The sequence below is a fragment of the Manacus candei genome, unplaced genomic scaffold, assembly GCF_025592945.1.
Source record: "Manacus candei isolate 608988 ecotype Guabito, Panama unplaced genomic scaffold, ASM2559294v1 h1tg000023l, whole genome shotgun sequence".
Taxonomy (NCBI): Eukaryota; Metazoa; Chordata; class Aves; order Passeriformes; family Pipridae; genus Manacus; species Manacus candei.
In genome coordinates this window covers 482,649-554,737 of record NW_026138071.1, presented here as the reverse complement: position 1 = coordinate 554,737, position 72,089 = coordinate 482,649, and the positions used below count along the sequence as shown (strand labels likewise).

General features: G+C 42.1%; 1 protein-coding gene and 1 long non-coding RNA gene across 2 annotated transcripts in view; one reads left to right on the top strand and one right to left on the bottom strand.

Moving 5' to 3' along the window:
• The window catches only part of EN1 (engrailed homeobox 1), a 4,479-nt gene extending 2,073 nt beyond the window's left edge, over positions 1–2,406 (top strand). The window contains exon 2 of the mRNA XM_051786603.1: positions 1,535–2,406. Coding sequence (XP_051642563.1) covers positions 1,535–1,851 — 317 coding nt within the window. The 3' untranslated portion in view covers positions 1,852–2,406. The remainder of the gene's footprint in view (positions 1–1,534) is intronic.
• A 20,593-nt stretch (positions 2,407–22,999) lies between these two features.
• On the bottom strand, positions 23,000–51,900 carry LOC127470764 (uncharacterized). The gene is made up of 3 exons (XR_007904386.1): positions 51,709–51,900; positions 40,207–40,389; positions 23,000–23,086 (listed from the first exon to the last, which is right to left on the bottom strand). It is a non-coding gene; the product is annotated as an uncharacterized LOC127470764 (long non-coding RNA).
• Between the last annotated feature and the right edge of the window lie 20,189 nt (positions 51,901–72,089).

The window sequence follows — 72,089 nt, the reverse complement described above, 5'->3', positions numbered from 1 at the left end:
GAAAAGCCGCTTTGATTGACTGGGGTGATTGATGGGGTGATAGAGCTGTCAGACGGCGCGGCCTCGCTCCCGGCCGGCCCGGCCGCGGGTGTTGTGCTGCCGATTCCCAGGGCCACCGTGCGCCCGGGGTTCTGCACTTGCGCCTTCATTTCCTTTCCTCCCCTTTCTTCGGGCAAAGAATCATTTCTGAATGTCCTCTCCGACGCTCCCTGCTCGCCGCAGCCCGGAGGGGAGAAGGGCGAGGGGAGGATGGTTCAGCTCGGCCGCTCTCTTTGTTGTGCTCGGAGCTGCCCTCCGGCCCCGGCTGCTTCTCCTGGCTCCGGGGACGAGCGGGCTGCGGCGGTCGGAGGCGCCGGCACCCCGCTGCAAGGTGCCGGGGCTCAACTATTCACTCCCCCGTGCCCTCCGCCCCTCCTCCGGCTCAGCCTGGGAGCATCCCGCCGGGCCCCGTCCCTCTCCCCGCCTACAGCCGCTGCCGAGCCGCGGAGAATCCCCCTGTTCGGGGAAGGGCTGCGCCGGGAGAGGAGATTTCGGCCTACTCGGCAGCAGGGAGGCCTCACTGGCTTCGGCTTCGGCTGCGGCTGCTGCTGGCGGGGGTCTGCGGGCCCGGGGCCACCCGCCGAGCCCGGCAGCTGTCGGGGGATTTTCGTAGATCCCTTTCTTCACGGTTCCCCCCTCCTCTCCTCCTCTCTCCCCTCGTCGGGTAGGGCCGGGCCGGCGAGCAGAGGACAGGGGGTACCCTCTCCTCCCTGGCCGGGCGCTGCCCCCAGGATGTGCCCCGGGACCGGGCAGCTTCTCGGGTGAGCTGTGTCGCACTTCAGCCGGCCCCATTGCGGCCTGGAGATGGAGCGGCGGGGGCAATGCATTCGGCTGGGCTGCACGGAGGGAGCCGCAAGCGGGGCCGGGGGTCCCCGGCAAGGATCGGCCACCAGAGAGCCCGGACGACCCGGGCGGTGGTGGCGGGGCACCGGGGTGGCGGCGGAGGACTCCCTGGGACTGAGCTGGCCTTGCGGAGATGGTCAGGGCCCCCAAAAAAGAGACCAAGGCAGCCTTAGGCCAGTTTGCTGCTGGCGGCGGCTTCCCGGTGCCTGGCAGCGGGGATCCTTGTTCCCCGTGCTGCCTGGCGAAGCCGCTGCCCGGCCGGCGCGCTCCGGTCCCGAGCCGTGCGGAAAGAGCACGGCTCGTCTCGGCGGGGCGGGCGGAGCGGCACCCCGACGTGTGCCGGGGCGGGGGCCGAGCGGGCTCCGCTCCCCTGGCTCTGCGGGGCCGGCTCTGCGGGGCCGGGGCGGCGAGCGATGCGCGGGCGCGCTCGGCCCCGGCCTCCCCGCTCCTTCCCCATCCTTCCCTCCACCGCACCGGGGCGGCGGTGCCGGGGTTGGGGGGGATACACGGAACCAGCACAAATGCACCCGTCGGCCATTTTTCCGCGGCCGGCGGGGCGGGGGTGGAGGTCGGTCTGTCGGTCGGTCGGTCGGTCTGTCGGTCGGTCGGCGGCACGGCCCTGCCCAGCGGCGTGTGTGTGCCCTGCCCGCAGGCCCCCGCACCAGGAAGCTGAAGAAGAAGAAGACAGAGAAAGAGGACAAGCGGCCCCGGACGGCGTTCACGGCCGAGCAGCTGCAGCGGCTGAAGGCGGAGTTCCAGGCGAACCGGTACATCACGGAGCAGCGGCGGCAAAGCCTGGCCCAGGAGCTCAGCCTCAACGAGTCCCAGATCAAGATCTGGTTCCAGAACAAACGGGCCAAGATCAAGAAGGCGACGGGCATCAAGAACGGGCTGGCGCTGCATCTCATGGCCCAGGGACTCTACAACCACTCCACCACCACGGTGCAGGACAAAGAGGAGAGCGAGTGAGGCGGGCGGCCCCAGCCCAGCCCTGCGCCGCGGCGCCGGCCCGCCGGCCGGGAGGCGGACAGGTGCGATTTAAAAGCAGATCTATTGTCTATCCATAGTATAAGGACTCCGATTAAGAAAAAAAATAAAATATGAACACTTAAAAAAATTATCTCTATATAGCCAAACAGCATATGACCTTGTATATATTTAATTTCAGGTAAGAAATACGTGTAGCGATCTCTATTTGCTGGACAGTTTCTCTCTTCCCTTCTCTCTCTTTCTCCTTTCTTTTGTTCGTTTGTTCGTTTTCTTTGCTTTCCTTGTTTTCTTTTTTTGCCCCCCCATGTCCGTTGCTCTTGTTTTACAGTAAATGTCGGACTTTTCTCATCTTTCGTTTGATCTTATTTTATTTTTGTGTGTGTGTGTGAATTTCTGTCTCTCTTTTTTTTTTTTCCCGAGGAAAAAAATAATTCTGATCCACAGACTGCGAGACTGAACCCGCCGCTACAAGCCAAAGATTTTATTATGTTCAGAAATCTGTAGTCTGAAATAAAGTGTAGACTGTGTTCAGGATCCAGGCTGGCCGTAGTTCTTTATTTTAGTGTATGGATGTTTGTATATATATATCTATCTATATATCTATCTCTCTCTATATATATATAAATATATATATATAAAAATATATAAAAAAATGTATATATACATACACCATATGCTGTGTACATAGTGCTATTTTGGTGGCATATTTAGGTTTTGTTTCCGATGGATAGGTGCAGTGATTTTTAAACCTCTCTTCCCTTGTTAAAAACCCTATCTGAGACCTTCGATTTTTTAAAAATTATTTTTAATTTTTCCAACCTCTTAAAAAAAAATTAACTCTCTTTGGCTGTTGCGGTCTTGCCTCGCCTCCCGCATCTCCCTTTTAACCAGAAATAAAACCCATGTCTTTATAATGGTAATAATATATCACCAGCTCCCGCTGAAAAATTGCCTGAAACCGTCTGGACATTTAGAGCTCCGGGATGTGTTCGAAAGGTATTTGTCTGACAGCTCCTTGCCTCGGTCCGAGAGGATCTACTCGCACGCTGTTTCCAGCGAGGATGTCTCCGAAGGATCGGACCGGAGCGACCGGAGCGACCGGCGCTCGGCGCTGGGCGCTGCGCCGCCGCTCCTGGGAGCGCTCCCGACCCCAGCCCCTGCCCTCCGCTCTCTCTTCCAGGGCTCGGGATCACATCTGCCGCGTGAGTGGGAAGCGCAGGGTGGCGGGGGGCCGGCGGCACAGCAGAACTCCCCGCTCCGCTTTTCCTCCTGCCCCGGTTAAACTCGGCTGTGCCCTGTCCCGGCTCGGCTCACTCTTCACCGCCGGCCCGGGGACACCGACGGGCCGGGATCGGGCCGTGTCCGTGGCCTTGTCCTCGAGCCGTCGAGGAGCCCCGCACCCGGGCCTGACGCCCACGCGGCTCTTGCGTGGGGCCCCGCCGAGCCGACGGCGGGTGAGGGGGATCCGTTCCTCACTGCCCCTGAGGAAACCAGGCGCCGTAGTGGGTGGAGAACCTCCCGTCACCCTCGACGAGGATGTCTGTCGGTTTTCTTTCTCCTTTCGCTTTCTTTCTGCCCCTCTGGATCTCCGCCCTAGGCCAGCAGCCGGAGGGGCGGAGGGGAGAAGCGAGCAGAGCTGGAACCGGGGGACCCTCTTTCCTGCATCCCCCGGAGGATGGGGCAATGCCGAGGCCGTGCCCCGGGCAGTGGGACCCGGTGGGCCGGGGTGCGGAGGGGGGCGAGCAGCGGCACTACCGTTCGGCACAGCCTGGAGCTGCCCCCTCATCGTCCCTTCGGAGGCATTAGGAGGTTTCCGTCTATTCGAGAAGGGGAGCAGAGGGGCAGCGGGAGGTGGCTTCTGCCATTTTTTGTGCTTTTTAACTCTTCCTGCTTAGCTCTGCGGTTTGTTCTCACCGTCCGGAGATGGAGGCGCAGGCTGGGGCGACAGGCCCCTGCTTTCCGCGCCCGCTACCGGCGGGGCAGGACCCCTCCTCCACCTCATCCCACCCCATCCCACGCCAGCGTATCCCCCTCCATCCCCCCCAGCCCAGGCCGCCTCTGCCCGCCAAGGGCTCTGCTTTTCTCTGCAGACCGAGGACCCAGGAATACTCGGAGGGCTTAAATAAATGTTGTACAGCGCCATCTAAAGTTGTGCATTTCTTTCTTTCTCTTTTGTGTTTTTTTTTTTTTAAATTTTATTTTTTAAATTTTATTTTGTTGTTTGTTTTTTGTTTTTTTTTTAATGGGATTGGAACATGAACTCAGATCTTCCACACTGAAGAAAATAAAACTGTCCCTCAAAGTGCGCACTGCACCACTCACATGGAAAGCAGTCACCGAGGGTAGCTGCAGGGTTCAGGGGGTGGATTCAGATCCCCTCTGAGTGTCCCTCTCGCTGCTGTCGGGGATGCACAGAGAGTTTGTCCCTCTCCTTCCCCCGCTCCAGTCTCAGTTCACTCCTCTGCCCTTCTCATACCGACCGTCTCTCACTCCCCTGGAGCTGTACAGGCGAAAAATGGCATTTCCTCTTCAAAATCGAGTAATGACCCTCCCTGAGAGTATTCCTGGGCCGGATTAGGCCCTGCCCTGCCGAAGGGAGAGGGCACCGACCCTCTTTGCTTCCCCTGTCCGCGGGACACAGGTGATGCTGGCTCGCTCTCGGTGCTGGGTCAAGCAGGGCTGTTGGCCCCTCCTGCCACCCCCTTGCCCTACCAACAGACCCCGGGACCTGCTGCCTACCTGCAGCCCAGACCCGGCTCCTGGGCATAGGAGGGCTCACAGGCTGGGGGGCTCTGGAGAAGAAGGAAGATGAAGAGGAGTTTCCTCAGCTGCAGGGTGTCCAGCCAAGCTCAGCTGAGCTGGACAAGTCAGGAATGAAGACGATGGGAGAAATATAGGGCAGATTAAAGGGAGCCTAAAGAGGATTATTTAAACAAATCAGGCTTTTTAATATAATTATGCTGTTAGGATTTCACATTGAGGGCAGCTGAGCGGGGCATATGAGGGAATCGGCGCAGGCCGGCGTGGTTCAGGTCTGCCCTCGCTGGCTCCATGAGTGACCCTGGTCCCCCATGTGTGCTGGGGGCCGACAGCCCCGCAGGGATCCTCTCTGGCCAACAGCCGTCGAGGGGAGGCCTCCACCCGGGGCTCAGCACCACCCTGAGCCAAGAAATAAGAGCAGAAGGCACAACACCCTCTGTGTAGGAGAGGGATCAGGTGTGTGTGGAGTGGTGGGAGGTGGGGGACACGCACCAGGCCCCCTGGCTGGAAAGCAGAGCTGGGGACTGGATGTGTGGATGGCACTGGGGAGCCCAAGGCCCAGGAGTAGCACCCACTAGCCCAGGTGAAAAAGCCCTGAAGGAAATGCGGTTTCTTCCCCTTCCTCCCTGCCATGTGGGTCTGCTCCCCTACACCCTGACCCCCGGGAGGCAGACGCGCTTGTGGTACGTGAATATCAAACACCCACCAGGTGCCCCCTCGTCCTCCCTCCGCTGGTGGAAGGACGCACCGACGCTCATTTCTCCGTCGAAAGCAGCCCGAGGGTCGGACACAACTTGCTTCCACGACCCCTGCCCCGGCCTGACGACCACTCCCGGGGCGGGGGCGGCCCGGCGGTCTGCTGCTTTGCATATGCAAATGAGGCGCGGGGGAGGAGGGGAAGGCCACGCGTGGTCCCCCCCTCGTCGGTCCCCGCGGGCTGGGACGCAGATCCCGCTGCCTCCTGTCATGGAGCTTGTTCCTTTGTGCCGCCTTTCGAGGAATCAAAGCAGACACGGTTGTGACACGTAGCCCGGCGGGTCAGAGGTCAGATTTCACAATCCCAATTACAATGATTTCTAATGATGTTTATCTTGCGGGCTCCGACGGCTGGGAGCTTTACAAGAGGTCTTCGCTTCCCTCCCCTCTGCCTGGAGGGCCGTGGGTGCGGGGGGCCCTCACCTCGGCTCGGGCCGGGGGGAGATGCGCTGCCCCCGGGCACGGAGCGCCGCGTCCACTCCGACGAAGGGCGCTGGGAGCCGGAAGGCGGCGTCGGGGGGAGGCCTCGGGGGTCTGGCCCCGGCCCCGAGCTCCCTCCGTACCTCCCTGCGGTGCTCGAGGCCACGCCAGAATTAAGCGAGTGAATACCAAAGTGGTTTACAGTGAACATTATCAACATTATCAAGCACTCACTTCTCCCTCCCCGTCGGGTAAGGTCCTAGGCAGCGCTAACAAGTGACTGAGCGGAGGTGGGAGCTCTGCTCGCCGACCATTTGTCCGGAGCCCGTCGCGGCTTGGGGGGCTGTAGGGACCGCCTCTGCCACAGTCACCCTCCCACCCCTAGGCCGCCGGAGGAGACCTGGGGGGAGACGGCGAGCGGTCCCGGCGGGAAGCTCCCGCCACGCCCGGAGAGGGTCCTTGGCAACAGGGGGCACGGCCCAAAGCACCTCCCAGCTCCGGGGCTCCGACTGCTTGTCGGCGACACCGGTTCGATTTAACTTTTATTTTGTCTTACAAGAAATAAACGCAGAGTGGCGGTCGGATCAAAACGCAACTCAAACGGTTTCCGATTAGATCTAAAACCGTTTGGCAAAAGCTTTGCCGAATGGCCAAGGGCTGAAACTTTGAGAAAAGGGTAATAAATTTTGAGTTTTAAAAAAAAGAAAGACTTTTCTTCTGTTAGGGAGTTGGATATGTAGCGCCCAAGCCCCAGCCTGAGGCTGGCTGTTGACAGCAGCGCGCAAGGTGCATCTTTATGCTCTACATCAAATGCCTTTGAAACAGACTTAAAAAAGTGTATGTAAAGTAGCTAATGGTGCTCTTCCGGCTGAGTAAGTCGGAGAACAAGACTTTGCTGGAAGCAGAAGTCCTTTGCTCTGAGAACTGATCGTTACTACACCAGGTGAGCAAACTTTACATTAAAAGTGTTTGGTTTTTTTGTTCGTGGTCACTTGATCAGTTTGAGATAACGAGGATGAGAATAAAAACTTTGGTAGCTGCGGCAGCAGCAGAGCCATCGGGGGCGGGTTGAGGAGGCTCGGGGCTGCCGAACCCAACCCGGTGCGGCCCTTGGCCAGGGCGATGCCGGTGCCGGCGGTGCAGCTGTGGGGGCTCCGCGGGACTCGTGGGGGTGGACACTGGGCACAGCCCCGTTCTACCCTCAGGCTCTGCCGCAGGGGTCTGCTCGGGCATGGGAAGGAGTAGCTGCACCGGGGCGATGCGGGGGCACAGGCGGGCTAGGGCACTTTTTGGTGTTGGGTTTTTTTTTTCCTTTTTTTTTTTTTTTTTTTTTTAAATCATTCTCACCCTCTTTTTTGGTGCTCCACCGAGCTCTGGGATCAGCAGTGTCACGCCAGAAGTAAAAGCAGTCCCGACGCCGGGCGCTGCCGGGATACCACGGACACTTCTCTTCCTCGGCGCGGGTGGGGTGTGGGAAAGGGATGTGCTTGTAATGGGGTCGGTTCCTGTCCACCGTCCTTCCCACTGCCGATGGAGATGCTCCCCACCCACTGCCCGGCGCCTCCATTTGCGAGGAGACTCGAGAAAGCGTCGCAGGGGCTCGAGGAACGGTGGCAGTAACGGGGCATTTTTATTTCCTCTTCCTTTCTTTGATTGCCAGAGGAAAAAGACACCCCACTTCTTATCCTGCCCCTGTCCACCGCAGGCTCCCCGCGGCGGGGAGCGAGGCTTGGGGACCCTGTGGGGGCATCCGTGCTCTCAGGTGGCCCCTCATGCCAACAGACCTTTTAAGAAATAGGTGGAGGAGGAGCCGCACCTGCACGGCCTTACTGGGCCCAGGAGCCAGGCTGGGGAAAGGTTATGCTTAAGCCCTAAAATCTGGAGTGAATGGAGCCAATGAGGACCATGGTCTGGTGAGTTCCTTCGGTTATAAAAAGATTGAGGAAGGCATGGGAAATAATATTAACTTTAAGATCAGCCCCCATTTTTTTTCCCAGAGAACAATGAGTGCCTTATCTCCCTCTGAATAAATAAATCATAATTGCCCGACAGTTACCCATCACAATAAACTTGACCAGATCTTCCAACAATTAGTTACGCGTTCTCTCCGCTCTGGTAAAAGTCTTGTTAAATATGATGAATGTTAAAATAAGCTACCCTTGAATGTATTTTCCAAGATCTTTATTGGAAAAGTACAAGTATTTAAGCCTCTTAAGGAGACCATAATGAAAGAGCGTGACGGGTAAAAGATAAGACAAGAGATAGCACAAGATATTCAGGCACAAATGAAATACTAATTGGATCGTGCCTTTTAATGGGGTTTGATGTTTTCCTGATGCCCTGGTGCAGCTTTAAAAAAAAAGTAATTAAATGTGAACCCTTTTGCTTCAGGAGCTGGGCACTGACTCCTGCAGCAGTTTTGCTGCAGTGGTCAGTTTGGACCTTTCCACTAGCAGCTTCAGCTGCCTAAAATATTGCCTGGGAGTATCACACCTCTGTTGCAGTGCTCTCCTCCTGTGGGCTGCTGCAGCAGTACCCAGACCCCAGCTGAGAAGGTGCTTCCCATTAGGCCAGGCTGGGGGCAAGCCCATACTGACCATCAGCCCTTAGGAGACAATGGTCAGCTGTTTGTTTGGAAGAGGAAGGCTTGCAAGATGTGAGGCTTGCTCCTATTTCCCCAGCAGAAAGTGAGGGGGAAGGTGTACTGAAGTCTCCTGATTCCAGCTCCCCATCCATCAGATGCTAGTGCTGCTCACAGGAGCCCTGGGCCAACTTTGTAACAAGGAACATCCATAGAATCTGCCTCCAAGACATGGAATTGCAAGGTAAAAGCAGAGCAGAAGACTTGAGCACCTGCATGCAAACAGCCTCAAAAGCCAGCCCCAGTGGTCCTTCTCTCTAAGGAACCAGAGTAGACCTTGGCACATTTGAGGACCTTTAGTTGGATTGGAAAAATGATCAATATTTTTTTTGTTGTTCCCCAGAAAGTGCTGAATTTTTCCTTGGGATCACCCCATTTGTGTGTTTCTGGGTTATTAACCTGGCTGTACCAGTGTGATGGGTCCTGAGCTGGAAATTTGGGTCCTCCCTTGAGCAAAATAAGGAGAAGCTGCACTGAGGTTCCTATCTACAGGTGAATCAGGGTGAGGCCTTGGAGTGGGCAGAGCGATTTCTTTCTGTCTGTGTTGGTGCAGAGCAGGGTGCTGAGATTTTCACCTGAGCTGGGGAAGGATCCTGGGCCACCTACACACCAGGGCACTGCACAAGGAAATTCCTTGCACATTTTTGAGCTACACCCACTGCACAGTGACAGATCCCTTGGTGTAGCCCAGGTCTGGACATTTATAGCACTGTGCAATCTCCATGCTGCTGGAGGAGCTGGTGAGGCACTATGACTGTGGAAAAGCAGGTAGAGAATTTCACAGTGGAGGTTTATAGCTTGGAGCAAGAAAGAAGCTAAATGTTAGAGCAGCAGCCTAGAGGCTTCACTTGCAGCCTTTAACTTCTATAGGTCTCTTTACATGCAGGGTCATATATTTAAAGTGAATTTCTGGATTAATATAAGGTTGTTTGAGGCTCCCTCTCTTAAGTAAAAACACTCGAGACCCTTGCTTTCTTGTGGAAATGAACATAAATATGGATCCATTTTCATAGTGGTTTAACATGCAGCTGAGTTTACCCCAGAACATGTCTGTTATAGGAGGTATTATATAAATATATAATGAGTCACATTTTAGGTACTGATTATGTCCTCCATAGATAATAATATCAGTTTGAGGTTATTACAGGTTCTGTGATGTAGCTGTTTCATATTTGACTTTTTAAAATATGTTCCACTTACTTGCAGACCACACAAGCTCTATGGAGGACACCTGGTATCTATTAGATTGTTTCAGTCCGTGGAACAAAGCTAATCTGATATGACTAGGGAAGTTGGGAGTTTTGCCATTGATTTCAATGGCAGCAGGATGGGACTCAGAAGGCTGAACTGTAAAAACACAGCTCCATATGATTTTATTCACATCTAGCCTGTCAGGAATAAAACCCCACCAACCAGAGGTCAGGGGAGTTGCACTGTGCTAAGGTGCCTGCGTGCAGGATTGCAAGCACAGACAAATCATGTGCATGTGTGGATTTGCAGCTTTCACCTGAGGCTTAATTTAAAAATGAGCATCAGCTCAGCCTGAGCTACAACAATAGATTAGTGGCCTGAATATTGCTATAGATAGGATAAATCTTGGCAAAAATAACAGGCGTATAGCAATGCCAGCAGAAAGGAGAGCATTCCTCTTTGCCTTGCATATTGTAGCCTTTTGAACATCCAGCTGAAGGTACAATTACAGTTCACAGACTCCCACCTGAAGTCAATCCTGAGCTCTGATTCCAGTGGGAATGCTGAACCCTTGTAAGCTGGTTGTGCAGTGTAGTCAGTCACAAGTCAGGGATAAGTTCTGACTTCCCAGGGAGTTTAGTACCAAGGATGAAAGGTTTTTCCCCAAAAGAGTGAAAATCAGGGTGCTGTAGAAAGCTTCAGGATCCTACAGATCCTCTTTAATCCACTAACTCTTGACCACTGCCTGAAATTCCTGGGTGCTCCCCTTGCTGCTTCCTAAATCCATCACAGAATTGGTTTGAAGGCAGTGTCCTGAATGAAGAGCTGGCTTAAAGTAATTTAGCCCTGTTGGTTGCACTGTTGTATGACAAGATGAATGAAGGCAGTATGGGTTCTCTTCCCTTGTATGCTGGTTTACACCAGCTCCAGATAAGTCCCTATGGTGGTGATGCTGAGTGAAAATGAGAATGCAGCACCCAGACCATGCTTCTGCCTTTCAGGAAGGCTTTGTATGTCTGCTGTGGATTTTTGTACTTTGATACGCATTGCTCAGTCAGTGTGTTTCACTACCCTGAGCTTGAAAAGTTACTTGTAAGCTTTATTTAAAATTACAGCAGCTTGTCACACTTCAAGCTCTTCTTTATATCCAATAAATTATTAAAAATGATTTATGACAACATGTACGTGACTGAACATGAATGACATCATTATTGTTAGTACTACATATTAGGGCCCCAATTCAGTTTGTGGTTTTGTGTGTGTTTTTTTTTTTTTTTAAAGACTCCTTTGTTTTGGATTCTTCCTAAATCCACACTTATAGCAGTAGTGATTCTGAGAATCGAACTTATCATTGTTGTATGTCTGGCAAAATCACCCTTGAAATCACCAGGAATTTTGTGTGTATGGAGCTGAAAGTAAATCAGGGCTTCAGGATCTGTTTGCAAGCAATTCAAAAGAGTCTTAGAGTTTTATTTCATTTGGATGGAGTGGACTTGAAGGGAGAGCTCAAGCACTAAAAATAAATATGCCTCTTTCCTGTGCATAGAATGAAAGAAGATGGACTTGGAGACAATTTCTTGAGACATCTGACCCAACCCTTTGCATCACACAGAGTAAAGGTTGCACTAATCCAGCCCTAAACTTCTCTGTTCTTATCTTATGCATCTCTGCTGGTGCTTTAAGTATCTCAATAGGCATTTATTGTATTTGCTAAGAAAGCAGTAATCAACTCTACCACTGCAATTATTTTTATGTTTCTATTTCTGCAAAGATTCCTTCCTTTAGAAGAAGACCTGGGAAAATGTTTGTGTGTTAAATAGTTTTTGGTCAGTTGGATAAAAAGAAAGGATTAATATGGTTGTGTTGGAATTTCAGTAGCTCTTTAATATGTAGTTAAATAATAGAATTAACTTGGTTCTAATTTTTTTCAGTGTTAGAGCATGCATTGAATGGCAAATGGTTTAGAATGATTTCTGGGTAAACCAAATCAAGTATTAGAATAGACCTGCATATCAAATTTGTCAGAAATCCTTCTTTTGAACTGCATTTTGGATAAAAGAGTATAAAATTAATGCAATTTAAGTTTATGTAAGAGTAGCAAACTAATTACAAACTCACAAAATTAATTGCCAGAGAGTTACAGAAATTGTAACATGACTATATTGAATAGCCCTAGAAGGAAGAAAAGTCTCTAAATCCAGAGATAAGAGCTGCACCAATTTTCAGCAATCCACAGGTCCTGGGAGTACAAAGCCATCCCCAGAGCCAGCCCTAATTCAGAATAACTACAGCTCCTGCATGCCTGGCACACCACAACAAAAGACAATAAATGGAGTCAGGTTTTGTCCGGTCCAGTCAGCCCTCGCTACTGTGCTCAATGGTTTGCTTCACTCAAATGCAGGACTGGACTCAATATGTGCCTGCTTTTTTTCCTTTATCCTGCCCCCCTGTCCCCTCCTTTTCTTTTTAAATGTATGTAGAAAGAAAAAGTGCCTCCACATTTTTCAGGACTAGCCCCCCCCAATTACATTTTGTGGTTCCTCTTTGCCAAATCGCTCATTCCACACCATAAATACATCCCAAGCGCATGAAGGTTCCTGAGACCAAGGGTGCTGAAATGTTAGCGAAAGGGACATTACAGAAGAAAAGTTCAAAACCTCAGGGCCCAATCCTGACCCCTTTGAACTGAACAGGAGCTGTTGCATAGGCTTCAGTGGGAGCGAGCTTGTGTGCTCTACGTGCGGAAGCATTAAACTTAAAAGCAAGCTGTTTAAAAGACTGCATTGTTTCTTACTTGTACTGATAGTTTCTCATGTAAAGTTCTATATATTCTTTCACAATAAATACATGAAACAGTTAATCCAATGTTTTATTGTTTAGTAATATTTTACTTGCAAATGACCATCATTTCTTCTCTGCTCTGTTTGTTCTTCTGAATGTCTGTTTTATAATCTGGAAATGGAAGAGCTATTCTTTTAATGCCCATTTCTTTCTGATGATAATCGTTCTTTCTGGCAAATGCTGTGACTCGTAGGTAGTCTATATTTTCGATCAGTAAATATTGAACAACAATGGCAAGGAAGGTCTGAGCTATGATACAGCTAAAACAAAAAAATAGAAACCGGCCCACCCTTTTTTTTTTGTTATATTTCTATTATTTTCTGGATAGATGTATCCTCCTCCAAGGTGGTTCTAAACTACTGACTACCTTGTCCCAGAGGGCATGTAAGCCAGACTGCTTTTCACTAGCAGCTACAGTGGGGAGGACAGGAGCCTTGTGGGTTGGTGGCTAATACCTACCTGCTCTCTGCCTGCCCCGTGGGGCAAGTCAAGTGTCAGGGCTCCCTGGGGTGGCCCCAGCTGGCCATCAGAGTGGTGGCCCAAGGGGTGATGTTTGGCATCGCTCAGCACCACACAGTGGAGCACAGGGCTGGCACCGACAGCGGGGTTTGGCCATGAGTTTTTGGGGCTGAAGGGAAGGTAGTGCCCAAGGTCTAGGGCAAGCCAGACCGTGGTGTAGGCTGGGTGTTGTGGTAATCCCCTTCTCCTGGCGATGCCCAATTGCAAAGACAACCAGTGGGCCAAATCCCCAGCCCTCACCGAAGCAAAATGCCATTGACTTTAATGAGCATTTGCAGGCAGATTTCGGATAAGTCAATGTGGACTTTTGTCTGCATGAGGACTGAAGGATTTGGCCTACAGTCTTTTACAGTATGAGGTTAATCAACATGCGGGAAATTCCCACACCCTGTAAAGGGCCCTATTGTACCTCTGTGCGACAGAAATCTCTGCTAAATCACCGGGTTCTCTGCTAAAAAGCTGTGGGTAAGATATGAACCAAAGTAACTCCAAGTCAGTTAACAGGATCTTCGCAGGAATGTATCAAAAAAAGCTCCCACAAAAAAAAAGCAACCTGGATAATTCAATGGGAGCCAGTGGGGAAGTACCCGCTCCTGCCCTCATTAACATCAATGGGAGTTTCCCCATTGATGGGACCCATTCAGTGGGAGAGGAACTGAGCTTTACAGTAGCATTTTAAATTATATTCAAAGGTCACTTAAATTATATGGTCACTTTAAAACTGCTCTCCAGAAACCTGAGTAATATTCAGTTATGCTGGGCACTTGCCTGAAAGTGTCAATTAGGATCTCTTTGGATACATTCACTTTTGAAAAAGCCAGTTGGCATCAGCAGCTTGTTGTAGGAGCTGCTGCAGTCTAAGGTGTTAAAATGAAGCATTTGTTTTTGAAATGACCTATAAAGCCTGTCAGCATTTGCAATCCAGCTTGTGAGCGGTTGTGCAAGGCAGACTGTTTGATGTCCGGGCGGATAGTTTGCGATCTTGGGCAGGATCCAAGTTTTTCAGGGAGCTGAAATTATCACCGGGCAGTATAGAAATACTAGCATTTGGCAACATGAAGTATAGATAGAGACACCATCCTATAAATAATCTATTCCTCCTCCAGTTATATGGAATCCTGGAAATAATATTCTCTATTATGAATGAAAGGTGTCAAAGAATAGGTTAGAAAATGCGAACGCAACCAAACAGCTCACCTGCCAACGCAGACACAGCTTGCCCTGTAAGTTAGCTGTGTTTTCCTCGTCTGGCATAATATCTACAAGAAGCAATAAACAGCCTAAATAAAGCGTTAATTCTCAGCCTTATCACTTACGGATCCATTATACCTTCATATAATTTACTAATATTTATCTAGATGAACTAAATGTTACTGAAAATTTAAAGGTGGTGAACATGCTGTCTGCTGAATTATTCTGTGCGTACTGGGAAAGTAGCTCATGGCAGAATTGAATTATTTAATATTATTTTCCAGTATCATGTAGAAGCTTCATTTTTGGATTATGATTTGTATTATGAAATGCTTATCAAGTGTTTTCCAAAGATTAGTTTAGTTTTAATTAAATAAACCTTTCTCAGGAGAAAGCTCCAACTACTCTTCGTACCCAGAGGCTACCGTACTTGTTGTTTTTAATTATTTTTCACTGTTACCCAAACTGCTTTGGGTACTCCTGCCCAATTAAATCACAGACATGGGCTTCTTATACACAATATGTTTAATATTTAATTTTAATTAAATTAATTAAATTGTTTATTTAATTTTATGTGCATTATTGTGCATGAAGCAATGCAAAATTTATGATATGAAGAATTTGTGGGAGCTTTCAAACAAGCTAATTATTGAGGTAAAAAGAGACTTCTTCTCTCTTTCTAGGGAATAGGCATTCGACCATAAGGAGATAACAGAAGTTGTTTGGATAAAATAATAGGTGGTTGCACAGCATTAAGAATTATTTGTTTTACCTTACTTTTTGTTGTAACCATTACTGGATCATATTATAATAGATTTGATAACAGCCTTCTCCCCAAGTTGTCGCAGACAGGTAATCAAGTATTTATCAGGGTAAATAAACCTAAACCTACAATATAAATACACTAGTAACATTGAAAATCAGCAACTCACATGCCACAGATACACATTTTTGGTTACACCCTGAGACTTTCTGTTTCCAACAAACTCATTTATCTCCCAGGTAATCTTTACAAGAGCCTGCTGTTTATTAAAAAGAGTAACAAATAAAAAAAAAATCCCTTTTTTTTTTACCAGCGCACATCATTTGTTGTGACAGATTTTTTTTTTCTAATGAAGATTTCTTTTTCATCTGAAAAGGAGCAACACAGTATTTTTGATGCTGTTTTAATCTGGTGGTGTATTGTTTTGAGAAGGTCACTGATGCTGGATATAGACAGAAAGCTATTTTGCATGACCTTGACGCATGTTATTTCGGCAGGAAGTTAATAAGCAAGAAAAACATAAAAATGCCTCTTTGTAAAGTTGTTTTCTATGATTTATATAAAGGTAGATCACAAGCCTCGTCTCTACCCATGTGGAGGCTGTGGGAAGCCTCTTGATTCAGTGGGGTTCTTTCTAGCAGTGCTGGGGGGAAGGTTGAAACAGGCCCTATGGGGCTGATTTCTTAATACTGGAGGAGGCAAACCTACCGCCGTGCCACAGTTGCATTTGTCAGGAGTGCAGCTCCAGGGAGGAGAGAGCAGGATCAGGCCCCTGTGAGAAAGGGTCTTGGAAATGCAAACCAGGCTCCTGGCGAGAGCAGACCTGGTTGCTCTTGCAGCCCTGCAGTTGCTGTGCTGCGAGCAGCTGCGAGCATGACCATCCCGAGTGAGATGCAGGTTCTTATGGAAAAAAATAAAGGGAATTTTTCTCCCTCCCCATCCTACCTTATGGAAATGAAAAATGTGCTTTGTGAACTTACCTGTGAAGTTGCGATGGGCATTTTCTCTCTCCCTGTTTAAGGGTTAAAAGTGACCTCATAGTGAAACATAACATGCTACTTCTCTGAGTATTTTGACAATTAAAACAAATATAAATAAATGTATTCACAGGAATTATTCATATAATAATTAACAACTCCTCAGTCCCAAGATCAGAAGAACTAAAAACAATTTTTCTTGAATGTTAGAGATATTCATAGAACAATACTTTTATTTCAGCAGATTAAATAGTGTCATAAAAGTAGCTGATGATGCAGTAAATTAAAAATCAGACTGGGGTTGACTTTACAGCAGCTTTTTTTAGTATAATACAATTACCCATTACAGGCTAAACGTTAGTTTTAAATCAACAGCAGTCGTCTCAAAGAATTTTCTCTTAAAATTATTACTGGAAGAATTTAAAATGAGAGCAATATTACCGCATACACAAAACCTGAAGAGATCTTAATACTGAAGGAGGACACATCATAAAGACTCATCTAGATCTAATTTTTTCCCTGCAGTCTCTATTCCTGTGTAGAGCCAGGCAGAGCAGTACGTACACATAATATGCCTCCCTAATGTACATACATACACTGGGAGACCAATCCACTCGAATTCATGGAGACACAGCCTCACCTCGGAGTGGTTAGACTTAAAGGAGAGATGTGAATAAGGAATGAGGCTGAGGCTGAGCCCTGTGCAGCAGCTCGGTGGGGCTCGCTGCTTGCCCCTGAGTGTTCGGTGCTACTTTGGTTTTCCATATGCTCAAGTGTACACGGCAGCGTTATTGAGGCAATAGCACCCAATTATTTCCAGATATTCTGGGCAGTTTCAGAAAACTCAAAAGTTCAAAGTCTTTGCATGCTAATACGAAGAGGTTTTACGCCATGAATAAAATTCGAAAGGGCCACATGGTGCTGGAGACTGTGGGGTCAGTGGGGAGACTAGGGAGACTTGGTGTGCCATGGGCTGCTCCCTGTAGCCAGCACCAACACAGCACTCGTTCTGTGTGCACCCATTCCCAGCTGTTGTGACAGGAATAGGTGCAACACAGGCATTATTTGTTGCCTGCCTTTCCTTCCCTCCTCAGAAAGACCTGAGAGAAGACTGGAAAAATAACAAGTGTATCAAGCTAACATGGCATATTTAGAGCAGGACATTTCGCAAGTATAAATAAATGGCTTTTTACCAGCCACAAAGGCACACAGACACTCTAGTCAGTGCTCCCGTGCTTGCAATAAGGCGGGGAGAAGCTCGGAAATAAGGTTCATGATGTAAATCAGGGCAGGCAACTGCAAGGAAGAAGTAGGTATATGATTTACAGAGTAAATTACTGGCTTCACTAGATTTCATTATCTTCACCAAGTTGTTCTTTATATTTCAGTGTGTTTATATTTTATTCAGAGATCTTTTCAGGGCAGGAGGCTGAGCATGCACAACATCGCCATTTCCTGAGATGCGTGCAGGGTTCCAGGAGTTATTTATAAAGGCAAACTTTGACTTTTATAGGCAGGGCGAGATTATTTTCCCTAGCTAAATATATGTTTTAGTAAGTGTGCTAAAGGTACTTTAATATATGTGCCTGTTATCTGATGAGCTTACTGCAACAGCTGCTATTTATCCATGACGGCATACTGCTCTAAGATTGATGGGTGGAGGACTCATAGGAGCCAGCGCCTGGGAGACCCTACCCCACCACCCCAGGCTTTCCCAGCTGGTGCCCTGGACACGGCCAGCACAGCAAATACAGCCACGTCAGTCCACGGGCACCATCAGACTGTGTGGCTTTGCTGTGGCCATTCCCGATCAAAATGGAGCCGAGGCAGCTCTGGGAACCCTTTTCAGTTGATCCCAACATTATTGCTTTTTGCATGGGGTCCCAAAGGGAGCTGATGATGGAGGGAGATAGAGATTGTACAGAGCAAAGGGAAGATATATGCTGTGAGCTTTCCTTAGGCTCAGAATTCAGTTAAGAGACCTCATGAGTAAGGAGGCGAGGCAAAGGGAAGGTGAGAGGGTGGATAGTTTGAAATCTGAGCTGGTGGCTGCTCACTGCTAGGACAGATCATCCTTTTTTGATGGTCACTCCTGTGAACTCAACTACGCCATGTGTTGATTTCATGTTTAATTTCTTTTGAATCCAGCACTGGCCATTTTCCTTCCCTTGTCCCTTCCTTCCATTTGTTCATGTTGTCAGCTGCAGCGTTACCAACTTCACCTGCCCTTTCTGCAGGGAAATCCTCTGCCTCTGGCAGTGCCATCTTCCCAGGTTCTCTTGCAGCTACTCCCGCAGCTGTGGTCACTGAGGGTGTTATTTTCTGGTGCACGAGCCACCTAAGGGACAGGGTGAACTTCCATGTCTGTAGCCCAGAGCTGTTGCACAATGCATCCCCTTCCTCCTGCTCTGGGACCAGAGCCTCTCTGGTGAGGTGAGGATGAAGGTGAAGGGGGACACCCTGGTGGTGGGGTGCTACAAGCCACAGGCAGTTATTTCCTGCCCCTCCTGATGAGGGTGGACAAATTTCATGTGACTTAGCATCTGAGTCAGGAGTGCGGGTCTTAAGGAAGGATAATCTTGACCTGACAGAGCTAAATGTCTTCAGTGGTGCTGTTCAGAGGCATCATAGGAGCCCCATCAGCTCCAGTATGGCCACCCCAAACTGTGACGTCAAAGCTGTATGTCATACCACAGATGCAGTATATATTATTATTTAACAGAAAGTAAAAAAAAGGCAGAAAACAGAAAAGAAAAATGTAGCATTTATATAGAAAAATCTATTTTGATAACTGTATTTTTATGAAAATAAACTTTAAAGGTTGTTTAGAACAGCACTTCTGGACTTCAAAATGCCATGAATTTAGAGTGGTACAAGGCTCCCCTTTCTAGCCTTGTATCACTCTGTCCAACAGGTAATCTTCATCACAGGCATTTCAGAGCGTTTTCTGCTGTATTTATCATTACAGCTGTTTGATGAAGTAGAGCAATTTAATTATTCCCATTTTTCAGCAATGGAGCTGAGGAATAGGAGAGCTAAATGATTTGCTCAAAGTAGTACAAGAAATCTGTGGCAGAGAAAGGCTCTGCCCTGGGGCTTTTCTGCAAGACATTATTAAGACTCAACTTCAAAGATGGGACATTTTGATATATAAAACAATGGCTACTGCTCTAGGATGGAGTTTTACCTTGCCTCAGCTTCAGACCAGAGTGTTGTGTGGTGGTTGAGTGTAAATTTATTCTTTGGGAAAGGAAAAAAACACTCAAAAAAGAAGTTGAGACTGAGATTTGTATAAAACTGAGGAAACTGATGGGAAGGAGTCAGAAGCTCCTGATGATTTTATTTCCTTCCTATGCAAGCAGCATAGGTGGATATGTAAAATATATCACGTGTGTGTGCGCATGTAAGCCAGTGTGTGTGTGCGTGCACATGTGCGTTGTGTTTCTGTTCATGTATTTGATCTATTAAACCATTTTGGGCACTCTGTTTATATTCCCCGCAACAAATAATATGTGGCCCCATAGGCAGAAGTCTGGCACACCAGATTTGAGTCTAGAAGTAATTTTCTTTTGTTCACAGTGGAGTTATTAAGCTCTTGCAATACGGGTTTACAGCTGAAGTGCTGACAGACTTAATTTCAAGAGCAATGTGATTAGGGCAACGTGCGAGGTAGTGCTGTACCAGTGCTTACCTTTATTAGCTGTGACAGTGGCATAAGTCCAGCTGACTGAGGGAAAAACAAAACTAAGGCAAACAAACAAACCTCCTCTAGCAGCATGCAACTTTGGCTTTTGGAGGTGCACATTAGGGGACACCTGATGCCAAGTAAATTCCAAACTGGGGGAGATTCGCGTGTGCTTTTGCTAATATTTATTTTATGACACATTATAACTACTGTGTGTTACGGTTGCTATGAACCCTTGGGAAATAAAACTGGGAACTGTGTTGTGGTGCAGCCAAGAGTCCACAACTTTATTAAACATGAAAGTCGATGTACGAGGAGCCGGCAGGAGCCACTGGTCCTGGCTGAAGGCAGGCAGTGGGGCAGCCAGGCACTCTCCGTGGCACCTCCATGTCCTCCTTGCAAGGATGGACAGCGCTGCTCCCATGGGTCCCGCTTTGCACCTGCTCATGTCCACTGAAAACAGCCAAAATGTCACCGTGCCAATATTAGCTGTGCTCAGGGAGCTGCACCCCTATCAGCTGGGGAGCTGAGATTATTCACAGATATTGCTCTGAGGAAAGCTGCAGAGGGAAAGGAAAATTAAAGAAAAACAACATTCTCTATAAAAATTCTCTGGCAGCATTAATCAGCTGCATGTTTGGTTCTTGGTTATTTGCCTGACTCTTGCTCCAGGTTGTGTTTCTGCTTTGGTTTCACGAGGCTGCCAGTGCTGCTGATGCTTGGGTGTGCTCACAAACACTGGTGCTGATAAAGTGAGTGCAAACATAAAACCCTGTCTTCAAAACATCCTTCATTTTTTTATGAGAAGGTAAAGCCCAAATCTAATGAGTTTGTACAGTCTGAATACCAATCTCATTAAAATGCTCTTTTCCATTTCTTTTGGATCAAACACTGCTATAGTCCTTCCCTAAATATTAATCATTTGTCTGCTGGGACCATGTTCATTTTCCATTTTGTTCTTCTACCAGCATTTTTAGGGACTGAATAATTGCTCTCTGGAAACAATTATAAACCCAGTTAACTCTTCCCTTTCCCATCTTCTCTTCCAAGTGCATTACTTTGTCCTGGTTTTGAGGGACATATGGATCTGGTTCCTTATTCCTTCATTGTCTGGGGACTGAGGGTTTATATGTAAAAAAAAAAAAAAAGATGAAGGTAAATTGATATCTTTTTCAAATTTTTGAAGTCTGTCCTATACTCACATAGAACGTTTGGCTTTCTATGTGAGTATAGGACAGTAGATTGAGAAATGTGAAGCCGAAGTAAATAATGTGCAAGGACTGAGTGGCTGGTTGGACTGGTGGGCTTGTGCTGATACTTATTTCTAGGCAGGCACTTGAAGACTATGTCCCAAAATTCTATTTTGAATAAAATGCATGACCAGAAGCAGAAGATGTAACCTCTGTCCTCCTGTCTTTAATTTTCAGCTCTAATATAGACATATTTTCACACAGTTACAGAACAGCTATGGGAAGTATGATTTGGTGCAAGAGGTCTTTGCCTGAGTGATACCAAGAGTATCTTGCTACGAGATAGAGGGTTATTCCTTTCCCTTCACTGTGGCAAAGGCACGTGGTATTTGTAAAAGTGTGGAGTTAAGTGCCCAAGGAAGTGTGTAGCAAAAAGCAGTCTGAAGTTTCTGGCACTTCAGGGGTCAGATCTTAGAAGCCAAAACTCAGATCCAATAAAGGGAATTAGGAATTTCAATACTAATGAGTTATTGTGGACACAACAGTCAGCTCCGGGGGTCCCGCTATCCTAGGGCATCAAAGGATGTTATAAAGCTACTGCTTTAGTTGGTTGTCCCATTAGGAGAAGGATATCTTTGCACTGACAGTACACTCTTTTGATATTTTGATTAAAATTTATGAAGTTCTGTAATCATCTGTTCTTGCCACTCATTGCCATTATGATCCCTAAATGCGCTCTTCTGTGATTTTCCCCTTCTCAAAGCTTTTTATGGCATTCAGATCATCTCTGTCTGACAAAGTGGGAGGACAGAACATTTGTGAAGGCACTCTAGCTCCTAATTGGAGTGATAGTAGCACAAAGGACTCTGGAAACAATATGTTGTGCTTAGGAACGAGGCCAAGAGCGGCTGCCGTGCCCTTCACCACAGTGTCAGCGGAGTCGTGAATAGCTCAACGGTTGTGAGCAGTAAACAACCTGGCTCATCAAGGCTCTTCCCACACGGTGACAGTTGAGCTTTTCTTACTGTGGGAATTTTTCCAATTACTGTCCTGACAGAATCATTCAGCACCACACTGGTTTTTGCTTTCTTTCTGGAGGTGGAATGAGTTCTTGATGATCAAATGCAATTTTTACTGCCATTTCAGACTGTAGGTATTGCAGGTCAGGCAATACTTGGGACACTGAGGCTGTGCCTCCTCTGAGCTCTGTGCAGGTATCATGCAGGACCCAAAACTTGCCAGCAACTTCAGTTCTTTGAAAGAAGCAGTTGTTAAAGTCTTTCTAACCAACTTTTCTTGACTCCTTGAAAACTCTCAGCTTTAAGGAAGACTTTTGAGAAGATTGTAGCAAAATAATTGGATAGCTTTTGACTCTGTCTGGTTTCTTTCTGACACTGACAGTTTAACCTGGCAGCTAGAGAGTAGGTGAACTTGAGTGGTGACACTGAGCTGCTCTTGTGTGCTGAACTCTTCTTTGGTCAATATGGCATTTTTGGCCAGCAAGGCCGAAGTCTCTTCTGAGCTAAATGTCAGACTGGACATCCCACCCTCAGCTATCACCACAGTGAACGTGATCAGCTTATGGCAGCGAAACATGATGTTGAATATGTAGACACAGGCAGAAGGGGTGGTTGATGGACTTGTCATCAGGGTAGACCCAGGAGAGGTTAGCCAGTTTTGCAGCTTAATTGAGGACTTTTACCTGGTCTCTTTCCTTGCTTAGGTGGGACTATCTAGGGGACACTGAAAAGATTTTGGGCTTTTACAGTATCCAGTTGTTCTTGTTACTTGTGCATGGCAAGTGTGCTACATCCTTTTCCTTTGCTATAGAACCTCATAATGAACCAAGGTCATTTATCAGACCTTGCCTTGATTGCTCATATATTTTTCCCCTAAAACCAGACTTTTTATGACAATCACTCTTTTATCTATCCAGAGTTTGTGAAGAGCGTGTGATGTGCTGGCCTAGCCGATAACATTTCATGCAGAAAGTGCTGCACTGGCTGTTGGTGGTGCAATTTGAAAAGCTGAAGGATGGCGGTGTGTGGTCCAGTCTTTAGCTACACAACAGATCTGATCTTTTGTCTGGTAGCTGAGGAAACCTGAAGTATTTGGTCAAACTGCTTTAATGAGGTACAATTGGGTAAGAGGACACTCTTTATCAGGAAATGTTGGCATAGGAGTTAAATTTCTCCTAGACATTAAAGCTTCTGCCTTCAGTTTTCTGGAGTCTCCCAATCTACCAGTGTGATAGGGATGGTCTGCACACAGCTCGAAGACCTGGGGGACAGAAGGATGGACAGCTTATCTTTGCAGAAGACAGTGCTGTGAAACCTTTGAGGAGGAATAGGTAGAGTTACAGATATCGGCAGGTGTAGTCCCGAGGCTGTCTCGTTAAAGAAGAAACATTTTCAAGATCAGCTGTCTCACTTCAGGCTTCAAACTGGAGTTAACTATTTAATAGACTTTGTAAAGACTTCTATGTTTACGTATTGGACTTACAGAACATTTTCTCCAATGTTATGTCTCCGGAGCTGCTGAGGCAGTGCTTGTTCCCTTTTACTTTGCTCTGCAGCATTTCACTCCATCAATTCCTGTTGTTATTTTCTCTTAGTCTTCATAAACAGTTATTTCAGTGGCTTTCACTTTGGTCCTACATTTCTGTCACTTTCCACCATTTTTACTGGAAAAATCAACTGTCCTCTCTTGCAGCTCTCCAAATTCAGTGTATCTTGTCTGGCCTAGCCTGAATGTTCTCATATGTGGAAAAGAAGGACAAACAGTACCAGTTCTCATATTTGAAGAAGGATCCTTTCATACCCCATCAATTTAATGTCAAAGAAAAATTAAAACTTGATGTTGTTGTTTACAATTTTTTTTCAAACCCCTTTAGATTTCTTGTTTACATAAATTGAATGATTTCATGTCTGTGAAACAAAACAATGGGTAATGTTGATGCTGTGTATTATGAAATAGGTCTTCGTGGATCATGTTTTGGGAGTATTTCATTGTCTGTATCCATTCAGACTTTGACTTCTCCGCAAGACTTGGAAGATCCCAAATGTTGGTTGTGCACACATAATAACTTATTCATAAGTTCTTTATATGCCACTCTTCTTCCTCATAATTATACTAATAAAACTCATTATAGAAATCAAAGCCAGCTAATACAATATATCTGATGGACAGCTGTCTCTGGATGCATGAATTACAATTACATGAAGCAAGATGGTCTTATTATGTCAGGGTATCTTTGCTCTGAATAAATTTCTATTACTGGTGTGTAATCTTTTGACTCAGGCCAGATGATAGGAACTTGCCCAAATAAGTCCCTTACAGTATTACTATTGAGCTACACTTTCACCTGTAGAATTGCGATCAGATAAGTGATGTTGGAAGTTGTGACTTTGAGTATCAGTGGTTTGAGCGAGGTTGAGGGCTAGGGGGAACAAGAAGCATTTCTCACCTGTACTGGTCTTACCTCTCCAGTCTGCTTTCAGGCTATACCTTAATGCCATACACTGATTTAGATGTAGCACTTGTCAGCCAAGAATAAGACTATAAGACAGAGACATACGAGGACTTGACCCACACTTTATTGTGAATATGTGATTGAACTCTGAGCTGACAGATAGAGACAGCCATTAGTGTGGGAAAGTGAAATTGTTCTGCCATGTAAGATTTCAAAATATCCTAAACTCAGCTCTGTAATTTAAGCTTAGAACTCTCTTAGCGAATTTCTCAATCCTCTCTTATTTTTCTCCCTTTTCTTCTGTACTTTGCTAATAAAAGTGGCAGCATCTATTTTTGAGATATCCCTTGGGACACTCCTTATTTCAAGGGATTTTTCTCCTTACATCTCCAGTATTCATATTAACCAGAACAAACTGATACTTAATGCTGAAGCCACAAACCTTTAGTGGGTCCCTTTACTCTAAATTTAACACAAGTTAAGGTATTTGCATGACAGTGATGCAATACTGAGTATCTACTTACCTTGAACTGCAGAGGCAAGGATTAGAAAATTGCAAATTATCCAGCCATACTGGCATTTCTTTCCCTGAAAGTGTTTTGACCCTTCTCCAAGAAGCTGAGTTAACACTGATCAGTGCTGACATGAGAGACCTGGAAAAAGAGTTTGTGTCCTCAAGAAATGTAGGGAACACTTACAAATAGGAAACTTTCTCTGAAGAAAAAGAGTTTCCTTATTGCTATGCCTGACCTATCAGGGAAGGTGTAGCATGTCATGTCAGACAGTCTGTTCTTCTTCTGATCTGCTGGAGATGATAAAGTAATGGGGGATCAAGAAAGAACAAGAGTAAATGAGCATGTGACATCTCTCCCACTTTTAACCCAGGCAGAATCAAGAATATTCAAAGGACTCGTGAAATATCCAGAAAGTAAAACAAAATAGGAGAAGGAAAAACCTGTTTCTTGACTTTGAGGGCACATTAAAATAAAAAGAAGACAACAATTCTCCAATCCTTACTATTAAAAGATGAATAAATCAGATTTGTATTTAGTGATAATAAAGGCATCATATGCACAGTGAGAAACCTGTCCCTGTATTTATTATATGTAAGTTTTGATTTAAACTATTTCTGCTTCACAAATGTACTTTATATCAACAAGAGCAGTATTTACACTGAGTTTTTAATTAAAGAAATGTAGTCATCTTTTATGTTTGCAGTTTGCCTGCAAGCAGATTTTTTCCCCCTTCAATTCATTCTGTCAAAACAGTTAGACAAATTGTGGAAACATGTTTGAATTATGGATTATTTGTCAGTTGTCCATAGCAAGATACTGGCTGTAGCTAAAAGTTAGGGAGATACCTAAACTTGTCTTCTGAGCTCCTTCTCAGGAAAGAAATCGTCTCAAAAAGGTGCTTCAACCTATGAGGATGAGGAAAATGTAGTTGTACCTCTCTCTCTGTTCTCTGCGAAAAAACTCTTGCAGACCTGGAGCTCAACATTTTGATTGTTAAAGATATCTGAGATATTTTGTGACTGTTTATGTTAATTAGGATACAAGTTTTTGCCCTCAACAAACTGATGCAGTATTCATGAACTGTTGTTGCTTCTATCCCAGCCAAATTTCAGCTCTTGACTATATTGTTTTCAGCGTTAGTACAAAATTATGTGAGTTTTGTATGGAAACTCCTAGGAATTGTGGGTTGTGGAAAGGAAAGATATCAATAAAACAACCTCTGGCCTAGTTTCTAGTTCGGTGCTTGGTTTGTGAATAGTCTTGTGGAATTTAGCAATTCAGAGGAAATCTGTTGTCATTGAAGGACAGCAGTGTGATACACTGATGCAGTGGACAATGTGGTTCTTGTGATGAGAAATTACAAAATGGAAAATTAAAATTAAGGGAAACCTCAGGAAGCTGCCTGATGCTGGAAATCTTAATTGATACTGCTGGAATATTAATTGATACTGCTGGAATATTAATTGATACTGCTAAGCATCAATTATTTTTCTTGGAGGAAAAAAAAGAGAAAAAAGAATTCAAGTTGTAGTGATTGGTAAAAGATCACTCGAAATTTTGTGGACTGTTTTCTGTGAGGATCAAAATTAAACCTGGAGAGTGCACAAAGCCCAGCAGTCTCCAAGAGCAGAGGGAAATGAAATGGGGACAGTTCCTCTGCCTGAGGTGGCAGCCAGGTGCTCTCCATGTCCTCTGGAACATCCTACTCCTCAGGGCTCTTTCTCCCATGCCAGGGGTTTCGTCCCCAGCATGAAGGGTGAGAGACTGGGCTGACAGCCCTGGTACTTTAGGACATCTTTGCCAACATCCTCATTTGTGCAGAGGATTTATCTGAGCCAAAATGTAAAGCACAGAAAAAGAGAAAATGTTTTACATGCTTTTAAACACAGGGACTGCTGGTACTGTCACTGCCTGTGTTTGCCTAGAAACAACGCACCCGGCTGAGTAATTTATTTTCAGTGTATAATCTTTGACGGCTGAAGAGCCTAAAAGCTGTTCAATACATTTGGAAATGACTGCAGCTATAAGGTGAGAGAGCAGTATTTAATATCTATTTTGAAACCCATACTGGAGGCACCTGATAAACTGCCAGAAGATGGGGTTTGTAACACACACAAAGCTAAAATTTGAAGGACTAACAAACACTGAAGCCACTCATAGGGGGATATAAAATGCTGCGAAGTCTGGGCTCAATTTATTTTGCCCTTATAAAATGCAGTTGTCTGAGTTGTTTTAATATCGTGGGTCAGTAAGTGGAGACTGAAAATTTCACAAGAGTGTGCAGTTTTGAGTGGATCCTCTTTTGAAAATATTGCAGAATATGGGGCACCTGTGATCTGATTCAGCCCATCATGAGCAAGAGCAGGAAACACCAAAGGAGCAAAGGTAATGGCAAACAAGGAACTAAACTTTTTTAAGCCTCAAAATAGTCTGGTTATGGTTGAAGCCTTGACCAGTGTTGCCAACACTTCTTGTTCTCTTATTCACTATCCCTCTTTGGAAACAGGGAGAGAAAGGTTTAAAATGATAACATTTTAAAAGGGCATCAGTACACACGCAAAAAAAAGGTTAATAAATGCCATTTTCACAGTCACCTTTGCATTGATAGGGTGGATACTACATCAAGTATAAGACCAGGAATAAACAAATAACTAGTAGGGTGATATGGGAAAAAGATAAATTAACTCTTAAATCTGGAGCTACAGTATCTGTATGGTCTTAAAGCTTGGTGGTGCTGTCTCACAAGGTCCCTTAGTATAGAATACAGGAGCATGGAATTAACCCTGTAACAGGCAGCCACTGGGTGGCAAAGAAAAAAACCTTTCTGCAATCAGGTCTGAAAAACTAAAGTGCTCGGACAGTCTGATTTTGGGGACATTTTTCCACCATAAGAAATCCCCTCCTGGGCTAAGTGGAACCTGATGAAGCTGGTGCCACAGGTGAAGTGCAGGGCTATCCTCTGTTCCTTGGGCCCTGGGGAATAGGAACCCTCATGAGTGGGAGGTCTCTCTGGCTTTCCTCCACCTGCAAAATGGCACTGAATGTATTTTCTTACTAATCCCCAAGTTCTTGTGAGTCTTGTCAGTAAAATGCATCAGAGTCTCCAGCAGAAGGACCTTTGTAGATTTTCAATCTCCATTTATCCCAAGGCTATGCCCCCATGGGTTCTCTGAGGGCTGAGGGTAGCCCAAAATGATCAGTGCTAAAATGTTATCTCAACAGGTGTTACCAGGAACCACACAGACACCTCTGGACCAGAACTTGGCGTTTTTTACAGTGACAATCTTGAGCAGCAGAAAGGAAAGAAGTTTGCAATCAAACTACAGCTTGAGCTTAACCCAAAGCTCTGAAGTAAAGGAGTGGCTCACCCACCAATGGGCAGAGGCTAAAGGTAGGTATAAGATTATGATAGGTGTGGAAACAAATGGAACTATGTCTCAGCTATCCAAAGAATAATGAAGGAAAGACTGTAAGTTTGTTTTATACTTGATAAAAAAGACCAGGACATAGAGATGGGCATCTACAAATCAAAGGCAATTATTTTACTGCGACGGAAATAAGAAGTGAGACTTTTATTGTTGCAGCACAGCCCAGGCTATAGTCAATTGCCTTGGGAAGAATCTTTATGGTGTTAAGGTAGACTTGGCAAGCTCTGTCCTTTTGCGTGTGAAATCAGCTGCACAGCAGTGTGTTCAATTTCCAGCCTGGTGTTGCTGACACACACAAACAGGGCAGGACTTCTCTGGATGAGGTATGATCTAACCCCATGACCAGGGACTATCTGAGTCCAGAAAGACTTACATTAAACCAATCCCACCAACACGTTCACCCATGTCAGTTGCTGCCATTGGTGTCCATAGGAGACTATCCATAAAATTCACCATGCATACAAGCACTTGTAACATCCTTTATTAATATGAACAGCTGCAAAATTCAGACAGAAGAAGCAAATGGGTGACAGGCAAGAGGAAATAGGAAATTACGATAGCAACCAGACAGTGTAAGGACTAGCAATGTGCCTAGTTGATGGTACAGGACCCATAGTTTTTAAAATGTGTAATAAGAGATAAATAAACTGATAAATAAAATGGATCTCAAAAGGCCACATGGGAAAGATGCACAGTCTTGATTACCTAATTACAGAAGGAATATTGCAGAAATGGAAATAGTACAACAAAGTCCCATAATGACTTCGAGATTGGAGGCTCCAAAATGGTTAGTGAAACTAGGTCTGTATCCCTCGCAAAGAGAAAAGATTAAGAGGGGACCTCGCTGAGCTGCAGAGGGCTCTGGGGGGAACCGCAGGGAGCAGTGCTGCAGTTATTAGAGCTAATGTCAAATATGAGGATGAGGGACACGGCTCCAGCGAGGTCTTGCACTGTACAAATGTAATACATTTTTTTTTCCAGAGGGTATATATTATAAGCTACCAGATGCTGCTCTAGAAGCGACCGATCTGACCAGATTTCAAATAGAGAAAGAAGCATATGGAGAGAGAGCGGGAGAAAAAGAGTATATTATGGAGAACAACTGTTAACTGGAGGAAAGGATAGGCCTAGCTGGGCTTCCTGGCCTCCTGCCATCTTAAGATTTTCTTATGTCCCTATGTAATCTTCTGACTTTTGATTTAGATGTTTCCTAAAAATGCGGCCCAGTGGTTGGTACATACTAGGCATTAGCCCAAGAAAAGAATGAAAAAAAAATATGCACTGTATCTCATTAAAGAATTTTTGAAGGGAGACTTTGAGGCGCCATTTGCTTCTTGTTACTCATCTTTGCAAATGTCTCTTGTCTTCCCAGGCTCTGCCCTGATGTGTTAGCGTTAGCAGCCTGTGGATTTCTGAGCCGCGCTGAAACGGGAACTCAGAGCGGCCAACCTAAGTCGGTCAGGCAGAGACGGCAGCGCAAAGCAAAGGAGGAAGACAAAAATAAGATTGAGTGAAGTAAACCATACAGGATCTTTTCGTGCACATAAACAGTATCAGGTGAAAAAATGTTGTCTGGTAATGGCTTTTCAGGCTGCTGTTGGGAATAAGGATCACTCTTATATTTGAAATATTTACGGTTCAATTAACAGCATTTGTTTCCATGAAATATTTTAAAAGAGAACAGTATTTATCTTTAATTATTTTTCATTTTCTTTGACAAAAGATTCCAATATAGATATTGCTGTAGGCACAGGGGGCACTGAACATCAAGAAGTGGATTCTGTAAACAATTTTTCTCAAAGCACTAGAAAGTTTAAATATTAATTTGGCCATAATTGGCAGAGAAGCAATTAAAAAAGCTACCAAGCTGACTTTCTCCCTCCTTTACTTTCTCCTCCCTTTTCATTTAACCACAGTATAGAGAGTAGATGTAAAACAATAGGACCCTGAGCTGTACAGCATTCTAAGCCTAGCTTGCCTTAAAGCTACAATATGGATTTAATTTATATGCAAATGTAAGCAATAAAAAGCCAGACACTGTAGAAATTATAGTATTTTTCATAGATGCTTCAGCACTGGCACACAAGCCAGCACTCATTTCAAACAAGGAACTAATTATTACTGGTCACTAAGCTACCTTTTTCTTTTAATATCTCTCTCTTTCTTCCTCTGACCCCCCCCTTTTTTTTAACAATGAGTAAATTATTTTCTTGAGTGAGGAGGGAGGGGGGGGAGAGAGAGAGAAAGAAACTGGAATATTGGGGGTGAGTGAATGAAAACAGCCAGAAATATCTCCTGTGAGATTCAACATCAGGATAATTTCACAGTCTCGCTTTTTGACTGCTGTGTCCTGAAGCTGACCAGCACCATGCAAGGCTGATCAAAGGCCATCGGAAACATCAAGTAAGCCTAAATGGGGCTAAAGTATGCTAATAGAGAAGCTAAATGTACTTTAATCCTGTTATAATACAAGGTAACTTAGAGGCAGTGAAGGGCCTTGTTGCTTTTCCCTACTGGGTCCAGGACCCCTGCAAATCTTGAATAGAAGTTGCTTCCTATTCTTTGCCGGCCGGGGTATGGCTTTCTCAGATGCACACACAGTCCCCTCCTCCTCCGTTTACTAAGTGTCAACAGTCGGCTGAGCAAGACTTCTCTGCTCCTTAGATCAGCACCCTGTGACCTTCCACATTTAAGCACAGACCATTAAGCTAAGCTTTCCAGCTGTTGCCTGAATTATGAGGGATTTTTTTTTTTTTCAGAGGAGGGCAGAGCTTAGAGGAACACTAGGCAACAGTTTTATATTATGGACCTGCTGCCACCCAACTTGCTATGCAGAGCAATGTGCTTTCCGCAGGGCTGCGGCAGACGGGTGACATTGGCTGAAAACAGGGGGCTGCTTTGAAGTGATTCAGACCCAGGGCTGTCCGGCTTTGGCATCATTGTGCTCGCTCGGGGAAACATAATCTAATTTTAGGAAGAGGAGGAAACAAAGTAAACATGAGTGAACTGCTCTGCACTGCATGTGCCGGCTGGGACAGCATCCCCAGGAATACGTGTGCTCCCCGGGCAACTTTCTTCTTCATTTTCCTTCTTCTTTTTTAGACACCGATTTTGGTGCATCCTACTGAACAGAGGAAAAAAAGAGTGGTAGTTCCGCCCATGAAATGATATGCTTTAGTGGATGCCCCAAACTAACTACTGCTTGCAAACCCCAGATTAAAAAGGAGACTGGTGTAACTTTAAAGCCAGCCAACTGCCTTAGTGACTGTATCAGAAGATTAAAAACAAAGGTTTCATTGAAGCACTGCCTCCCACTGTGCAGCTGAAAGTCTCATAGCTGAGGCAAATGGTCCTAAATATCTTTCTCTTAAGTACAAATTACATACTGGATATATTAAGTTGTAATGGTGCATTTTTCAAGAGTCACTTTACTTGTGTGAGAGCACCAGTAAAGACTCAAAAAATGCTGACTGTATGGCACATGGAAACAAAAAGGAATCTGCCTTTCACATAAAATGTTTTGTTTGCATCAAATCCTCTTTTTCCTCCATCTCTCCCCATCCCCCAACTAAGCCTGGAATTTCAAATGCCAGAACCAGTATGTACAGTAAGTCCTTTTGAAATCCGTGGCAGAGAAATAGTATCCTGGCCTAGCAAACTATTATCTGCACTTACATTCCTAAGCCTTACCCCTCTGTGTTAGTGCTCATAGGAGCCCTTTAGATCAGCTGAAATGTAACTGAATAAAGATGCTCCAGAAAATGTCTTTTTAATGTGGAATTATCTTTCATTTACATAGGCAACCTCCCTTAACTCAGCACGTGCTATAAGGCTTCATGTAATAGAAACATTCATATAAAACTTAATGATTAGCATTCATTCTGCTCCCAAATGATCAATAAAACGCTAAGTTAACACACAACGTGAAAAGAAGTCTATAAGAATGCATAAACTTGCAGTACTGTGTGGGATGTAGGTAAATAATGACTGTGGAGCAGAAGAAGAGAGCAGTGCCCCACTTGTGAAATGGGCAGTGGTACCATGGCTGTCCCTGCCTCTGGCTTCGTTCCCAACTGGCCTCGGAATGTCTTATGTCTCACATGCACTGCCATGCCTGCAAACATCCATGTGCACAGGCACACATACACTGCTACAGCAGATAAAAAAAGGACCAAGCAGACAAAAACAAATAAAAAACTGTCTATAACATCTTCTCTTTGCATTTTCTGTGAAGGACCACTTGTGATGTGATTTCTCTACAAAAATAATTTGCAACTACTAAATAAGACAGAGGTAGCATAGATGGGAGCTATGGATAAAAGTTAAACTCATGGAGTGGTACACTTTTGCCCAGATACCTTTACATCAGTCTTGCACAAATGATTTTGAAGGCCTTATTCCAACAAATAAATTGTGTAGATTTTGAAAGAATATGTTTGGACAGTATAGAGTTAATATTAGAAAAATGTTTCTGTCAAGGACATGCTTAGCTTCTGCTGAAATATTTCAGTTCTAATCTGCTCCTATTTAGCCCCTCTAGGAATAACTTTCTCATTTTTAGGTGTTTATCTACCTATCTATTCAACATCCAAAAGTAATATTGTCTGTCTTTCCCTTACAAGATTAACTGAATTGCTGTTGTGTTTTAATTATCAACAAATTTTGAAATGAAAAGCACTTGCAAGACTCTTGCCAGTTCAGCTGCAATTTTCTGGATTTGTTTTTAATTAACAGAAGTCCTTCCCTACACATATGAAGCTTGACAAAAATCTTTTTGTTCTTACAAACACCCATACACTTGTTTTGCTGCTCAATATTTTTCCACGTCTATTTCTCCATCACTTTTTTAAAAATAAAAATTTTAAAAAATTCAATGACCAAGTGAGAGTGGGCAGTTTCAGTCCACAAGAGCTCCAGAGATAGTCTTTGAAATTATTAGAAGGCACCTAGTTCAGATATATTGAATGAAAAGATGTAAGAGATTTCCCCCCTAAATTTCCATCTAAATTTACGGGTTAATTTTTTTTCAGGTGTTCATAATTTACAAGATAATGATAACTTGAGGTCATATTTGACTGCTTAAATATGTTTCTACTCAAGTTCAAACACTTTATTTATTATTTTTATTAATTTAATTTCTAAAATATCAGAATCTCTATTGCCACCCCAAGAAACCACTACAGCATGAATAAAAGAAGTCAAAAAGCCCAGCCAAACATGAGCTATATGTTAACAGTGATGATAAATTAACATGCATAGTTTGTTTCACTGTTCTGCAGTTTTGTGATTTTTTGCATCATCTATGTTTATCAAGAAAATGTTTTTATTTCTTCATCAAGCATTTACAATTTTGTCGAGATAGACATTTAATATTTCATGTAGTTATTTCCAGACTTGGCAGTTAATGTCTCTTTCCCATGTAGAGAATTGTTGGAGGTTCTGGCAAGGGCAAAAGCCACTGGAAGGCAAAGTGAACAGAACTGAGTGATGGGAATTGTTAGACAACATAGCAAAGCTCAGTTATTAGTTAACTATCTAGTTAACTCTGTTAAACTATCTGCACTTTATTAACAGAGATGAGGTAGGTGCACTGCCCACACAATCTAATCGATAGGTAATACATAAAGCACACTCTGTGCGGCAGATACTGTACTTACTGACTGCCAAGTTTTCCCCATGCTAAATGTTTTCATTTTGAAAAATAATTTAAAATATAAAGAAGAGCTGAGATGAGGTTGTGCCAAAAATCCCCTTTTATATGTTGTGAAGTACAGTGTACAAATCCGAGTTTTGATTTCAAACATTTTGCCCCACCAAATTTCCTAGACTAGTTTTGAGCTTATTTGGCTTTCCTGTCTCCAAGAAGATGAGGCTGAAAGGCTGGCAATGTCTCCTCCTCTTCTAGTACCCAGAATTGAACAGACTCAACATGGCTGCAGAAATGCAGTTCTGCATGCTGTGGTTCGTGGGATTTTGTAAGCTTTATTAAGATGTCCCTCTTCTGAAATTAAAAACAAAGGAGAAGGAAACCACCCAGTCACACTAGGTGAGTTTGCTTACCCGTGTTCTGAACTGAGAGCTAAGCTGCAATATTTACAGTTTAGATGTGTGGCATATTCTGGGATGAAGTCAGAGCTGACTGTTTTTCTGAATCATGCTTGGCCCCAAGCCTGAGATAAAGAAAGAGTCAATATATATTTGCCTGTGGAGTAGATAATTAGAACAACTAATCTGAGAACCAGGACAAGCTGTGAGACCATGAGCTGATTCAGGCACACCCTCTACTAACTTAAATTTTGATCAATGTTTAAAACACCCTGGGAAGGACTGGGGTGATGAGGCCCAGTGGCTGAAATTCAGGTTCACCGTCTGCGCCCCTGTTGCTGTGACATGCGGTCAGACCTCGGGCAATGCGTTTTCCTCTTGTCTCTGAAACAGGCCAATGATATGCACTGCCTTGTTGAGCTTTGTGGTTACAAGCAACATGTTGTGAATGAAATGTTAAGTACATCTCAAAGTCAGCCAAGACAAGAATTGCATTTTTCTTCCTAATATCTATTAGCTCAGAGCAACGGAAGAACCCCACTTGCTACCAGCTCACTCTTCTTGTTTGGAGTTGTGGAGCTAGCCTGATCATATCCACTAGATATTTGCTTTCAGGGTCGCATGAAAGAGGTGCAAAAGAAAGATCTTTTGTGGGGATGACATGCTTGGGAATATACTTGTCCAAAACAAACAGTGCTTGTTCTTTCTTCAGCTAATTCACTGAAAAGATATTATTTTAGTCAAGAAAACGGTATCAATTCTCTTCCTTTTAGGCAGGATGGTGGCAGGTTTCCCATGTAGATTTGTTGAAGGTATAATTTTGACAGGAGCATCTGGCTCCTTTGTGAGCTTCACAAGCAATTGTGTGGCAGTAGCTTTGGGTCGGCCTCTGGTTGAGCCATGTGGGCAGCCCTTTGACATGTCTGTGCTGCTTTTCCTGTTCCACTCGGTTTTGTTTTGACTCTCTTTTGAGCTTCCTAAATATGCAGCCTTGCTCGGCAGATTCCCTGGGACAGTTTCATTCAAGGTCCCTGACAAGGACTGTGGTTTTGCCAGGACTCAAGGATCCATTCTCACACTGATGCTGTGTGTTACATTAGCCGACAGCTGCTTTTGGCAAGGTTTTTTTTTTTAGAAATCCTCTTAGAGAAGGGAAAAGAGTGATCTCTGGATAGCAGAGCTTTCAATTCTCAAAATAAACCATGCCAGGTTGTTTAAGAATTTAAAAGCACTTGTGAGCGTCCCTGGTGCAGTAACGTGTAGTGTGGTCCTTCTGCCCTCTTCAAATATATGATGCCTGGCTTTTATTTTCTAGGTATATTTACAGTAAAAAAAAAAAAGGCCTGAATTTCTTTTCTTACTTCCCTGTGTACAGTGATGTGAAAATATCCTTTTAGCCTGATTTACATGAATGCAACCACAGCACCCAGATTGTGCCAGCTTGCTGCATTTGGCAAGCAATACAAAGCTTTAGGATACCTTGACTTCTGCTTCCCAGATCCTCTGAACAGTTTGGGCACCATGCTCCAGACATATACTGTTGTGCCTACCACTGTGAGTGACTGGGAAGTGACCACCAGCTGTGCTGCTGCTGGGTTTGTCCACCCACGAGTGGTGCGAGCGAGGAGATGGGTAGGTAGGAAAGATGCAGGTGGGAAGGCACGGACTCCCAAGCTCAGTTCTCTCTTAGCCCATCCTTAGGCTGCTTAAAGAAGCTCACCTACATTGTACACATTGATGATGTAGCAAAGAGGGTCCCTGTCTCCTCCTGGTGAACCATCCCTTGGGGCCAGCAGTGAGGATGCCTGTGTAGCTCCATCACTTACCACACAAAGCCAGCTGGGGCATGAGCCCAGGTGATGGCTGTGCTGTGAGCAGTTCATCATGGTGATGTGTGCTGTACCATACAGACTGAAATCACCAAAAGATTGTTCAGGAGAGATCTCTGGCTAAAAGAGCATATAGTGAGCAGGGAGGATGGAATAATTTGTAACCGGTTGTTTGGACAAATTTGATGTCACTGACAACAGTTCACAAATCAGGAAGCTGTTTCAGAACTAAGTAGTTCATGTTTATTAAAATTAGGTAAAAGCTTGGCTAAAATCAGTGTTTAAAGAGGAGCACATGACTGAAGCATATTTAAAGAGACTGTCTCAAGTCCGTGGCATTACTGCATTGAGTGTGCTGGCTTTCTTTGGCATGAAAAGACATGGAGACACAATACAAATACAGAAAGAGAGGGTGTGCACGTGATAAGATGGAGGGAGAAACCTGTGTCTCTAGCAAAATTACAGCAGCATCAGAAACACCAAAAAGCATTATAGTACCATTGAGAAATCCAAAATAATGCACCAGGGATGGTGACAGCCCAAGAACAGTATATCTGATTTTGCAATGCCAGTGGAAAGGAAGAACAAAGCAACTGGTTCATTTGCAGCTAACAAGTTGAAGGAAGAGCTTTTACTGGAGTCTTTCCATGGGATGATAGATCCCCCAAAGTGCTTTATCAATTAGGCATCTCTAAAGTCATCACAGCTGTTTCTTTACAGAGTGGAGCCACTGCTGGAGCATGATACGTGCAGCAGAGTGTGTCAGTATGCCCGGCAATGGAAATGTTATCAGGCAAATAGAGATGATCCCCCATTCCTTGCTTCCTTCCCACCAGCACAGAGTTTGGTTTCACATTGCTTTTGCTTTCTAAATTGATCTAACTAATGTAATCAGACAGAAACACCCTGTTCCAATGTCACTAATGCCTTCCAAACTAGAAGGCCTAATTAAGGTCACTAATTTCATTGACTAAGACAATTTCTTGGGAAAAATCTAAGTGGATACTAGAATAGGTCATAGCATTACATAAAACAATTAGCAGAGAAAGTGAAAGAAAATAGCCAGGTCAACTGGAAAAAAAGACTTTGGGACTTCAAAATTTGCAGACAGCAAAAACATAATCATAAATGCTGAAGAGTGAAGTGAAAACAGAGAAGGCCTATTCCCAGGACTGAAACTTTTGCCAGACTCAGAACTCATAGACAAATCAAAGGTTCGCCCAAAGACAATACTTCATGGCAAAATGAATAAATGTGGTGTTGCTCATTTTTTTGCTGTTTTGGAGCCTACATCTGGTTGCTGGAAGACAAAGCAGATCAAAGAAGAAATAGTCCTGATCTGTATTAATGGGCCACAATGGAGGAGGCACGCAGTCAGTCCCTAAGCCTATTCACTTGCCTCAAGATGTGGCTTGCAAAAGGAAGGAGATGAAACCTAGGGTGGGATCTCTGGGGTTGCTGTTAAAACACCATAAAGCTCTATGTCCAGAGGCAAAGTAAAAGTCAGATGAATGCTTCATATCTGCTGTTGAATTATTTTGGTTAGGGTCAGCTGGGAATATCATCTTCACCTTTGCAAAAACAGCAGCTATCTCAAATACAAAGCTACCAAGAAGTCATGCTGGGATAAAAAAGATTCAAAATAAGCAGAAGTTTCAGCAGTAGAAAGAGCTCTCCTTAAGAATACCTCAGGCACATTAATCTCAATAGAGAGGTAGTGACTGAAGTGGCTGTGCTGTAGTTAGGGTTATTTGAGTAACATTAGGTTATTTGAGGGCTGCTTCTTGGGCTGCTGCTGCATGTGGTTTATGTCTGGTAGTTCATGGCAATGCAGGAGAATCAGCTGAAGCATGAACTCCCTTAAGCACGTCCAGTCTGCCTTGGCCCCTGGCAGAGGTAGGAGATGTAGGTGCAGGAGATCTCCAGGAATGTTTGCTGACTTGAGAGGAACAAATGTGCCAGCCCTAAGAAGGTCCCATGGGAGTCCATCTGGTACTGACTGCCTAATTTGGAGAGGCAAAAAAATGTGTGAGACTTGAGTCCCACTAGTTGAAAACCTTCACTGGGACACACAGAAATAAAGACAAGCACAGGGCAAGATATGCAAGAGGACATCAGGTACATCTAATAATTTCTGTAATGCATACATCTCTCACAGTATCATGTCTCAAAAATACTAAGGGTGTAATGCATCTTCGTTGTCTACTATTTAGCAGCAGCATTTATATTGATAAGAAAAATGCATACTAGGGTTTGAACAACATCAGTTTGAGATAAAGAGACTGAAAGAAATGCAAAAACTAGACCATATCACAGACACAGCTTCATCTTTGCCCCACATACAAGACCAGGTATTGAACAACAAACTAACACTAACATTCACCATCATGGTGAAATTTATGGATGCAAATAATCTGAAGAACAGGTAGTAAAATGCCTGCTAGCGAGAGTGGAGGTGACCCAAACCACAGATGACTTTTGGCCACCAGGAGGATTTCATAGCATGATTGACCACACTTGGAGTTTGCTTCCAGACAGTTTATAGCCACCAAAGTACATTATATTTCAATCCCCTAATTTGCCCAAGTTAGTCAGGTTGCAAAACCATAAATTGAATCTCTGGACATTTGCAATGAAATCTGTCCTCTCTCTGAACTCAAAAAGCAAATCTCTGACATATCATATTACAGCCAGCTTTGAGATAGATATCTGTTTAGTATAGAATACTGAATAGCCAGGACATCCTGAATTTATGTTAGTGGTAAACTGGATAATTTAATTTTCTTCTTTTGGTGTGTAACTTTGGCCATTTCACAAGGTTTTCACACTAGTGCTGAAGTTAGAAATCCAGTACAGACAACAGTGTCCAGGTCAGTATCAGGTAGATTTTCTCAAAATACACCTACTTAGGCGTAGTAGGAATGGTTTCCAGGGATAATGAGCAGTACATTCCATGGCCCTAATTTTATGAAGAAAGTTAATGCCAGAGCTGTGTTGATATTGAGGAGTTTTTGCAAGAATGGGGTATTGTAAATAACTCCATGACTTACGTTTTAACTGAATGTATAGGCAGCTTGCTCTTGGAAGAAATGCTTGTGAATTAGTGTTTGAGCAGTTATTTTATGAAATTTTGTATTCTTTGCATGAAGATCACTAATTCGTGATCTTTTGCTCTAATAATGTCATGTCACCTAAACTAATGAAAGCATTACCAGAAACACCACTTCCATCTATATAACGCAGGACAAGAGTTCTCTCTATTGCCAAAAGGATATTCAAAGGGATATACCCACATGTCTCAGATCTTGTGACTATCTGGACTTTACACATTTCAATATAACTTTTTAATAACCTACTGCAATCTTAATATTTCTTCAGCTTTCACTAAACTCTAGCATACTCCAAATAACATAGAACTCTATTTCCACCGTAAAGCACCCTAAAATGTGAGCTTATTTTTATCTTCAAAGCATCTTCAAAGATGTTTTGAAGCATTCATCTTGTAACCATTACTGACCCTTTTTTTCAATTATGTCATAAGAAAAACTTCTGAGAGCACTTAAAAGTATCTTCAGATTTTTTAGATGCTCTTTGTACCCACAAGACCTAGCTAAGAACAGTCTCAGAATCTCAGTATGTATCAGTAGCTTTATTTTGCATTAAGATTTTTCACCAGTCAATCAGTCAGTCTGGTAAGTGAAAATGTGCTGCTTTGCATGCGTGAACATAGACATGATTTTTAGCAAATCTGAGATCACTCTTGCCAATAGCCCCGTTAAATTGTTTTTATCAGTCTGGTTGACTGGAATGTTCGAGTATTTACAATAGACTCAAGAGTATTAGGCTGAAAGTCTGTCTAATGTACTACCAAATTAGACATGGCTAAACAGTTGTGCAGTAATTTTCAGCTGCTTACTCCAAAATAAAAAAATTAAAGTGTGATGAAAAACTCTTGAAAAACATATTTTAATTAAGAATCTAGCATTTTCTCCTGCCTTTTTCTTCCTGACAGTGTTCTGATAAAACAGAGAACCAATTTGTAAGCCCTGTGCTCATCCTAAATCTTCCCTTTCTCTGGAGGCTGAGCCGCTTTCGGTAACCTAGTACTTACTGAGGAATATAAGCATGTAGCTAGGGTATTCCTGTGGCTTGCTGCTGTTCTGCAGTGGTGGCTTGTTCATGGCTCATCCATCCCGTTGGTGCTGAAGGCACACATCTGGTCCTGCACACTGCGTCTGTCATTTATCCTCCTGTAACAGGATGTTTCCCAGAAGCAACAGAGGAAAAAGTTAAGCTGGAATGGGGAAAACAATTAAACACATGATTTAATTTGTTAGGAAAAAACCCCTTAACAGCATTTAAACAGGAAAAGATAAAGGATGGTTAAGTAGCACATTGCAAGTGATTGAAACTGGAGGAAAAAAGGAGTAACCAAGTGTACTTTTTGGTCAAATGATTCAAGAAAAGACTGAGTCAGGAGTGGGGTTTGACTTCTGGAATTTGTTGGGTCTACCACTAGGGCTTGTCTACACAAGACAGCTGGAAATTAAGAAAAGGTCTAACCGAAAAGATGAAAAGTTATTTGGGATTCTCTCTGTATATGTATCTATATTTTTATATATGTGTGTGTATATATATACATACACACACATATATTTATGATCCCTTCTGGAATAAGTAATCTCTTTTTTCCTTCAATCTAGAGTAAAATAGGAGGAAAAGCCCTCTTATTTCAGCCCAGGAGAAATAGTATGCTATTGTCCCAAAACATCCTCATTTGCACCCTCAGGTGCACAGAGGTAAATCTGGTCTGCAGCTGGTCACGCTGTAGGTGTCACAGCTACATGTGGTTTCCATCAGCTCATCTGAGATATTGCTGCAATTAGTAGTGTAAATTAGAGTGGCTTTTAATCTCCTCCTCTGCCTTTATTTTGAGTTACATTCTCTTTTGTTTCCACCTAAGTTTCATCTTTGAGCCCCGATTCACACTCATATAGGAAATGTCAGCTATTGTCTTGTAAGCTTGGTTTGCAGACTGGGATAAGGGTTTGGAAGAAGGAGACTTCCAGAAGACTGCAAGACCTTGCTGTAACACCACTTTGTCAGGTGAGTACACTTACACTTTGTGGTGTTTGATGAGAGAGGAGGAAGGATCGTGTCTACTTTTGAGTATTACCTGGCCATGGGCCAGTTTCCCAGAACTTGGCAGGAGGAGCCCAGCTTCTGATCAGTTTGACTCTTGCAGCCATTTCTCACAGTGATTACATGTTGAGCCCAGACTGAAAAGGAAACAGCTTTTAGGAGGGGCTGCCCTTGCTCAGTGAGCAGTGGCTGTGCAGGAGCTGGGTGTGAGCACCTCGGGCAGCTCTTCGTGCAGAGCAGCATCGCACCACTCAGTTGCATCTTGCATCAGTTTGCAATTAGCTTGCATCATTTCACTCATCCAAATTGCTTAGCTTGAGATCTGGCATGGCAGGACACTGTTCCTTTTCTTAGTTCTCCTTGCAGCAACTGCTCGGGAAGCACTTGAGCTGGAGCTCCTGCAGTGCAAGGATGGGAGCTTTTCCTTGTTTTCTATGGAGTCGGGACTTTCCTCTGCCTGATGCCTGGGTGTTGGGGCTTGCTAACAGACTCAGAGCACTGAGCCTCCCCATTGATGTGGTGGGTGGGGGAAGAGGTGCGTGGGAGTTGCCTAGTATTTTTGTGCTGCAGGTGGTGCTTTAGTTTGGGTGGCACTTGCCCTCTGTTTGTTTTCAGGCTTGTTCTTTTGTGTACATCAGATCTTCATGAAAGGGTGCAGTGCTCTCAAGTGGAGCAAGCAAAAGAAACATAAACATGGACATACAAATAGAAAGAAATACGGGCAGGTGCTGGCCTGAAGCCATCAGTGTTTTGCTCTGCTGATTTGCTCTGCTGGGGGAACAGGCACCTCCTGAGAGAGAAGACCTCACCAGTCCTACTGCAGTTCTCAGCCCTGTGGCTTCCTCTCCTTCTACACTCTCCATCCATGCCTGCAGTCAGCTGCTGGAGCACACACCAGGCTTCCCCAATCCGTTCTGATGCTGACCATGGAGTGCAAATCTTACAGACCTCATCTGAATCCAGCACTGCAGCTTTCTCCATTGGTTTTGCCATCATCTTAGCAAGAGATAAAGCTGAATAATCCCCTAGGTGACACCACCCCACATATAAGGAGCACCCCAACTACTTGTTGAGATGGGTGCTAACCAGAATATGATATAGATTGATTTAGGTATGCTTTGTGTAAATACAAGTCATTAGGCTCAATACGGGATGAAATTTTATGGCCTGACTCATGTTGGAGGTTGGGACCACATGATTTAATGGTTCCTTCTGGCTTTGAAATCCATGTGCAGCAAAAAATGCTTACACTAATCTTAGCAATGTTATGTTTTTCTTTCTATTGTGCTGATACTGTAGGTGTTTGTGTTACAGAGATATTGGAAGACTCTGCCCTGAAGGACATGTGCATCTGTAGAAACTGAACTTCGGACTCTGCTGCCTTTAGTAGAGTCTTTAAATGGCTTTAGCAGTTTACAGAATTCAAGTTTTCTCTCTGCTTATTGATGCAAATATCTGCAACAACCATGCTGAGTTCATCCAGTCTGGGGCTAGGAACAGCCTCATGGAACTCATCTGTCCAGTCATAAGTGAGCTAATAGACTTTTGCTAACTTGTAGGAGTTAAAAATGTAGAGGAAAAAGAAAACAACACCCTAAAATTGCAAGATATATAAAACTAATTAATAACTTTAGGGAAATGGAAGAGCCATGAGAAGAAAAACAAGCTAAATTAGTCATATGATTTATTTGTTGTGAATGATTCACTCCATTACTGGCTGCTTCCTCCACAGGCCATAGAAGCTAATATATAAACTGATAGAGGAAAGGTGAGATCGATAGAGAACAACCTCTCCCTCCTCTCCAGGGAAAATAGGTCACCTGTCCCTGCTATGCTGCTTTCTGGGCACAGAACACATCTCAATAGACTGAGCATTCATTTACAGCTAATGAAGTTTGTGTTTTTCAGGGCAAAATTTTCCTGAGGAGTGTTTCCCTTTTTTTCCATCAGCTCTGGAAAAACTGTGCTCACAGTTTGGCTGGCTCCCTTCCCCCATCCTGGTAGCTCTCATTGTTTGCAGATGATGGCTGTTTGCTGGCCTATGCAAAAAAAAAAAGAGATTTTTTTGGTCTAAATGCAGTATCCTTTAAACTGTTGGTGCTGGGGAGGAAAGACCCTCAGGATTTGCTCAGCATGGGACTGGCTGCTTGCTCTTCAGGTGAACCAGGATGGAGGGAACCTCTGGGTCCAGGGTGTGACTGAGTGGCAGGGGTGCAGGGTGCTTGGTACGTGCACTGGTGCTCCTCATGTTGCCATAGTTACTTACACCCCATGGCCATGAGATGTGGGTTTTTTTCCTTTCTCCACATCCCACGCCAGCCCTGGTGCCACCCCAGGCACTGGGAAACCCAGCTGTGGCCCTGCCTGCACAGGAGGGTACTGATCTGCAGAAAGTTGCAACTCTGAGAAACATTCTGAGGCCCCTTTTAGCTTCTAATAAGCAATACTATTATCTGTGGTGATGTCTCTGCTGAATTTTCTTGTACCCGGCACAACCCACTGTTTATCATGTGACTCTAAACTGCTGCTGAAGCTTCATAAATGGTTTTTGCTCATTGCACAAACTGGAGCTGAACAGCTGGAAACTGTATTGCGAGCACGGCCCGAGCTGAGCCTACACAGAAATTACACACAAAACTTCTGTGGATGGTATTTATTAGAGAGCTGGTGGAGAGGAGTTGCCAGCTCTGGATGCCGAATGCATTCAAAATTTGGGAGTGTGGGGTTTACTTGCCAGTTCATCTTTAATTAATTACAGAGGACAATTAGGGGAAGAGGCTGCTGCTGGACTACCTGACTCATAGGGCAGTTAATGTGCTAATGGAGATGTTTGCTTCTGTGCTGATGGGCTGAGCTGTTCCCCCGCCATTACTCTTCCATGGCCCATGGAGGTCAGGCCCCTGTGTCCAACTTTTAGCACACAAGACAAAAACTCCCAACAAAATCCCACGAATGGGCACATCAGCCAGCAGCCATTTCAAGTAGGGAGCTGAGGAATGTATGGGGTTGGGGATGGCATGCTCCTGGCCATGCTTCCGCCGTGCACCCCAAAAGGAGTTTTGCAGTTGTGTACTCCTGGTATATTTGGTTGTAGGTAAATGTCAGCCTTTATGCTTCTGCTCACTTGATGGTTTCTGAGCAATATACATAAAAATAAATAAAATAAAAGAGTGCAAAACAGCTTAGTGTATAATTATATTAAGTGGTTGGGAATAAAGAGCTCTGGTTTTGCAGATTTAAGACCTTTTTCAGTTTGAAAAAAAGAATTTCAAAGATCCCGTTTTAAAAAAGAAGGAAAGAATAAAAGGAAGGAAACATTACAATCATTTTTTAGATTACAAAGGCTTTCCAGGCAGCTCTGGTGTATATATGCAACATAGAGTCTCACAGTTTCTGGAGAAACCAAAGACCTCACTCAACATGAAGTCAGAAGAGAGTGTATTGTGTGAAAACATTGGTCATGAGGTCAGATCTTCAGTGCCAATGTTGTGCAAGTACAACTGCATTTGATGGCCACACCTCTGCTACTAGAGAACATTTGTCACCCTTAAGCCGTGTTTCATGTTGAGTTTGGTTCAGGATAGATGTTCTAAAGCCTGCTGCTGAAATTCAGGAGAAAGGAGTAATCCGTTAAAAGGAACTTGAATCATGCTCAACTTGAATGAGATCCAGACCAAAATGAACAACCTAACCACCATCTTTAGTGAAAATTTAAAATCAGAGGCGTGCCTGAATTTTGTGGACAACATTACATTCACACTTAAAAGATTTCTGCAAATCTCCCAAAATGTACTTCAGAAATCTGTATGTTTAAACATAATCTCTTTATTCAACTTTGCTTCTAACTGCAAAGAAATAAGCAAACCAAAGGCAGAACCCACAATGCACATTAGGATTTGGTTTTCTTCAGTTTAACCCAATTCTTACTATGTAGTTAAACAAAACAGATGGCAGTTAACAGGTGCACTGAGCCCAAATACACCACTTGAGTGGATCAGCACAGGCCATAGCCAGCTCTTGAAGTCCCCAAGCCCCTACTTGCTACCACACAGTGACCTAGTCCAAGTGTGTACCATAGTATTGAGTCTCCTCAGGCTTGAGGGGGAAGAGGGAAAAGCAGAAAAATAGTTAACGTACATGGTTTTTTCCTCTCATTTTTTTCTATCCTTTCTTTAAACCCTGATGTAGAATAAGTTACCTGGACAGAATACAAATACACAGTTATAATACATGACAATGCAGCAAAATCCTGGACTCTGTCAATTACTGTGGTACTGTATATTTTTATTTTATTCCTTTGGGGAAATATATCATTCAAGCAAAAAAATCATTTGGACAATGCAACTACACGGAGAATATCCAATGCATGAAGACACCTTTGCAGTGAACTGCACACAAAGCGATATGGAAAATGGTATGAAACTGTGGGAAAACTTCCCAGTCTAATTGGTGACACAGTGCTGCCAAATGAGTGTCTCTCTAGAACACACTTGTTGGCATAAGTCACCTTCAGAGATCCCTGCTGATACTTGAACTTACAAGGGACGCAGCTGACTTTTTTGTAGTAGCAGTACTCCGAAGCAGTGGAAAAAATCCATCACAGCAGCCAAATTGAGTTGGGCAGCAGAAACCTTAGCACCTAGGAGGAGGAGCAGCTTGGGAATGTATGGGGCAGGGCTGAAAACCACCTCCAAATTATTTTGTTCAAGACTAGAAGACCTGCCCACTAACATGTGTGAGACAGACTTGGGTAGATCAGAGTGAACTGTTTTTGAAAGGAGGACATGAGCCAAAAAAATGTATTTTGGTTACCTGGTACTGACTTCAAAATTAAGATGGAATTATTTTGAATTGTGTGGCTGGAGATTTTTGAGTGAGTTGGCAGAGAAAAAAGAAGAAACAAATAATCAGGGGGTGGTTTATCAGGTTGGGGTTTTATACTCATTACCTAAATGCAGAGTCAGGGAAGGGAGACCTCAATTCCCTCCTCTCCCTGTGGGAACATGGACCTCTGGGCTTTGCTCCTGGTGGACATTCTGAGCCCAAAGGTTGCTCTCATGGACCACTTCCCCTATGGGTCTGCTTTGCATAAGTAATTAAACATCTCTGGATGCAGGGAGCTGCATGGGGGCCTTATGCAGCCTCTACACTGTGAACAGGTCAGTCTACAAGATGGGACTTTCATCTTGTGGATGAGATTTGTTTTGAATTGAATGCTGAGCCAGTGTTACTCAATATGGGAAAATTCCCAAGTACTGGGATATTAGGCTTGAGGTTTTCAGTTGGGGTGGATGACACTTTTCTTCTTGAGCTGATACTGCCAAGAAAGGATCAGTCAATTTCCATAACTCCTTTAACAATTTTGCCCTTCCATCTCCATTTACCTTCATATCTTTTTAATAAAAAATAGGGACTGCAATAACTTTTGCATCAAGAGATATGCATGAATTGTGAATTACTGACTTTAATATAGCACGATTGTCTGAGTCTATCCAAGCTTTTAGAACTTGGTACACAGGTCTGTATACAACATGTCAGTTATTTTGCCCTTTCAGTATCTACTTTTTTTTTTCTGACTTGTACAATATATTAAATTGTACAAAATTATTAAAAAATTTAAATGAAATTAATCTTTTTCAGGCAGTAAATGAAATAAAGATCACTCTGGAGAAAACGTTGTGCTTTATTTTAACTACAAAATAAATCATAATGGAGATGACATGTTTTCAGGCATGTAGACCAATCAGTGTATATAAAAATGCACTCAATCTTTTAGTTGTATCTAGGCTTTGAGTAGTGGTATCTCTAATAGCAATCAAAATGTTTCCACGCTCAGAAAAGCTTTCACCTTTTAAAAAATATTTTTCTTTGAAAATCTAGGTGACCAGCTCAGCTGCATCCTCGGATAACTGAAGAAAATAAGCGGCAGTGGCAGGGTCTGCCTGCCGGAGAAACAGGCTGTGGGTGAGGGTCGGGGCTGGGCAGCTCTTTGCAGAGGGAGGACTCGGAGGTAAAGTTTCCCTTGTCTCCTTTGCATATTCATGTGATGGACCTGACTGTTAAATCACAGTTTTGCTTTGCTTTCTTAGCAGATTCCACTGGGTTAATTATGTGGGAAAATTGAGAGCAGCGTATATAGCATATATCCAACTCTTCTCTTGTAATAAATTAAAAATTCCTTTAAAATTCCCATTATTTTGTCATTTTCAAAAAAAGACTCAAAAGTAAATGTTGATTTTAATATGGCTGTGATGATTGTCCGAAAAGTTTAGTGGATAGAATACCAACATATCTTTCGATGAATACTTATGAGCTATTGATTAAAAAAAGAAGTTGCAGAGCTTGTGGTGCAAGATATGCCTTGTATTTGGGAAGCTGTATAGACATCTTTATATTAAATGTATTCACAGCACCTCAAAAGATCATGCTGGAACTGTAAATTGTAACCCTCTAGCAAAAGTTTAATGTTTATTTAAAGGGGGCAGCTTTCTATTACATTGTTTGAACAGATCTCCTCAGACAATGATCATAACCTCATTCCCTTCTCCTTCACACTCAGGTTATGATATCTATACTCTTCTTATCGCATATGACTTCACTTTTATGAGCTGTCTCTGGCTCTCACCTGATTTTATGCTTGAAGTCAAGAGGGATAACGTGAAACCCCGAACAAAATGACAGCCTCAGATTTTTGAGAACTACTTGCAATGGTCAGATGTTTGAGCTCGGGCAGGGAGATGGGATTTTTATTTGATGCCGTCCCGGCGGATGGAGGAGGGAGCTGGGAGGTCCCCGCTCAGTGTCAGCACTGCCCCGCGTTGTGCCCTGGAACTGGTGCGGGGGGACAGGGCTCGGGTGCCCCGCGTACGGGGCTCCTGTGACCTTTGTTCTGGGGATGGGATGGCCCTGCACTGTGCACAGCCTGGTGCTGTGCCGCTGCTAGGCTGGGTCTGACTCCTGAGCGAGCGAACAGTCCCATCTCAAGCTCGTCTCGCTGCAGCTCAGGCAGCCCCACGTGCTGCCGGAGAGAACTGCGCTCGATACAATGCTGCCTATATACATAAAGGGGCATATTTTTTGCGGGCAGACATATCAGTCCATGCTGATTTTTCATGCACAGTTTAGAATCTTTGCTTTTGAGAATGAGACTTGTGGCTCCCTAATGTAAACATACAGAGTTTTTCACTCTAGATCTAAAAGCAGACATTTTTCAAAATATCATTAGTCAGAAAAGCTTCATTCCATATTTACATGTCAGGGGTTTTTTTTATTTTTAATTGTCGTTGACAATGTCTTTCAGATCTGTTATTACCTATAATTTCAGCATTTTGTGGAAAGGAGTCTGAAATCTGTGTGTAACCTGTATATATTATCAAAGACAAGCCCACCAAAATAATTCAGCAAAAAGTTCAGATATTAAGTTGGTCTGAATAGCTGCTCCAGCCTGTGTAAAACAGCTGCTATCCACTATATGACTAAGAACAAAAAAATGTCTTCACCATCGTGATAAACAAATTTTAATACCCAAGCTTCTAAAAATCAATAATGCTACCCTTGAAAAATGTTTAGAAATATATAAGCAGGTTTTTATAGAATGCATATTTGGACAAGAAGAAATGCCTCAGCAAGGAGGTAAAAAAGATCTCAGTCTGTACATCTTTGTGTGTATGGGAAAGGCACGTAGGATCTGGTTCCCAAGCCCAGCAATTCCCTCTCACTCACTGCATTTGGTGAACCTGCAAGGGCAGCAATAACAATCCTGTACTACAGAGATTTCAAATCCTCTTCTATCTAGGTTCTCGTGCTGTGCTCTCATCACTGGGGTTTTGCACCTAGGAAGGGCTAATAGGTACTAATTATGATTATAGCAGCAGCTATTTTTGCTATACTTAGTGTGGTCCCATATGCTTAGGATTCTAGAAGACAAAGGGGACAAATTGAATGATTTTGGATGTGAAATTCATTTGCAGTGCTTTAATTCCTTAATCTAAGACTAAAGAGTGCATTGGATATGCTGGCCTAAGAGTGAATATGCACTGAGCCTCCTGGGGATTTTGTCTAATGTGAACTAGCCCCAAAACCTCACAAAATAGTAGAAATAAGATTTTTATTTTCTCCCCTCTCCCCCCCCTTTTTTTTTCCCCCAACAGAGTAAAATATAATTTTACTGTATTTGTAAATCCATTCTCTAAATGTAAGGAACTGAAGTGCATGTGTGATGTTATTGCAGATTTGAAAAATGCACACACTAATGAGAAATGAAATTCTCCTCTGAAATGATTCCACTGATTTCAGTGGAGTTAGGCCAGCGGGGAATTTGATTCCTAACAAACTTGTTCAAATTGTACTGAAGTTTCACGCTGGAAATATTCATGAAATATTCATATTCATGAACATCTAGAATGCTTTACAAACGAAAAATTTATTAATTTGATTAAAATGCTTATATACTGTGCTTTCAGTATATATCTTTTCAAATGTTCTATAAAGAATTTAGTATAAATTCCTGAAAATTCTTTGGCAATTGTCTAAAGATATACAAATAAAGTAATACTGCTAGAAGTATAAAAAGAAATTAATTGAAAGTCTAGAATTAATGTGACTAATTCCAAATTAAGGCATACTTTTAAAAATATTTTGCCAGGAAAAAAATAAGCTAAGGTTCCATACTTGTGCATAGTTTCAATTTTTTTCTCTCTCTCTCTTTTTTTCCTTTTGCTGCAGGCTCAAGCATAATCTTATAATACCAATAAATGAAAAATATGCATTGAGGGAATCAATATACTGATTGCATGATTTTTTTTTTAAACAAGGTTCATTTTGTGGTGGCAGATTAATTTGTGTTTTTGCTTAACATAAAATTGTCTTTAGCCTTAATTTAAAAGTAAATTGCTCCTCTAAGACTTTTGATTTTGTTTTTAAATAATTAACACAGAAAAAAGAGCTTCAAAACAGTTAAATTAATTTAACAACAATAGCCTTTTGAGGTATAAATACAACCGTTTGCTCAATTCAAGCAATAAAATTAACAATAAGCGCACAACGTGAAATAGATTTTAGTGTATATCTCAGCCGGGGACACACCATCCTCACTGCAGCAGGAAAGCGCTTCCACTTTCAAAGACCAACTAAATCCCAGGAATATTCAGGTTTCCTCAAAAGCCTGTATTACTGAGTAATAATTTAAATTACAAGTAGCTATTAAAAAATAGAAAATTCAATGTGGAGAATCCTCCACTTAGGCAGGAGAGGAACAGATTTTTAAAATTTCCTTTCCTAAAACAGGTTTTGTTATTTATTTACCTTCCCCTCGTCCCCTGCATAGTGTTCCTACGGAATATATGCATCACAGCTACTTAAAAGTTCGACAGTAGGAGCACAAATGTCAACTAAAGGACATTATTCAGCACAAAACATCTGCACCAAGATGTGAAATCATGGTAATACTATAAGGAATAAGCTGAGCAAAAAGTCCTGTGTCTAATATTGTTACACAATTTTATATGATAAATAACCAGAACAAATGCTCGTCAGAATTATGTTTTTGTTCTATCTTATTCTGCAAAACTAACTTGTGAATGACCCCAAAGATAGATGATTTGTTAATTTGCAGATGTCTCTCCACTTTCTTCCCTGTCTCTGGCTGTTTCAGGAGATTACGCATTTACTAACTGTATGTGCATGTATAAAATATCTCTCTCTTAGGCATTTCTCAATCACTCATCGTACCATGTTTAAGTGCTAAATATATGTATTAGGCACACACATGCCCACCCACAAATGTGAGATACATATACATATCTGCTAGCTAGACATTCAATTAAATATGTATTGTAAAAGGCATAAGTGATTTCAAAGATTTGAAGACAACCGTGATGACAGTATATATTACTGTTAAATTCACCAAGGCACATCTGCAAAACAGACTAGGGACTTATCTGTAAATCTTTTCTAGGAAGCTAAAGGTAAACATTATTTGTTTGCCAGAACAGTGTGGAAAAAATATTTATGATTTCAAGAAACAGTTAGTGAAACATTTGCTAAGGGAGTAGCAGTACATTTGCTTTTTAAATGAATTCATCTCAAGTAATCAGGACTTCGTTAAATGGACTAATGCCACTGAACATTGCAGTCTGTCATTTGGGGTGTGAACACTGGCACTCAGAGGATACCTTTTAAGCACAATACATTTATGAACTCATTTCTTTTTCCCTGAGGATTAAAAAAATAATTTTTATGCACAGTATCAGTGGCCTTCTTTAATAATTTCCTCACTGCTGCAACTTACCTTTAGAAAGGATGGAGAGTTTAGCCTCACATGGTAAAAGTTTTAGCCCTGGGGGGTTTATTATAGCAATATTCCTTTTCAATGCACTGTCCACCATAACGAGTCTTAACATCTCCTCACCAGGCAGACAAGCAGAGAAGCACGAAAATGAAACAAGCTATGTTTAGCAGAATTTTTACATACCATAACCTCTTTACCATGGTCAGGGAAGGCTGGAATTTTCAAGATGATCTCTTATGGCACAAATCCATTGCAGGACAGAGCTGATTTACAGCTTAGCACCATTCTCCACTCTTCACTGAGAGTAAGTTAAATGACCCAAGAATAACATTAATATGTACTGTAACTAGATAGAATGGTGGTCTAAAGGGTGGTCTAAGGCATTAGCTTTCACCCAAGGAAACTCAAGCTCATATATTGCCCAGAAATACTAATAAGGGTCAAGTATCATTACTATTTTAAGAGGTTGACAATGCAGTGAGTTATGGGGTATGATAGCAAAGCAGGGCTCTACTCCTGCCTTCTATCAGCCCTCTTGTCTCCCCACTGCAATGTTTTGCACAAATCTTGGCTAAATTCAGACTCAATATTTTGCACGCTCTTTTGTGGCTAACCTGGCTTAAAAATACCTACTGAACAATTTTTTTTTTTTTGGCTTGGTTGGGCCAATATGTTTAACCTCAACTGAGTCCTCACAGCAAACTTTTTTTTCCTTTTCTCCCTTTCATTGGGAAAGTAATTAAGGATTAAAAAAACCCCACACAAAACCAACTTGGAAGGAGCTGAAGCTGTAATTTTAAAATCAAGTTAGAAGGGGCACTAAAATATTTCCCCAGTAACAAGAAAGATCTGACAAAACAATAAATAGAAAAGTAAGATGTTGAAATTATTTTAAGACAGATGCCTTTTTAAACTGCATTAAGAACACCTATCATGGAGCCTGATTCCAGCAGTTCCTCACACAGGAGGTATTTTATCTTCACAACATCTGGCACTGTCAAGGAGGTACAGTTGTAGACCTTACCAGATGCAGACACTCCATACATAAAAGTACACTAACAAATCATACCATTAATAGCAGCAAAACACAAGTGTTTCTTATACATCCATGAAGAGAGCTATTCCATGGTTATGGGAAAGCTTAAAGAAAAAAAGCCACAAAAAACCCCCAACAACCCCCAACAGAAATTTCTTGCAATTCCTAAAACGTAAAAATAACTCCAAGAGCTTTATTTTCAGCTTTTTTATAGATGACTGACAAGAAGGCTTTTTTCTTCAGGGTGAAAAACTCCTTGTCCCATAAATCTGTGTGGTTGACATATCTAGGTAAATTTGTATCCTTGCTCAAAGGGATCACTGGTTTTATTCTCTATGGATTTTTCACTCACTCTGTTGTGGAAAGTGAGTTGAGGCAGAGATAAAAATTGCTTGATATTTGAAGGAAGGTTTATATTATTTTATATCATCCACACTGTTCTGTTGTCACTTAGTTTCTTTTATGAACTGTTTAAAACATAATACTGTATTACATAAACCTTGCCCATTTTTAAATATGTAGTTTATTTAATACCCTGAAGGTCTTGAGCTCGATGTTCCTCTCACATCCTTGTCTGTTAGTTGGACATAACTATACCAATCCCAAAATAAAACATGAAGGTATTTGGAAGTTATATTTATATAAAACACGATATTTTCCCTACTTTAATATTTTATGTATGTATGTATGTATGTATTATGTATTTATTTATTTATTTTAATCGAGGTGTCTCTCATAGTCTCTCTAATATAAATGAGCAGTACTCTGTATTTCAAATAAGACTCCCTTGAAGGTAAATCTGAACATTAGTGGCACTAACATAATTGCCAAAACCCAAGGATTTAGTTTGCATATGTGTCACTAGATCCTTCCCCTTTATATCACGCCAGCAATAATCAATAACCCATAGGACTCATCAGTACAATGCATAGGACTTACATGAGAGGCAGAATTTCTATTTCTGATCTGTTTCTCCTCTCCTTTTATTAAATGATTAAGTAAAATAAATAGATCTCAGTGAAATACTATTTTTAAGATCAAAGCACTGCTCAGTGTTTTGTAAGATATTATCGTAACAAAATGCACAGAACAGCAGCCAGCCGCAGTCCCAAGGAATTATTTTAGTGTATATAATACCGTTCCTCTCGAGGCCAGAGCCATGACATGTTGTCAGGACTGTTTTTTTCTATCTCTGCAACATGCTTTAAAATTTAATTTTCTCCAAAACGTGTGCTGATTCTTGGAACTGAAGTGATTTTAAGTGCCTGTGCTGTGTTATGACAGCAGTGATGGTGGTGGTGCACGCTTGGCAGAGGGATTAGATATGGGTCAAATGCTTAACCATCTGGATTTACCATGAGTTAAACCTTATTTTTGATACCTCTGTTTAGACTAACTGGAAAGCGATTTCTCCTTCGTCCTTTCCAAACTTTTCCCTCTCCAGGCTGGTGTGGCTGTGGAGCCGCACTACTCCTACCACCCTGTGGCAATCGCATGCCATGACACACGTCAGCTCAGCCTGGGCTTCTGGCAGCGAGCTGCAGCCATCTATAGAGTTGTTTGTCTTCTGGTGATTAATTCTAGGAACAATTAACGTTTTTTCTTCAATGCAAATAATACACACGTAGGTGCGGAGTATTAAGATAAGAAAAAACCCTCTGTAAAAGAGATTAAACTCTTTTTGGATGTGTAACTAAAACTGTATTAAAATAACTCTTAAATGCTGGAAGCAATAGACTCTGGTTTTGTACCCAAGGTATTTGTATATTATAGAGATAGAAGATCTTAATGAAAATATCTGGGCAGTACTTTAGACATGTCTATTTGCTTACTTAACATATCAGGAGATGATGAATACAAGAAGTTATCCTGATCAAAAAAAGAAAGGTTAATACAATTAAAATTTTCTCACTGCATGCACATTTCACAAATTCTCTGCATTTTATATGTAGCAGATGGTGTTCAAACAAATCAAAAAGCTGAAGCTAAAAAAACCACCCTGATGGAGAAACTCATATATTTCTTCAAACGATAAGATGAACTGCAGATGTTTGTTGAAGAGTACTGCTGACGCAGGCGACCTAAGAAGCAAAGGCTTGAAAAGAAGAGTCCAGTTGTGTTTAGCACTGGCCAACCACGCTAGCTGTCACTGCATGATTTATGAAGGTTGCTTGCTAGATTTTATGTCGACAGACAAATTGTGATTAAAAAAAGCCTGACCAGTTGCCTATGTTAACAGGGAACACGGCAAAACACTAGCTTGCAGCATACCTTGCACCCCACTTGCAAGTTTAGCTTTACAGGGCAGACAAAGATATTTAAACAGCATAACTCACTTCCATCAATCTTTCAGAGTTTTGACCAACGTGCCTTCATGCTTCTGCATTTTGTCCACATGGTTCTCGGTAGTGCTGCTAAAATACTGTGCTTATCTGACACCTGCAGTCAAATTAATCCCAAGTTAAGCCTGACAAAGTCACTAAACGGAAAACAGTTGTCTGTTTAAGAACTTGGAAATCAGACACAAAACCAGCTGCTTGATACATGGTTAAAAATCATTAGCGAACACCTAAAAATTAATTTCAAGATTATACTTGATAATGTTTGCAAAACCTACAATTAAGTCGGTGTTTTGCTGGGGGAAAGTCGCACCCTTATGTGTCAGTGTTTCCACATAGAAAATCACACATTCTTACAACTTGTTGCAACTTCGCTGTAAATATTTACTCTAGACAGCAGTTTAGTATACAATGTTACAACCAAAAGCAAATATTTCACACCAACTTTCAAATATATGGATTTTCTGATTTGTAAATGATTCAGGCAGCCTTTCCCCTCCCTTAGAACTGCTAACTCAATCTATAAACATAAATATACTATTTCAGAGGAGAAAGGATGCAAATTACACATCAGCACAGTAGTCCTCAGGGAGTTTATTATGGGGTAATTGAACCAAACAAGGGCCAACTTCTGGCCTGATTTACAGTCTCAACAAATCTATTGACATCAGCAGAGGTCTAAGGCAAGGAAGAATTTGGCTTTGAGGGCTTGAAAAGAGTTTTAAATTATTCCAGCTTAGCCTCCCTGTGCTGACTTCTGCTCTGAAGGGACACCATTATAAATGTAATTTGCAAGCAATTTGACTATGCTGGCTAAGGATGGGTGTAACCCAGAGCAAGGCTTTGCCTCCTAAGCAGTGCTTACTCATCAATTCTGAATTTGGCTCCTCTAAACAATTGTAACCCTCTACAGATACTGAATAACATCACCAAACGTGCGGTTTGCTTATGTAATTCCTTAGGCTGGTTGCAAAGCAGAGCTCCAGGCTAGAGGCCAAGTCACACAGAGTATGAGCAGCTTCAGAAATAACCACCATTCAGGTTTGTTTACTGCAAATGGGACAGAAACCACTAAATTAAGAAAAATGAAATAAGTAACCACTTATGTGTTAGTGCAGATTTTCTATACCCTTCCTAAGATTTCTCAAATTTATGTGGGGTTAGGAAGAGGATGCAGTGGCAGGTTAACGTGGCTACTGAATTCTGCGTTGCATTGGGGTCCTACACTGTGTTTCTGTGTTGCCATCAGATTAGTCTGCCCATCTCAGAGTGCTTTGGAGATGTTATAAAACACACTGAGAAATGGGACGCCAAGACTGCAAGTGTCATGAGGTGACAGCTCTGTACAGCTGTGGCTGATGCTGGGGATGGGTTCATGCAGCAGTGATGAAGGGCATCACCATGCTCGTGTAGCAGTCAGTGAAAAACCATTTTGTAAGTTTGCATGGGAATTTTGCACTGTCAGTGGACATTCACTCAACTACAACTCAGACTAGAAGTGACCCAGAGTAAATGTTTCATAGGTCATGGTAAAATGCTTGGAGATTTCAATGCATGTGACCATATCATTATATCACAGATATTGTTCAAATCACTGGTTTTCTGGTTCCACTTAAGGGGAGCAGTGTCTTCATCTCAGGGTTGATATAAAGTATCAAGAATATATATGAAGGGACATGAGGTCTCTATTTCAAATTAACGTGTAACTCAATGTCTCTGAACTTTCAGCAAGTATTTTTCTCATTTATTTTGTGCCTTAATCATCCATAGGGTTTCTCCAGATTTCTTCCAGTAGCTGCTCTGGTTCTGTGATCTTCACTTAATTTACTGTGGAAACAAACAGTGACAGTTGAGTCTGAGTCAGATTGTAGTTCTGCCAGCTATGGAGTTTATACCTAATGACTCGGTTTTCTGCAGTTCGTGAGCAATGTGCAATCAGAAATAAGAGAGATGTTTACAGTGTAGTTATGGTTATTGTTAAACACAGGAAATATTTGCAAACATATCTTACAAGCTCAAGGAGGGTGCCTGGATCAACCCTATAGATGGGCTGTTTCTGTCCATCCGTAGCAACTGTGCAAGAGGGCAGCTCTGTACTTGCCTTCTTTGGATGCTGTGGAAATGATTGGGTGCTAGACTGGCTGGAGAGAATTAAATCTGGAGTGCAATGGGACTACCCTACAGGATTTTGATAAATTTGATATCCAGTTATAAGCTCAAATTCATTCAAAAAAATGCTTCATATGACAAGACTGGAATCTCTGCTGTGTGTACTTATACTGTTGCCTGCATGGAGGTTTTCCTTTGCTTTAGTGCACCCACCTGTGAGGAGTGTCTCTTGTGTCTCATCCTCTGCCTCTTCAGGGCAAAAGATGTCTTTTAGCTTTCTGTTTGCATAGGACTTCAGAAAATGGGATACCTGTCCAGTTAGAAGAAGAGCCCTCAGGTTTCCCAATGGTTTGGGTGATTTTATCACTAGAGGATACAGGAATACCAGATAGATATTAAACCTCACCTTCAGGGAATGCAGAATATGCAAAAGTGACTTAGAAACAGCTACAGCTTTGAGTACATTTTCCCTTCTCTTGCTTTCTTTGCTGGAGAATATGATGCCAAGTTGCTTTTCTGCCTGAGACAGTGTGAAACTTGTCTTCCACCTACTTCTATGAGACCTGCATGTGGAAGAGTCTGACTTTACAAACTCCTTTGTAATGCTTTACAAACTCCTTTACATCCTTCGTAATGTCATTCCTTTGATAAAGCACCATATTAGATACCTTACTGCATTTCATATGTCATTAGAACTTGGATTAAGAAATGTCGTACATATAAATAAAGTATTTTATTATCCCAGCAAGCTGCAATGGCATCTGTTTAGTCCCTGAAAGTGCTCACATAACAAACAGTGCTGTGAAACCATTGCTCGTAATGCCTGTGTTATTCTTGCTCCTGATAAATGCACTATTGAAATAAAACAGCTCTTCCAGCATTAATGATCATTTGATTAAAGAAAACTTTCTAGTTAACATTTTGTAACAATGTAATAAGTAACTTTCAATTAAATTTTTCTATATGTGGAGAAAATGTGTAATGAATAAATCAGTAAAGACTACATAATGGAAGCCTATTAGCAGGGTGAATATATTCTTGTAACTCAAATTTCTATACCACTTTAGTATTATCTTCTATCAGAAGAGAAGGTACAATTACCAATTTTATCTTATCTTAGACTTATTATTAAAGAGTAGTAAAGGAAACTTCATTCCAGAAGCTGTAATGTGATTTTTGATTAATGGTGGGATTTTTATGTGACAAGAATATTTCTCCTAGGCGAAGTATGCACATGTATCTTTGCCTGAACTGACTTGTTTCTGGCAGGCTTTTCACTGACAACAAGTTTTGCTTCTCTATAGACATATGTATTTTTCTGTATGTATAGCAGATTTAAGTGTGCAGGATCTAAAACAGTCTGAACTGAATCTATGCTACATGAAAGGACCTGAGCTTTTACTTCACATTTTAATCCATTTAACAAGACTCACTAAGCAATAAACACCTTCCACTTTATCTTCTGAAATGTCAAAGTTGCAAAGTGAAGTGTTACAAATATGAGCAAAATTAATCATCACTTGAAGTGTTTCAAGTAGGTCTCACACTTGCAGGTAGGTGCAATAGTCATTGTTACTGAATGTACATGTAATGATGGCCGATGGGATGTGCAAGAGGTTATTTAAAATACATGGAAAAGGATATCCATTCAAGATTTGCTGTTCTTAAACTGATTTGTGTGAAGCTTTTAAAATGGCAAGGTTGGACTGCGTTAAATGAGAGTTAAGTCAAGCTCTCACTAACATCAGATGAAAGAGCCTGCTCAGATTTTCAGGTTGCTGACAGTAAGACTTGCTTGTCAAGGCACAGTTGATATTCACCTGTGTGCAAGGGACAGCAAGTAATCCCAGCCTACACTAACAGTATGTGTTAGATGTGGGAGGGCACACATCTGATTGACTGATTAACACAGTGCCTGCTAGAACTCTTTAATCTGTATGAATGCTTTAAGAAGCACAAGAAGTCAGGCCAGCAGATCTTTATGGCAAGACCTGATCATCCACCAGTGCTGTGCACCCCCAAGTCAGGGAAGGACCTTTGCCAGAAAAGGACAAGCTGCAAGTCAGCAAGTCAACTCTGCCTCTTTGGTTTTCAGGGCTAATGAGAACAAATATATATATATATTTTTTTTTTCTTTGGAGAGATTATTTACATTCTTGGCTTGAAATGATATTAAAGCACACAATTTTATTCTTAGCCAAACTTAAGGGAGTTTCTCTGGATTTCGATAAAAGAAAGAAATTAATTGAATTTGGCCTGGTTTCCCCTTCTAACCCTCTATATTTTTTTTTTTTTTATCAGTTTATGCAATTTTTTTCTATAGAGGTACACACAAATCCATTTCTCTTGTGCTTTTTACTTCTTTCAACCAGATTTGTTTTTCCTAGATTCTCCTTAATTCCAAATAGCATAAAGATTACTTTGATTTCCCTTTCAATATATTTTTTTCCCACACATGCATCACCTTTCATATAAATACATGTAAATGAATTTATACACATGCATAGATATATGTGCTTGTGCAGTCAATTGTCCTGGTTTTGACTGAGACAAAGTTAATTTTCTTCCTAGTAGCTGGTACAGGGCTGTGTTTTGGACTTCCTATGAGAATAATGCTGATAACACACTGATATTTTAGTCGTTGCTGAGTAGTGTTTACACTAAGTCAAGGACTTTTCAGTGAGCGGGATGAAGGGGCAAAGAGATTTGGGAGGGGACATAGCTGGGACAGCTAACTCAAACTGGCCAAAGACATATTCCATACCATATGGCATCATGCTTAGCATGTGAACTAGGGGAAAAGCTGGCCAGGGGTCACTGCTAAGGACTGGCTGGACATTGGTTAGTGAGTGGTGAGCAATTACATTGTACCTCCCTTGCTTTGTACATTTTAATTCTATTATTATTTTTTAAAAATTAATCTCTGCCCCATTAAACTGTCTTTGTCTCAACCCATGAATTTCCTCCCTTTTACTCTTCAGATTATCTCTCCTATCCTGCTGTGGAGGAGTGAGTGAGCAAGTAGCTGTGTGGTGCTTAGTTGCTGTCAATATATAAATATACATTCATATATATATTTAGCACATACGTATAGATATTTAGATGATTACTCCAGACTGTCTCATTTCTAACAAGTACTCTAATAAACTGGCACTGACTGGCATATTCCTCTTTGCTATCCACTTTTTTAGTCTCTGCTGCCAACATGCATTTCACATGTCACTGAAAATGCATGGTGTCCTGATGCACAGTGCTGCTGTATTGAACACAAAGTTTGCTTCAAACTCTGCAAAAGTCAGTGGGTACTATTCCATGGAAAGCAAGTGTTTGTGTCAGATGTAGCATACATGTAAGTCATGGAATTATTTAAATTGTTCAAAATGAGTGTTTTTAGTGATCCCTTCAAATACCAATGGGTTTGCTTTGGAGTGGGACTTCTATACAGTTTTAACAACCTGCTTTTTTTTTTCCTTCCATGAAAATAAAGAAGGAATCAGAGTCATGTTCATACTCTTCATTCAATAAAACCCTGGAAGAGTCAAATGCATTATGTCTGTGCAACCAAATGGCTATTTCTGCCAAACTGTATGGAAGCAATATCTTTTCAGGTTGTAACCAAATTGGCAAAATGAACATGGCAGTTTTTGAGCATCTGTGTTACTGAATATAAACCCGATGGTGATTCACTGGCTGCTCCTGCTGCATTCTCCAGAGTATCTGTAAATACACACAACATATGAAACACCTTTGTAAAGACTCTTCCAGCTTGAAGACCTTCTTCTGCCACAAAAAAATCCTGCTGTTGATTCAGACACAACATGGGCCACCAGCATATTTTCCAAGGCAACCACAGGACTTATAAACCCCATTCAAGTTTTCAGCAACACTGAAACCAGTGCAGGTCTTTATACATCCCTTTCAAAACAGAAGAAAAAAAATGGACCTTTCAATTAATCTCACATTAGTACAAGAAAGATGATGACATAATTTTAAATGCCTGTTATCTTGCATGAAATATAATACCTGCACAGAAAAATTTCCAGCTTCCCCTGCCACTAATCTCTGAACAAATACAAACAAAAAACAGTAGCAGGCCACAGCCCCTGTAATTTATTAATTTCCCTTCCACTGAGATATTTTACAGTCCTTCATTTATTTGTAGATTTTGTTCTAAAACAGAACCCCCTTGAGATCTGGCATCTTGTTTGCAAGAGTGTCTGCAGGGAAAACAAGGCTGATGGCAGCCACGAGAACAAAAAGGCTAAAATGAGATGGAAGATGACATCTTCAGTTGTTGTATAGAAGTCCACAAACAGACTTAACGAGATGCACTGATTTTTACTTTAAAACCTCACAAGTGGTTTTCCATCATGCCATGTTTGCTCCCGTGTCCCTGCTGTCTAACCCCCTCTATCCCCTACAGTGCATTTTGCCCATCTGTTTATACCTCTGCCCTACCCCAGACTGGTGTCTTTGCCCTGCTCGTGATCGAAGCCGATGAACTGTGATTCTAAGCAATACCCAGGCAAGATAGGTATCCCCTCAATCACCTGCATAAATTATACACAGGGCAGACACAGATCGCCTTTTCTTGTCTCAGGGTTTCATGGGGAAAGAGGAGCAATGATTATGATCTTTTAATTAATGCTGCATTTAACATGGTGTGAAACAAAGGTTTTTGTTCTGGGGTTGACAAAATAGTAACAGAACCAAACCTGAGGTAATAGAATTGCAGACTTGGAGTTTGAGAGGAAGGGACATCTAGTGGGATGATATTGTTCAAACTCACTGCACGGAGGGTTGCAACACAAAGAAAAGGGTTTAGACACCAGTAGCAAATATTAGTTTCACTGCTCATCTGGCAGCTCAGGAACTGGATCATCCTTTGCCATCTGCAATTTCACAGAAAGTTTCTGCCAAAGGAATCATCTTCAAAAAAATGAGAACCCACAACTCCTTGCATTTTTTCAATCTGTTCTCATGCTGCCCTTCCCTTCATTAATGTTCAGTTTCTCACCAAATTATGGAACAGATACAAATGCTGCAATTTCTTATGCTTTGTTTTGAGCCATCATTAGTGTGAATGGATGAATCTGGTAAAGATGGGCCTGGTCCAACCAGCTTGCACAAAGTTATTTCACTGACTTAAAACTTGAAACACTTTCTGTTATATTGAGCAAAATGTAGATTCTGGGGACATTCTTCACACCCATGAGGGTACGGATATGTAAAATCTCTGTTTTGGAAATGATGCCTACTCTCCTCTTCCTTCCCACCCTTGTCTTAACACAGTTCAAATTCCACTAGGACTTCTACTTGGGCTTCCTATTATGTTAAGTGTTGTGTCCACAAAGAGATTTCACAAGTGCAAAACAAGTGTCCAGTTCAGAAAATGAAAATACTTTTAATGAGATTAGAATATAAAAGCCACAGTGGTCTGCAGTCCCATGGCTCAGCCCTGTATCTCTTCCCTGAGTGCACAGGACCTCACACACCTGTAGGGCAACAGCCAAAAGTAGTGACACAAGGTTTCAGAATAAAATACAACGGCAGCTGTGAGAACAGACTATAAGGCCTGTGAGCTATTACACAGGGTGTGATCCTCCTCTAACTTACAACTGGTGTAGATCAATTTACAACTGATGTAGTACTGATATAGACCTGATGTGGTGTGGATTAAACTCCTATTGAAATCAATGGAGTTAGACAGGTATAAAACTTGAGGCAAAGGAGTGGAGAACTAATCTGATTATCTCAGAGTTATGAAAACATCATTTATTTTCAGAATTGACATACTTTGTGGTTTTTGCTGCTTGACTCTCCAAACATTCTCTTATACTAAAAGTGAACTTGAAAACTTTAAAGATTTATGGCACAACTCTCAGTTTGGGTAGGTAATTAATTATGATGACTGTTTATTTTGGAGCTCCTTTTGTATATTTTTGGAGAAAGAAGGAAGCTTGCTGCCAGGAAAGAAGGAATATTTGTTTTGCTTCTTACAATTTGTGGCTATGTCAGTGGTTGATGCATGAAGTTTTAGGAATAGCTGCTGTTGCTTTTTCTTTGTGAAAATGCACCGAGCATTTCCTAGTCCTCAGTTTTTTGTTATTTTTTTTCTCCTCCCAAGACTTTGGCATCTGTTGCTGTCAGATAATTTGTAGCATGGCCTACTTGACCCTTAGTTCACAGGTCATCAGAATCTATATGAAGGGGGTTATTCTCTGCTATTGTTGAGCAAGGGATTTACATCCTAACTCGTATTAATGCTTGTAAATCTCCCATGCATCATTGACGAGAGGAGGCCTAAATTACAATCATATTTGCTTATGAATGCTACCAGAATACTGACACAATCCAAACAGGCATGGAGCTGGGATATTGAAGAAGATGAAGTTTTCATGTGAAGTCTATCAGGAATCTGAACTTGCAAACCTTACAGGAGTGCAATTAGTGAGATACTTAGAAATACATTATTAATGGTTCTAAAAGAAGAAAAATGGTTAGGAGATGCATTGCAGCCTTGTGGCAATCAAGTCCCACACTGGAGAAACAGCTGTCTGACCAGTAGGGGTAAACAGAGTGAACTGCACCAAGTATTGGACTTGGTGAAATCAGGTAGAGAGCTACTGAGAGGAACTCATCATGACAGGCAGTTAAGCATCTTATGATATGGCTTAGTAAGATGAGCCATGTGAAATCAAACATGTTTTTACACACTAAAAACAGGCATGTTGCAGTCCACTCTCTAGGATCTATTTTTATAATAACCGTCTCCAATCTTGGCATCAGGCACTTGAAGTAAACCAGATATTTGTTTAGAAAATCATGGCAAAAACTCCTTCTTTTTTGATTAACACCTTTAGGAATGTCAATGGTAACTGATATTCCTTTGAGGAGAAATCAGTGAGCAAGATGTGCCATTGGATCATGGAGGTGGTATCACCCAAACTGTGCTGGGTGTGCAAACACCCATGACCATCCACATCACCTTCTTATGGCTGAGCCTTTCTTGTTCCATACTTGGGTTGCAGTGTTTGTCCAAAAGCTTTTCCATTTTCCAGTTTCAAAGGGGAGATGCACTTGCAGTAACGATCTCTATGGTACTGTGTGCCTGACTTACTATGAGCACCATGCCAACTGCCACATCCCAAACTGTCTTCTGGAAATGTAGTGTAACAGGGTCCTTATGAGTTATGGAAATAAAAGAATGAAAAAAGTTTCTTCTTGAGTGGAAAAGGGTTGTGTTATCAATATGCCTAAGACAATCACAGTGGAAAGCTGGGTGTATTATGCTCAACAATCTGCTAATAAATGCAGTTTTATTCCTCTACTTGAGCAAAGCTCTGACTTTATCTTTTCAGAATTATTTAATGTTTTTTTTTCATCCTGTAGGAGCTTACCTGCATATACTCTACACTTGTCTACATACAGTATAAAGGACATTCTCCTCAGGTTACTAAACTGAGGCGTTGAGGGTCTGAAAGAGCAGTCTTCAGTTATGCAAATAGTCCCTTTGACTCACATGAGCAAGAATTGCTTCATCAGTCCATTATACATCACTGCATTCACCAATACAAAGGTTACAAGTTCAAAAATGAAACAAATTTGAGTGTTTCTTCCTAAAGTAGTAGTCTCTTTTTTAATAAAATCTTTCACAACAGTTTTCTCATGTCCCTAAAAAATAGTTTTTCCTTACTATTGAAGAAGCTAAAATATTATATTAAAATAATTATTCATAACTATTAGTTATTTATGAAGGATTTTATTTCTTAGAGATTCATGGATATTTGCTGATAAATATTTTGAAAGCTTGTTCCTTAAATTAGGACCTGTTTCAGCTTAGATGTTCGTTATCTGGATGTTTTAAACAACAAAATGGATGCCTCTATCAGTGTGAGGAGCAAAGACTGGACCCACTATGGATATCTTGCCTTATTCTTAATGAATGATGAATGTAGGATGAATTGTATGTTGCCTATATAGGCATGTATGTACATAGAGATAATATATCATATATCGTGGATACAGATGTAATCAGAAAGAACATGTAATCAGAAAGAAACAAATAAGGGATATCAAAGAAACACTTATAAATTAGGTGTTGTCAAAGATATTTATGTGGGTTTAAGACTGTCCATTTTATGGATATTATGTCTCACCGGTTAATCTCCAGGTTAAATATCAGACCAAATCATTCTTTTGCAGGAAATAATAGAAAAACAAAGAAATGTAACTTAAGCACAATTCAATTAAATGCAAGGGAATTGAGCACCTCAATTCTTAATGAAATTAATGATCTTTTATAATCACAAATGGCCAGACCTTAATTTTACTTGCTATTTAAAAGATGACACCTAGAGTAAAGTCATGTCCCATAAACCATTAAGTGTCTCTGGGATTCAGAAAAGACTGTCCCTTCCCGGACTTGTAAGAGAGTGTCTTGACACACCTTTAATACTTCCAATACCAAGACAGCTCAATTATGACTACAAGATTTTGATTAAAAGGTAAGTGGAGCATCCCAAAGCCAAATGAGATCAAGCAAAGGGCACTCATTATCTTCAATGGAATATGGCATCTGCCTCATGGTCTTATCAACATCCATTGTCATATATGGTTGCTTCGAATTTTTACAGATTTTGTCATAGATAAATCCAAAGTAACAGAGGAGTGATTTTTAAATTATGCTAATCTTAGATAAATATTAAGAAAGTTTTTCCTAATGTCTTAGCAAAACTTACCTTTCCCTGTAATCCCTTTACTTTGTATTAAACAACTCAAGAATAGATCATTTTGCTTCTTTTCCCAGCTATATTTTTGTTAATTTTATTACTATTATCTAGCTCACGTAGGGGTTTATCAGAAAGAATTTGAAATAATATATTGCAATAATTTGTTTGAGAGCTCTTCAAAACAGAAATCTCTCCAGTAACAATAACTGAGTTAGCATTGACTTCTGAAAAAAGACTCTCCTGAAAAAGAAAGATAATCTTCCACTATCTGACTTAATCTGTGAAAACTGTAAGAATGTGAAAGTCACCCTCAGATTTCAGTTACTGAAGGTGGGAGAACATGGATTATTGTGCAATTTAGGATTGCACGAAAGGAAGAGGTCAAATATCCCAGGACTCTGGTTTTGCCCAAATAGCTACGAACTGACTTGTGGCATTGACTTCCAAGCTTGTACAAAAGATGTAAAATGAAAAAGTGAATGAAGCAATACTAGAAATGTCAGTGTATCAGGGACTGAACAATAGCAATATCTCGGCAAAATTTCTATCTTATTTTGCAAATTGCGCAAGCTTTCTGAGCTGAGGAGTAATGACTATTTCTTCATATCCCCTCATTATAACTTTCGTACAAATAGTTCTTGACAGCAGAGTCATTATCCCAAACTTCTAGAATAGAAAAAAATTATATATATTGAGAGACTTTTGTTCTTTCCATGTGACCCTCACATTCTAACCAGATGGTAAATCACTGCATTTTTCCTCCTAAAGGGATGGGAAGATATAGCCCATACTGACTTAATCTGAGGTTGATGAAGTGGTTTGTATTTGAGATAACAAGATTAGATTATCACAGTTTATTAGTTTAAAGTCTTTCTGACAGAGCCTTGTGTTACCTGGTATTAAACCATGAATCATCTCTGCGTGCATTCCACAGGCCAGATTCTCCGCTGGCACAAAATGATACAACCCCACGGATGTCCCTGGAGCTGCCCTTGCCAACGCCAGCTGAGGATCTGGCCCTTATCACACAATACGTTATTGAAACGTCAGTCTTCAGAGCAATTCACCAGCCTGATCTACCTCACCAGCCCTGGTTAGTCATGCCCTGGAGGTAGCTGTGATAATCTCCATTCAATCTGTACTTCTGGAATGGAATTGTTTGGAAATAATGCTTTCAGCTGCACACCTTGCTTTTGGGAAGTTTGCCAAGAGGCTTCTTGCTCTGTTTTGAAATAAAGACTCACATCTCAACTGAGATTTTGGCTCTATTCCCTATTGCAGAATTTTCAGTAAGTTATTAGGTGCATCATTACCCCATTTCATTTCCTGGCTGTTCTGACTACTACCCTAGTGCTTATACACTGAAACCAAACCAAGATCCTTTCCTCAGCCCTATCCCTGAGTGCCTGGTCCAAATCCCACAGAACTCTATTCAAAGTTTCCCAGCAAACTTACTCAGACTCCTAGGAGAAAAAAAAAGAAGATATCTAAAGTTTTGATCATGAAATCTTTTATGCCACAGGTTGAGATGCTGAAGTGGAGCACATAGTATGAAGAGGAAGATGAGATTTTCATTCCTGCAATGTCTTCTACAGGTTTTTCCTCTGTCTCTATACCTGCAGGAAGATAATCTCTTGGGGACGACAGAGATATGGACTTCTTTTTCCATCTGGAGCATACTGCTTCCTGCTGATAATGAGCAACTGACTTCACTGGAATCTTTCTACAGATTCCTCAGGTTCATGATTTTCAAGGAGAGAGAAGACTTTGAAGATGTGAAATACCTATTTGTGGGTTTCTAAGTCTACTCTGTCTCTCTGCAGTTCTTCTATAATATACCACAGTGGGGTATCATGGTGATTTATATTTCTGCATTCTCTGTGTTCAGTCTTATAGAATGTTAGGATCAAGAGCAGGAGAAAAGATAAGTACACAGCCAGTTTTCTCTAAATAATGTACACAATGCCTCCTTTGGATTCAAGCAACTGGCTAAAAAAAAGGATATTTTTCTAGAGAAGAGAAAAAACTGAATGCACTGGGAGCATCTTCCATGCAAATTTGAGTACTTTTGAAGGCTGAAAAAGTCTAATCTTCCTGAACACAAAAAAAATCAAATAATATGAAATATTTCCTTAGCCTACACCTCAAGCCCATATCTAAAACTCTGGCAAATAATCTCGCTCTCTCTGGACTTCGTGCTTGGCTTCTGCTGCATCTCTGTATGTCCTCTACTTTCCTCTCCTCATCCTTCCAAACATTCTGAAATGGCCAGGCACTTGCCTTTGCTTTTTGGGTGATGACACGCTTCTTGGCTTTGATTTGGAGACTGCTATAGTTTCATAAGTGACTGTAACTGTTGCTTTATGGTTATCTGAAATGAAGGGCAGCTGTTACACCTCTGGCCTCAATAACATTTTGTCCAACCAACACCAACTTCTTCATCACTTCATTGAGCCAGCACTGGTCCTAAACACTAAGTCTGTGGGCTTGTTCTCTGGACACTAACATGCTTCTGAGTCTCCTGTTTTCCTCTTCTCTAGCTGCTCTGGTATTTCCTTCGCCTCAAACAGACACAAAAGTGCTCATGAACAACGTCAGTGAAATCCCCCTCAGTGCTCGCCTTTCCTTCAGGTCATAAAACCTGACTGTATTGTGGGTGGAGATTGCTGTTGGTTCAGCTGTTTGGTTCCATAAAGGAGCTTTGCTACTACTTATATTAATTATTGTAAGTAGTGGACAATTATTACTCCCAAAAACCTACCTGAATTTTTTCCGTTTCTTTGCTCATACAGACTAACAGCTTGGATGCCTGCTGGGTTCTGAGCAGGAGAACCTGCCCCATGTGACATCCCATGTTTTCTCTAAAGCTATTCTCCTCAATGCTAATGGTATTCAATAGAAAACTTAAAAACAAAAGTAGGCAAAAAAACCACCCATCAGAAATCATGTATGTTTGGTCCACCTTGCTTCATCTGGGCACACCTGTAGGGTGGTTTGCCCACACGTTCTGCCCTGACAGGAGTAGAAACTTGGGAACAGAGGTTGGTTGACCTTTTTGTCTCTAACTTGACAGGGATCTGTTAGAGGGCACATCAGAGAAGGCAGAGATGAAGGACAGAAGGATAAGAAGTAGGGAAAATAGTCCTAGAATTCCAACTCTGCAAACTCTTCTGGGGATTAGCACTAGTTTTTAAAAGAAAGGAATGATTCCTACTTTCCTTACAAGTGTTTCAGAAGGTTAATTAGCCAGTCTTTGTCAAGTGTTTAGAAATAGAACCACAGAATAATTTGTGTTGGAAGGGACTTTAAGGGTCATCTAGTCCAACCCCCTGAAATAAGCAGAGACATCTGCAACTCCAACAGGTTGTTCAGAGCCCCGTCCGACCTGAACTGGAATGTTTCCAAGGATGAGGCCTCTACCATCTCTCTGGGAAACATGTGCCAGTGTTTCACCACCGTCACTGTAAAAATTTTCTTCCTTATCTCTGGTCTAAAATACATAAGGTGAAGTGTGTTCTACAAACATTCTCCCTGGGAAGACTGTGGAGAGTGCAGGTGGAGAGTCAAGGAGATATTGTTGTCATCAGTGTCTGCCTGCTTGAGGGAATCTGCATGAGGGGCAGGAATACCTTGAGCTGGCTTAGGCAGACCGGGTGGCAAATGTGACAGCATGGTTTTCTGCACACGGTAAGTATTTCAACACAAGCCCTTGCAGGGACCTCAGATACCCTGTATGGTTGCATGCAGAGCCTTTTAGTCTGGTGTGGATGTCCTAGTTAGGACAGCTGAGATCAGTTCATCATGGTGGGTGTAACCCAAAACTGTATTCTATAGCCTTCCATGTCATTTCCCAGAAACTAGACTATTGTTGTCAATAGACTATTCGCACCCTCTGCCCATAGAGCCTGACTCCTCAGGCTATAAACTAGGTGTTAAGAGGCCTGTGAGATAGAAGGATGTTTCTGTCCTCACACCCTTTGTGAACTCCCCGCCCTGAGGAGAATACCAAGCATTCCTGCCTGAACTGGAGGATATATAATCTTGGAGTTTTGGAACATTTTTTGGGAACCCACTCGTGGGATCCAGAGGACGGCTGCATCTCATCGCTCTCAACCAGACTTAGACCACCACTGGACTGCGATCACCAGTTCTGGCCAGACTGCAGCAGCTCTCCCACCAGCAGGTTCTTCCCCTCTCCCTTTACTTTGGACTCAAACAGGGCCCAAGGAACACCACTTTGTTCAGGCCCCAGGGTACTGGGTTATACATTTGGGTTTTTGTGGGTTGAGACCAATTGTTTGTTTGTATTATTGTACTTACTGTATTATTTTAATAAATTGTTATTCTGACTTATAATCTCTCCTTTGAGTTGAGTTCATTCCCCCTGCTGGTTAACTTTTAAACCAGCACAGTGGAGCACAGGAATGGTGGTGCCTCTGGTAGCACAGGTAGAGACTGAGGTGGTTGTGTGAGCACCCAGGCTGCACTGAAATCCTTTGGTTACTAGCATCAGTGTGGTTGGGCCACATTTCTTCAGAAACCCTTCAGGCTGCAGTATGTCTTTGGCTTTGTAAGGTTTCTTAAAATCACCCCACATATGTGCCTAGAGCTTGCAGTAAAATTGGAGACTGATAAATGCAACTTCTTGGCAGCAAATGCAGCTCTGAAAGGGAAATGCAGGGAGAAGGAGTCTTCAGATCTCCTCATGGATTTGGAGGTTTTAGCTTTTTGCTACCAAAGACTCAGCTCTGGTAATTCACTTGAGAATCCTCTCACTGACTTCGACTGCCATCTAGACCAGATCACAACAGAGATTTTAAAAGGTTTTTCAGAAAAGTATCAGCAACAGTTTCAGTTCAGTCCTGGGAAATGAGACACTCGGCACTAGCGGATTTAATATTTATCTTGTCACATACTAGGTTGCCCTACTGAACTTCGAGCTGCTCACACAAAAAGCACCCTATCAAGCTTCTGCTGAAATCTCTTGAAGGCTCAGCAGCATGGCCATAGAGCAGAATATACAAAAGAGTTTTAAACTTTTCCTTCAGAACAGAAAATTATTTTCTCCCAAAATTTTGATTCAGTGCTTACAGATAAGATGGCAGAATGCAGTAAATATATGTTTACGAACGCATTAAAATATCTGTTGTATACTTATAAAAATATTTATCTTAGAAACATTCTATTTGAAGTTTCTGAATTTTAAAATGAAACTCAAGTGCTCTTTCTGCTAAAAACATATGCCAAATATAAATGAAATTTTCTTATCTATGTGTATTCAACTTTGCTTGGAATATTGTCAAAGCTTCAGACTATTTAACAATAATACTTTGGACTTCTACAAAGCCTTGGAGGCTTCATCAGGGCTTGATAGACATTAATTAAAGTTGTGAGAAACTCTATGTTCTTGGTACTACTTACACCAATTTAATACTACCTTGTAAGCCGCATTTAAGGTCAAACAGCAAATCAGTAACAAAACCAGTAGCAGAATTGGGATATCAGTACTCCTGAGACCTGCCTGAGCTGTTGGACATTATCTTCCACCAGACCATACTATCACTTATAGAAAATAACTTTTGATCACTCAGAGGACCCTCTGAGTACAGTAGTTATTAATACTTATCAATATAAGGCTGCATGAACTTCATCCGGACTGAAGGAAAAAACCCCAAACTTGTGCTATTGATGGGCAATTTCATTAAATCTGGTTTCATTTTATTTGGGCTATATATTCCATTTCATAAAAACCTTATCATAAAGATCTAAATCTATGAAGAAAGACATTAAGCAATTCTTTATTACCTCTGCTGGTCCATTAAAATAAATTACATCTATCCCTTCCCCTATTATTTCAGAGAGTGCAACTGATACATTTTAGCATAATTACTTTGGTATCCCAGGTTTATTCTGTAATTGCTGTTGTGCAAGTAATCAGCTTTTTTTCTATATGGCACATCACCACAGTATACAAGCAATATATAGGCTGTGTATTTTGTAATATATAAACTCTTCAACGATTTTATTGGCATCTTTCTTGATAAAGACAGATGTCAGACTGCACCCAGTTTATTCATACGCTGTAAGGTATTCTCCGTCTTCCTAATTTATTAACAATGGTCATTCGTTATGATGACAACTTAGAAAAACAGATTACTTAGAAGTTATGATGGGGTAATTCTGCTTCTTGGAGCCTCTGTAATGAATCATTATTTTCCCTCCCTCCCTTGACCTAATTTCAAAATCATATACCTGTGTAAAATATTGTGATGAGAATTGTGTCTAATTATCTTCTGAATTTTTCTTTTAATTGCTAGAAGGATGCCCATTCTTGAATAAGGGAGGTAT